Source organism: Ursus arctos, unplaced genomic scaffold, assembly GCF_023065955.2.
Source record: "Ursus arctos isolate Adak ecotype North America unplaced genomic scaffold, UrsArc2.0 scaffold_4, whole genome shotgun sequence".
NCBI lineage: Eukaryota > Metazoa > Chordata > Mammalia > Carnivora > Ursidae > Ursus > Ursus arctos.
In genome coordinates this window covers 1,254,348-1,326,436 of record NW_026623056.1, presented here as the reverse complement: position 1 = coordinate 1,326,436, position 72,089 = coordinate 1,254,348, and the positions used below count along the sequence as shown (strand labels likewise).

The 72,089-nt window shown below is 36.4% G+C and overlaps 4 protein-coding genes and 1 pseudogene across 4 annotated transcripts; 4 read left to right on the top strand and 1 right to left on the bottom strand.

The window, feature by feature from the left end:
- Positions 1–643: 643 nt before the first annotated feature.
- Positions 644–1,586, top strand: LOC125281853 (olfactory receptor 4M1-like). The gene is given in 2 exon segments (XM_048215784.1): positions 644–1,384; positions 1,386–1,586. Coding segments are annotated over 2 exon segments (942 nt in total).
- Positions 1,587–13,062: 11,476 nt separating this feature from the next.
- Positions 13,063–13,989, top strand: LOC125281851 (olfactory receptor 4N4C-like). The gene has a single exon (XM_048215782.1). It carries the CDS (start codon positions 13,063–13,065, stop codon positions 13,987–13,989), a length of 927 nt encoding a protein of 308 aa, XP_048071739.1.
- A 15,246-nt stretch (positions 13,990–29,235) lies between these two features.
- Positions 29,236–30,159, top strand: LOC125281850 (olfactory receptor 4N2-like). The gene has a single exon (XM_048215781.1). The coding sequence runs from the start codon at positions 29,236–29,238 to the stop codon at positions 30,157–30,159; it is 924 nt and encodes a 307-aa protein (XP_048071738.1).
- A 19,726-nt stretch (positions 30,160–49,885) lies between these two features.
- Positions 49,886–50,845, top strand: LOC125281846 (olfactory receptor 4K2-like). Its single transcript, XM_048215777.1, has one exon. It carries the CDS (start codon positions 49,886–49,888, stop codon positions 50,843–50,845), a length of 960 nt encoding a protein of 319 aa, XP_048071734.1.
- A 10,222-nt stretch (positions 50,846–61,067) lies between these two features.
- LOC125281854 (olfactory receptor 4K3-like) lies at positions 61,068–62,015 on the bottom strand (annotated as a pseudogene).
- Positions 62,016–72,089: the final 10,074 nt, after the last annotated feature.

Sequence of the window (72,089 nt, the reverse complement as noted above, 5' to 3'; positions counted from 1 at the left end):
CGAAGAATTTTCATATATGGCCCTGCATTGTTGCATATTGTGGCTGCTTACCTATTGCCAAGGATTAAGCTGTATAGGCTTTGGTTAAGGAAAAAAAAATGTCTATTCACCACACATGAAACCCTGAGATCTTTTTGAAAGATTAAAATGAAAATACTGCCAGATCAGTGTACCTGATATTAGACAAGAAGCATAAGTTTTCAAGTTTGCTAGATTTGTCAACAACAAAAAATCTAGAAATAACTAGATTTACTTGTTACCAGTCTACAATTTAGCTTCTCTCATAAGTAGTTACACATAATGCTTACTAAGGTAGATATATGGGGAAAGGATCAGTGCACTGCTGAGTTACATAAAAAATAGAAATTAATAACAGTAATAGATTGGGATTTTGGTTTCAGATATGTGACATACTTCATATGGTTTCAGTGTTTCTAATTTTCAGGTCATCACTTACTCTTTCCCTGTCTTGGCTTATCAGACATCAAATGGAACAATCAAATGTATCCTAATACAGTCCCTTAATGACACAGAACAATCTGATGATTTCAACAGCAGTAAAATAAATCTAGTTAAATGCTATTTGGAATAATTGTAATTTCTGTATTTTTTATAGCCATATTATTAAAAAAAAAGTGAAGAAATGGAACCCGTAAATTACACCAGGGTGACCGAATTTGTTCTCACTGGCTTATCCCAGACTCGAGAAGTACAACTAGTCCTATTTGTCATATTTCTATCCTTCTATCTGTTCATCCTTCCAGGGAATATTCTTATTATTTGCACCATCGGGCTTGACCCTCATCTGACCTCACCCATATATTTCCTGTTGGCTAATCTAGCCTTCCTTGACATTTGGTACTCCTCCATCACAGCCCCTAAAACGCTCGTAGATTTCTTTGTGGAAAATAAGAGAATTTCCTTTGGTGGGTGCATTGCACAGCTCTTCTTCTTGCACTTCACTGGGGCCTCCGAGATGTTCCTGCTCACAGTAATGGCCTTTGACCGCTATGCCGCCATCTGCCGCCCTCTCCACTATGCTACTCTCATGAATCGACGTCTCTGCTGTATCCTGGTGGCTCTCTCCTAGTTGGGGGGCTTTATTCATTCTATAATACAAGTGGCTCTCATTGTTCGACTTCCCTTCTGTGGGCCCAATGAGTTAGACAGTTACTTCTGTGACATCACGCAGGTAGTCCGGATTGCCTGTGCCAATACCTTCCCAGAGGAGTTAGTGATGATTTTTAGCAGTGGTCTGATCTCTGTGGTATGTTTCATTGCTCTCCTAATGTCCTATGCCTTCCTCCTGGCCATGCTGAAGAAACACTCAGGCTCAGGTGAGAGTACCAGCTGGGCCATGTCCACCTGCTATTCCCACATCACCCATTGTGGTATTTATGTTTGGACCATCCATCTACATTTATGCTCGCCCATTTGACTCTTTTTCCCTAGATAAGGTGGTGTCTGTGTTCCATACTGTGATATTCCCTTTACTTAATCCCATTATCTACACCTTGGGAAATAAGGAAGTAAAGACAGCCATGAGGAAGTTGGTCAACAGATGTATTTTATGCAAAGAGAAGTGAAAGATAAGTGGCATATTCTACAATCTTTCCGGGTCATCCTCCTAAAGTAGGAAGCATTTGCTGCAGTAATAATGTTTTCACTACCTCTTTTCATCTGAGTTCTTAAATTCTCAGATTTTTCCCTCTATTTGGGGAAAAAAAAAAACAAAGCAGTTAAGATGGAAATAAGTATCAGTGACAGAATTCAAGATTTTGCTATATCCTAGAAGCAATTTTTAAGAATTCATAGCAGAGTTTGGTTACTACATGAGACCCCCTCTTATTCCAGAGGAAGTTGCCAGCCAAGTAGTGGTTTTTATAGGCAGTCTCTACTTACATGCTCCAGTGTGAAAGCAGATTTGGAGGAAAGGGAGTCTAGGTTGACTGGAATTGACAGACATCTAGCTGTGTGATTTTTAAAAGATTATCTCCTTTGTCATTTTTGTGTGTTTTCTGTATTTTCTAATTCTGTTTCTCATGTTAAAATTACATTAGTAAGGTGCTGCTTTTGTTAGCCCTATAATCTAGAGTTCTTTCCCATTAAGCCATTTTTTTTTAAGTACCTATGAAAGAGACCTGGGTGTACTGGTTCTCAGAATCTTTTAGTGAATTATTTAGTAGAGATCAATTTATTATTCCCTGATACTAAGAACCCAATTACTGACCGTGCTTCAGAATATAAAAGATAGATCAGTATATTTGAGTTTGTATAAATTTATTTACTTATATTAACTTCCAATTTCAAAACTAGGATAGAGTCCATCAAAGAGTGAGAGGATTTTGTGTGTTCTGAGCTTTAGTCTTATGTTTTCTTTGATAACATAATATGACTAGACTTTGAGGGGAACAGGTATCTGTCAGCATCAGGAAAGAATATATATAAATGAATGATGGAAACAATGATGAAAACCTCAGGTACACAGGATAGAATGATTGCACATAAAGTTTATTCTTTGCTTTGGGATTTTTTTCTCTTTGACGACCCTCTTTCATCTTCAAAGTTAGAGTGACTTCTCTTTTAAGAACCCAGATACGCTGATCGAGATGATGATTCCTGAATTTTGAGTTGACTGCTCATTGGAAATGAATAAAATAGTAGACTTCTCTAATATTTCACAACAGAGCATGGAATAAAGGATCTAACATACAAAATAGATATAGATATAGATGTAGATATATAATAAAAATGATTTATGTTTCTAGATTTTATGTTTCCTCTTTGTTATTTCTCTGTATCTGAAATAGACTTCTATTCATTTTGTCACTTATCCTTCATTTAGCTAGGATTAATGTTTTTTGGGAAAAGACTATGGACTCAATATGCTCTGCAAACACCATTATACTGCTACTACATAAGGGCATTTATTGAAAATAGGGAAGCTAGGAATAAGAAGAAAAAACATCAAACAGCAGTGTAATGAAGATATTAACAATATCTCAATATTAACAAGATGAACTTTACCGTAACATTTGGTAAAAAAACATCTTTATTATCCAAACAAAAATACAGTTCTTCTGTTTTTTAATTAATAAAATAATATGTTCATTAAAAATTAAAAATATGTGAACATGTAAGTAGAAAAACAAACATTACTGGCAATCTCTTTTTCCCTAGGGATCGGGGTTTTCATGTAACAAAATTTGTGAAGTCCCACCCACCCAGCTCTACCAGAAGCAGACCAGTTTGCCTGTCTGCATTGCTATAAAATATAATGAACTAACAATAAATGGAGGTGAGGTGGAATAAAAATCTTCAGACAAGTAAGGGTAACCTTCAGATTATATACCTAGCAAAAGTGGCATTTAATTTAAAAGGTTACCAACTGTTTCAAACATTAAACAAAATTCTGGGAATGTTGTTTCCAAGAACTTCTTGAAGAAACTATCAATAAATCATTCAGTCACGAAGACTGAGAAAGGAGACTGAAAAAGGACAGAAAGGTGGATACTGAATATTAAACATATTAAAACTACATCTAAGACTGAAACTGATGTGATGATTTGCATGATTGAACAGTATGACGTGCCGGATGCCTCGGTAAGACAGAAATGAGAGAGCTGCATTCCATTTCCACTGGTGGCATATTGGAGAGCTTTACTGAATCTGTCACTAAAAACGAACATACATGTTGGATAACATTTTTTGAAATACTTTGATTAGCTAGCCAAAAAAAAAAAAAAAGTGGTGTAAAATATTGAGAAATCAAATGAAACTGGGAACTCAGAGAAATAAATGCTGACTAGAAATCAGCTTTTATTGTGAAAATTTGTGATCTGTTTTTAAGGCCACTGTGTTGATGGTAGAGACAGAGATGGATAGGTAACAAAGCCCAGGGCACTCACAAGGAAATCCTCCACAACAAGCTGAGATCTCAGAGGATATATTTTCAGGGTAGTGGTGAAATAGAGTTTTAAAAAAATCACCACCTGAAAGGCTAAAAAGAGAAGAAAGAATTATAAACTGTAAGTGGAATCACACATATTTTTTGAGTTTGAATTTATACTATTGAGTTGTCTGAATCACTGCTAGCTGATAATTTTATTCACAGTGTCTGATTCCAGAGATGTAATGCCTCTTGATAGAAGGAACTACAAATACCCTATGGTGGATGCTGCCATTATTCCAGGACTTAAAGTATTCTACAGATAAGAAATAAGCTTACAGTCTGACATCAGTGATCACACAAGACAGCAAGGCTCTGGAGCAAGAGCCAGAAGAACAACAGAAAGAAGAACTGAAAGCACAAAAGAATCACAGAATATAAATTGCATACATTTAGTATTTTTCAAGAAATAAAAAAAGGGCTGGAAATATGAAAAAGGAGGAGGACACTATAAAACATATAGGAAAATTATACGAAAAACAAAGAGAGCTTAGATTCAGTTTAAAAATCCTTCAGATGCATCTCAATGCAAATTAGACACATTCAGAGAGAAACAGGAATCTAGAATATAGATCTGGGTAAATTACCGACAATGCAGGGCAGAAACAAAATGGATAGAAAGAATGAAAGAGAGGGTAAGAGACATTGAGAACTGGAAGTTCAGAGTTCCCGGAGGAGAGGATAGGTGGCAGAGGCAATTTTGAAGAGGTAAAGCTGAACAATTTCCCAAACTAACAAAAGACACTAATCTCCATACTCAAGGATCCCACCAAAATATTTGTGGGAAAAACTTTTAAAAACACACATTGAGACACATCATAAAATCCATAAAGACAACTCAGCAGATGTTGAAAGTATCTGAATACAAAAGCAGAGATTACTCTCTAGGGAAAGGCAGTTAACAGCAGATTGCTTTAACAGCAAAAATGTAAACTGATGATGAATTATATTCAATATTCAGAGATAAAATAATTATCAACTCTGTAAGAATAAAATAAAAACTCCTTAGAAAAACAGAAACAAGTTTTGCACTCGCAAACAATCAACTAAGAGAAATTTCATAGGATATACTTGAAACAAGAAAGTGATCCCAGCTAGGAGATTTGAGGTGACAGAAAAAGAATGGCAAGTATGTGATAAATCTAAACAAACGTCTACCGTATTAACTACCAAGAGTGACAACAAACTTCTGAAGTCTAGAAAAATGTTAAGAACCAAAGTTCATGGAAATAATATTTACGTAAGTTAAGAGTTGTATGATTGGAGTTAAGTGTAGTAGTCCTTATATTTCTCTAGAAGATGATGAGGATGCGGATTTACTTTTAACTTTGGGTTGTTATCAGTTTTGACAGGTTACACCATAGAAATGACAGAAAAATGTCATTGGTGTTACACATCAGAAGTTTCTTTCTCACATAAAGCCTGTTGTAGGTTTGGGTGACACTCCAGAACACTGAAAAAACAAAAAGGTTAAAATGAAAAATAGCAGATAGATTGGAAGGACTGTTAAGTTAAATGAGTAAAGGTTCTTATATTATTCTAGAGCTGTGCTATCCAATACACTGGCTACATGTGCCTTTTAAAATTTTAACTAATAAAATTTAAGATTAATTTCCTCAGGTTATAGCCACATTTCAAGAGCTCAATAGTCACATGTGGTGAGTGACTACCATATTAGCACCTTTCCGGGGTTTATATTTATATCATATAATAAAACCATTTCTGGAATTTTTAGGCAATATCTCTTAGGTCCACGTTATGAGCAAAGATAAAATTAGTATATACCTTCTTTCCTCTTCTTCAACTCAGATTGTAGTGATTAAAAGTTTTATCTTTCTTAATTGACCTTTCTAGGACTTGTACTTCAATTATTTAATTACAACTTTAGTAACAGACTTTGGCTTCTAGAAATGACATAGGAAGCGATTATTATAAACTTTCTCTCACTTTTTTACTCAACTAAATAAAATTTTGTTATAGCACTTCTTTTTATTATTTATGGAGTCTTATTATCTATTAAAGAGAGATGCTAAGCATAGAAATTATAATGATATATTTTTGCATCCATGTTCATCAGGGATATTGGTCTGTAATTCTCCTTTGTAGAGGGGTCTGTCTGGTTTTGGGATCAAGGTAATTATGGCCTCATAGAATAAGTTTGGAAGTTTTCCCTCCATTTCTATTTTTTTGGAACAGCTTCAGAAGAATAGGTATTAATTCTGCTTTAAATGTTTGGTAAAATTCCCCTGGGAAGCCATCAGGCCCTGGACTCTTATTCGTTGGGAGATTTTTTATTATTACTTCAGTTTCTTTGCTGGTTTTGAGTCTGTTCAGGTTTTCTATTTCTTCCTTGAAGTTTCAGTTTTGGTTGTTTCTATGTTTCTAGGAATTTATCCATTTCTTCTATATTGCCCAATTTATTGGCATATAGTTCCTCATAACGTTCTCTTACAATTGTATTTTTTTTTTTTTTTGTATTGGTGGTGATTTCTCCTCCTTCATTCATGATTTTATTTGGGTCCTTTCTCTTTTCTTTTTGGTAAGTCTGGCTAGGGCTTTATTGGTCTTATTAATTCTTTCAAAGAACCAGCTCCTAATTCCATTGACCTGTTCTATTTTTTTTTATTTCTCTATTATTGATTTCTGCTCTAATATTTATTATTAAAAGCATTTGCACAGCAAAGGAAACAGTCAAAAAACTAAAAGGCAACTGACAGAATGGGAGAACATACTTGCAAATGACATATCAGACAAAGGGCTAGTATCCAAAATCTATAAAGAACTTACCAAATTCAATACCCAACAAAGCCAAAAATCCAGTCAAGAAATGGGCAGAAGACATGAACAGACATTCCTCCAAAGAAGACATACAAATGGCTAACAGACACATGAAAAAATGCTCAACATCACTTAGCATCGGGGAAATCAAAACCACAATGAGATACCACCTCTCACTGTCACAATGACTAATCCAGGAAACAGCAGGTGTTGGCAACAATGCAGAGAAAGGGGAACCTTCTTACACTGTTGGTGGGAATGCAAACTGGTGCAGCCACTCTGGAAAACAGTATGGAAGTTCCTCAGAAAGTTAAAAATAGAACTACCCTATGTCCCAGCAATTACACTGCTTGCTATTTATCCAAAGGATACAAACACAGTGATTCAAAGGGGCACATGCACCCTAATGTTTATAGCAGCAATGTCCAAATAGCCAAAATATGAAGAGAGTCCAGATGTCCATCGACAGATGAATGCACACACACACACACACACACACACACACACACACACCCCACACCCATACATACTCATCCATCAAAGAGAATGAAATCTTGTCATATGCAACAGTATGGATGGAACTAGAGGGTATTATGCTAAACGAAATAAGTCAATCAGAGAAAGACAAATACCATATGATTTCACTCATATATGGAATTTAAGAAACAAAACACATGAACATAGGGGAAGGGAAGAAAAAAATGATAAAAACAGAGAGACTCTTAATTACAGGAAACAAACTGATGGTTGCTGGAGGGGAAGTGGGTGGGGAGATGGGGTAACTGGGTGATGGTCATTAAGGAGGGCACTTGATGTAATGAGCACTGGGTGTTACATGCAACTGATGAATCACTAAATTCTATCCCTGAAACTAATAATGTACTATATGTTAACTAAACTGAATTTAAATTAAAAAAATATTTATTTTTTTAAGATTTTATTTATTTATTTATTTGACAGAGAGAGAGGCAGCGAGAGAGGGAACACAAGCAGGGGGAGTGGGAGAGGAAGAAGCAGGCTCATAGTGGAAGAGCCTGATGTGGGGCTCGATCCCATAACACAGGGATCACACCCTGAGCCGAAGGCAGAAGCTTAACCGCTGTGCCACCCAGGCGCCCCTGTGCAAATTTTCTATTCCTTCCTGCTTTAGTTTTGGTGTGTTATATGCTTTTAACAATTTATCCATTTCTTCTAAGTTGTCCGATTTCTTGACATATGGGTTTTCCTAATATTCTGCTACAATCCTTTGTATTTCTGTGGTGTTAGTTGCTATTTCTCCTCTTCATTAGTGATTTTATTTATTTGGGTCCTTTCTCTCTCCCTCTCTTTTTGATGAGTCTGGCTAGAGATTTATCAATTTTGTTGATCTTTTCAAAGAATCAACTCCTGTTTTCATTGATCTGTTCTTTTTTTTTTTTTCAGTTTCTATATTATTTGTTTCTGCTCTAATCTTTATTACTTCCCCTCTTTTGCTGGGTTTGGGTTTTGTTTGTTGTTCTTTTTCTAGGTCATTTAGGTGTCAAGTTAGGTTGTTTATTTGAGATTTTCCTTACTTCTTGATGCAGGTCTCTATTGCTATAAACTTTCCTCTTAAAACCACTTTTGCTGCCTCCCAAAGATTTTGGACTGTTGTGCTTTCATTTTCATTTGTTTCCATATAATTTGTGATTTCTTCTCTGATTTCTTGGTTGTCCCATTCCTTATTAGCATGTAATTTAACTTCCATGTATATGTGTCTTTCCAGATTTTTTCTTGTGGTTGATTTCTAGCTTTATGCTGTTTTGGTCAGAAAATATACATGCTATGACTGATTTTTTTAGATTTGTTGAAACTTGTTTTGTGGCCTAATATGTGATCTATTCTGGAGAATGTTCTGTGTGCAGTTGAAAAGAATGTGTATTCTGCTGTTTTAGGATGGGATGTTCTGAACATGTCTGTTAAATCCATCTGGTCCAATGTGCCACCCAGAACTACTGTTTTCCTTGTTGATACTCTGTTGGGATGATCTGTCCTTCGATGTAACTGGGGTGTTAAAGTCCCCTACTATCATTGTATGAGGATGAAATGTCTTTGATTGTGCACTGTATTCTTTAAGAAAACATTTTATGTTTAGTATTTTAATTTTTTAAATAGTTTGAAAATCTTTCTCTTTAAAAGAAAATCAAATCTAAAATTGAAATGATGTTGCCTTCTACTACATGACTTTTAATTATTTTTCTTCTGTATAATATTTAGTTGAAAAAAATAGTTCTTCATTATTGCTTTAGCAGAGCATAGGAAACAATCATGTCTAAAGTGAAAACCACAAATACCAAGGGTATAATAGGGTCTATTTAGGAGAACATCTTCTCTCCATGGAAGGACTATGTAAAGGGGACTGTGTGATCTATTTAGGAGAACATCGTCTCTCCATGGAAGGACTATGTAAAGGGGACTGTGTGATCTATTTAGGAGAACATCTTCTCTCCATGGAAGGACTATGTAAAGGGGACTGTGTGATCTATTTAGGAGAACATCTTCTCTCCATGGAAGGACTATGTAAAGGAGACTGTGTGATCTATTTAGGAGAACATCTTCTCTCCATGGAAGGACTATGTAAAGGGGACTGTGTGATCTATTTAGGAGAACGTCTTCTCTCCATGGAAGGACTATGTAAAGGGGACTGTGTGATCTATTTAGGAGAACGTCTTCTCTCCATGGGAGGACTATATAAAGGGGACTGTGTGATCTATTTAGGAGAACATCTTCTCTCCATGGAAGGACTATGTAAAGGAGACTGTGTGGTCTATTTAGGAGAACATCTTCTCTCCATGGGAGGACTATGTAAAGGGGACTGTGTGATCTATTTAGGAGAACATCTTCTCTCCATGGGAGGACTATGTAAAGGGGACTGTGTGATCTATTTAGGAGAACATCTTCTCTCCATGGGAGGACTATGTAAAGGGGACTGTGTGGTCTATTTAGGAGAACATCTTCTCTCCATGGGAGGACTATGTAAAGGGGACTGTGTGATCTATTTAGGAGAACATCTTCTCTCCATGGGAGGACTATGTAAAGGGGACTGTGTGATCTATTTAGGAGAACATCTTCTCTCCATGGGAGGACTATGTAAAGGGGACTGTGTGATCTATTTAGGAGAACATCTTCTCTCCATGGGAGGACTATGTAAAGGGGACTGTGTGATCTATTTAGGAGAACATCTTCTCTCCATGGGAGGACTATGTAAAGGGGACTGTGTGATCTGTTTAGGAGAACATCTTCTCTCCATGGGAGGACTATGTAAAGGGGACTGTGTGAGCATCATTTACTTCGTCTTTGCCTATCTTTTTGTCACCAGAAATATGTTGAATCTAACATATTTGCCACCTACTTGACCACAATATTTTTCCCTAGATGTAGCAATGATTTTGTATCATTTATACTATTTTTCTCTTTTTGAATTGCAGTGTAAAATATAAAATAATTTCCTGTGGCTTTCTACTCACTGAGACCTAATAAATATGCTTGCCATTCCATTGTCTCTGTCACTGATGGAATGTTGATTTTAAATCCCATAAGTGACAGTGTCTGTTTAATTGATTTATATTTGAATATCTGTACCTAACAAATCTGAAGTCTAATCTTTGATTATATCTTGTTGGCATTCTAATAATTCCCATTGAAAGCATTCTATAGGTTTGTTAGCCTTCAAATTCCCAAAGTACGTTCTCCATTGCATCACAAATTGGCTACGCATTTCAATGTGTATGAGGCTGCTGTGTGAGAAGAGATATTTAAGAACAAAGGTAGGAATAATCAGTAATTGTTTCTTCCATTAAGAGGTGATGTCTGCTGTGTGAGAGTAGTTTTGGGTTGCTAGAGAAGTAAATGTTTTTATCTTTATATTTATGAAGAATAGAAAGAAGGAATAAATGGAGACATATTATAATTCTTCAGGTGTGGCATTTATTGTCATGGAATGCAATGGTCAGAATTATAGTAGAAATAGACTAATACATGAGGTCTGAATTCAGTGATACATCAACACCTTTTATCTGTTCTCAATAGTATATCTTTAGTTCTTCTCAATATTTAAAATTACTTTATTGGGGGATATGCAAAACCTTTGTTAAAATACCAACCGTCTTGAGGATGTTAATAGTTGGTGTTATATTTACATACCACATATTAACTGAGAGAAGTGATGGATGTCAGATAGTAATGAATCCCATCTGTTAAGGAATTAATAGAAGAACAGAAGTTTATGATGGAAAATAAAACACAAGCTGCAGTGGAAGAGCCTGCAGCTTTTAACCTTAGAGGTACTTTAAGTTCTCTTTTTTTTAAATAATTTTTTATTATGTTATGTTAAAGTTTTCTTTTTTTTTTAAGGGGGCCTGATGCAGGGCTCAATCCCAGGACTCTGGGATCATGAACTGAGTGGAAGGCAGACGCTTAACCGACTGAGCCACCGGGGCACATCCCCCCCCCTTTTGATGTCTTAAAGACAGCATCAGGTTTGAAAGACTATGAAATAACCACTGTGTAATAGTGTACAGGATGCACACTACTTAGGAGTTAAGTAGAGAGGGATTTCTGACTTACTGTGCTAACAGCAGGTTTATGCACAGAAGGAATGATAAATATTGAAGCCAATGACTACTTAAGTAAAAAAAAAGAAAGGAAGGAAGGAAGGAAAGAAAAGGAAAGAAAAAAGAAAGGAAGAAAAATCATTTGGATGGTGCCATTTGTAAATTTTTGTGCTTTAGTTTTGCTTAGGAACGTGTGTGTGTGTGTGTGCGCGCACGCATGTGTGGGTGCGTGTGTGTGTGTGCGCGTGTGTGTGTGCGTGCACGCACGCATGGATCTGCCTTGGTGATGTAAAGTAGCTCTTTCATAATTTCCAATTTAGATTATACATGGAAATCTCTGTTACTAATTAGTCTATTTAGGTTTAGACATAAAAAGCATGTATTTTTGTTTTTAATAGATGTGCTATTATAAAAACTTCCTTTGGTTTCTTGATTTGGGATTTTATTCTGTTTCTCTTCCTTCTTTCCCTCTTTCATTCTGTCTCATCTTACATTTAGTTTGTGGATCCTTCTTGTCCTCCTCTCCACACTCCATATTCCACAACGCTATTTAAAAACGAGGGTACCATGTGACTGAAAGCATGTGAAATATTGTTTTTTTGTTTTTAAAGATTTATTTATTTATTTGAGAGAGATAGAGAAATAGCATGAGTTGGAGGGGCACAGGAAGATAGGGAGGGAGAATCTCAAGAAGACTCCTCTGAGTGCAGAGTCTGATGCAGGGCTTAATCTCACGACCTGGAGATGATGACTGGAACAGAAACCAAGAATCAGATGCTTAACTGACTGTGCTACCCAGGTGCCCCTGTGAAATATTGTTTTAAATCACTAATGTTTTGCTCTAGTTCAAATGTCTTCAAGCTTTTTAAATTTTTCATTTCAGTAATAAACCATTTTGAACATGCACAAGCAATATCTATATTTTATTTTTATATTTTACATTCAATTACACCATGATTCTGTGTAAAGTATAAAACTTTCAAAATTTAGCTTCATAGAATGGGATATAATAATATATGTATAGAAATTCTATTATTATTTTCATGCCACTAAATTATCATGTGTGTTAGGTGACCACATTCTCAATTTAGAGGCCACTGTACAGATAAGCCTCAGATCTTAATGTCTCTAGAATAATCAGGACTTTTTTTTTTTAATTAGACCACATGGATGGGTTGATATTCCATAGAGGAAAAGGAAATATTTCAAATAAGCAGGGTTTTTAAAAAACTTTTTAAGTCAGCATTCCTGATGTATAATTTGCATAGAGTAAATGTAACAATGTCTGTATAGTTTAGTAAATTTTGGTGAAAGAACAGACACTTGCAACCATTATAGTCAAGATACGGAATGTTTCTGTCACCTTAAAAAATTCTGCCCTTCCTCTTTGCTATCAATCCTCACCTTAACTCTCATTCAAATAAAAACCTGAAGAACTTGATAACTGAGATTAAGTTTTTTCTCAGAGACATTTCCTTTTGCCTCATGCAAATCATAAACAAGTCCAGGGCAGGGGCATTGCAGGGTCCCAGGTGAGAGAACAGTTAAATAGAAGCACAGAACTGAAGAAGCAGAAGAGTGTGGCTTCAAACCAGGGTGTTGGCAGATAGAAATGTAGAAGAATAATGGGCAGAAAAGATTTCTTTGGCTGTGGGGAAGTGATGGTATGACAGATGTGGCACATGCTCCTTTTAGTTTGAAAAGAACTATGATCTAGATGCTAGAGACGGAAATAAACTTTCTGATGTTCTGTAGGTAGAGGAGATGGAAAATGACAACAGCACAGTGGTGAAAGAATTCATCCTTCTTGGTCTGACCCAATCTCAAGATATTCAGCTCCTGGTCTTTGTTCTAATTTTAATTTTCTATCTCATCATCCTCCCTGGAAACTTCCTCATTATCCTCACCATCAGATCAGACCCTGGCCTCACAGCCCCCCTCTACTTCTTTCTGGGCAACTTGGCCTTCCTGGATGCATCCTATTCCTTCATTGTGGCTCCCAGGATGCTGGTGGACTTTCTTTCTGAGAAGAAGGTAATCTCCTACAGGGGTTGCATCACTCAGCTCTTTTTCTTGCACTTCCTTGGAGGAGGGGAAGGATTACTCCTTGTTGTGATGGCCTTTGACCGCTACATTGCCATCTGTCGGCCTCTACACTATTCAACTGTCATGAACCCTAGAGCCTGCCATGCCTTGCTGTTGGCGCTGTGGCTTGGAGGCTTTATCCACTCCATTATCCAGGTGGCCTTCATCCTCTGCTTGCCCTTCTGTGGCCCAAACCAGCTGGATAACTTCTTCTGTGATGTGCCACAGGTCATCCAGCTGGCCTGCACAGACACTTTTGTGGTGGAGCTTCTGATGGTCTTCAACAGCGGCCTGCTCACCCTCCTGTGCTTCCTAGGGCTTTTGTCTTCCTACGCGGTCATCCTCTGCCATGTACGTGGGTCTGCTTCTGAAGGGAAGAGCAAAGCACTGTCCACATGCACCACTCATGTCATTATTATACTTCTCATGTTTGGACCTGCTATCTTCATCTACACTCGCCCCTTCAGGGCCTTGCCAGCTGACAAGGTAGTTTCCTTTTTCCATACTGTGATCTTTCCATTAATGAATCCTCTGATTTATACCCTTCGCAACCAGGAAGTGAAAACTTCCATGAGGAGGTTATTGAGACGGCATGTGGTCTGCTGAATAGATTTTATAATATGAAGTAAAGAAGAGGAAATTCTTGCTGTAAATCATAACATTCATTTAACAAGTATTGTTTTTCACTGAGTACCTCCCATTTTCCAGGTACTATTGTAGGCAATGAGGGAGAGTTATGTATAATTAGGGAATAAACTCAGTATGCTTAAAGAATATGAAAGAAACACCTGAGTGCTTCTCAGTTGGAGTGTGATGAATAATTGTGAGAGATTTAGGGGATAAATAAATGTTACTGTAAGGGTCAAATCACTAAGGTCTTTTCGGCTGAGATAAGGAGTTTTATTCTAATTGCTATAAGAATACATGTTAGTATTTCAAACAAGAGAGTCACTCATTCACAATTGTTTCTTCTTTGGTTTAGAGCAACATGAAGATTCTGGGCAGAGAGCAGTAAGCTGCAAAACACCATTAAGAGCCAAATGTTATTCTGCAGACTTGTTTTGAAAAAGTCTCTCCCTCTCTCTCCCTCTCTCTCTCTCTCTCTCTATATATATATATATAACTGATTGATTGATAGGTATATTCCCCCCCACCCCAATCTGGTAAATGGGTAAGAAAGGAAAATAATTGGTTTTATAGAAAAATGTCATGAAATGATTTCACTTGATTTTTTTCAGAGCTTCATGATTATTACTAATGGGTATTTACAAATCCTACCTGTAAGTTAAACCTTGCCATCAATTGATTTCACTCATTATGATAATGATAGTTATTTGGTACTATAGACTGTATTGGAGATTACATAAACTACTTTAGTTATTTTAAATATAATGGGGCTTAGTGTGGGAAATTAGGTACTTGTAAAATCTTTTAAGGGATAGAAGACTATTTTTTATGCTGGGCATCCATACATGACTGCCAGAAAAACAGTATAAAACTAACATGCCAAGTGATCTATCTTTGAAATAATCAGGGGAATAGGGAAACAAGAATCATTTTGCCAGCTACTGACTGAAAGACTGTACCAGTTAGCCATGGTTTGGGAACAGGAGGATGATATAGAATACCTTTAATGTTACTGCCTCTCTCTCCAATTAATTTTTTCTAAATTCAAGTTTTACATGAGCTCATTTGATAGTCCGAATTTGGAACTCTAGACACAAAGTCCTAGAAGAACCTGTTTATATGTTTTCAGCTTTATTGGAAAACAAAATAAAACAATGCCAAAAATGGTGGGAAAATGTAGGATAATAGTTTTAAAATCTTGGAAGTGAGAAAGTATGATACAAAAATAGTAAGTGAAAAGGAAAATAGTTATATTTGTATGATATGAAAATAGTAAGTGAAGTATGATACGAAAATAGTAAGTGAAAAGAAAAGTAGTTATATTTGATATGTTAAAAAATATATGTGTAGTTAAAATGCAAAAAACTGATGAAAATCTGCCTGCCACATATGGATATGCAGATTATTTTCTGCGTAATTATAGAGGCTTGCATGGAAATTGAATTGAATTCCTTCCTACCCCAGAATGGCACAAGGGAGAATCCATGCATAAAAATCATTAACTAAAAATTAATATAAATGATAAAAGATTAATTTATTTAATACACAAGTAACTTCCATAAATGAATATGAAACAATTACATACCCAGAAGGAAACTGGAAAGGGGCAATTGAAAGTAATAGATAACTAACAGGAAAAAATGGAAGAGCTTATAATTTTATTCTCAAAAACAAATCATAAGAATACAGAGCACTGATTGTGGTCAGCTTGTAGAATAATGTTGCTCATGTATTATCAACAACAGAAAAGTGAAAAATAAAAATCATACGTTTCTATGAGGCTTCTAAAGAGGGGGTGGAGCAAGGAAGCCTTATTACTGAGCTCCAGAGAGGGACAAAGCCCATCTAGATGAGCAGAGAGTTATGGCAGTTTTTATATCTGTAGGCAAGTTATCTGGTCTGGATATGGGCACATGGAGGAGTTATGCTACCATAGATTGAGATATTTGATAGAGGTGAGGAAAAAGCGCTAAGCCGTGGACAGACTGGAATCCAAAAAAGTCCCAAACACAAAAATAAATAGCTCACTTTTATAAATTTCTCCCCCAACAACCACTGATACCCATACCAGTAATTTTCTCAGAAAAGGGACACTGCAGGAAGAAATGAAAATCAGAGGGGATTTGTACTTTCCCAGCCATTATTGTAGTGCTTGGGTATTGATGTCTATAGAGTTGAATCATAAGGGAAACAAAAATATCTGAAGTGTGGCTCAAACTCCTCCTGGCTCCAAGTGTCAGCTCCAAGTGTCAGAAAAGACCTTGCTGGCAGTTGGCAGATGTTGGAGGTAAAACTAATCTGAGCTAAGTTCATTTTAATTAAAGATGATTCCAAGTCCCAGTTAAACTAGACCTATGAAGGAATCTGAAGATCAGATCCTCATTCTAACTTCTTTTTTATTTTTTAAAATATTTTCTTTATTTGTTTGTCAGAGAGAGAGAGAGCGTGAACACAACCAGGGGGAGCCACAAGCAGAGGGAGAGGGAGAAGCAGGCTCCCTGCTGAGCAAGGAGACCAATGCAGGACTCGATCCCAGGACCCCGGGATCCTGACCTGAGCTAAAGGCAAACACAACCAACTGAGCCACCCAGGTGTACCCTTATTCTAACTTCTGGACAGAGGAAGAGGATTGAAGTTTTTGAAGAATTAAGCAAAGTAAAATTAAATACTACTCTTCATCTTCCATTGAATTTTTATTGAAAGTATTAGGAATATAATAAAAAATCAGGAGCTATGCCAAGAAAATAAAACAAAGAAGAGTTATCTCATAATTAATAGAATTGATAGACAAAAACTACCAGATGAACCATATGTTGTAATTATCAGGCAAAGACTTTAGAAAACTACTATAAATATATCAAATAAGTGATAAATGGATAAATAGATGAGGATTTCAGGAGAAAAGTATGAACTTTAAATATAAATGGATATGCTAGATTTGAAAATAACTATGTTTGAAATTAAAAGAAATGCTTCAGATGAGATGAATGAACAGCACTGTGGACAATGTAGACAGAATGACTAATGATGGTGAGGACAGGTAATTAGAAATAACCCAAGCTGAAGTGCTGAGATAAAAGATTAAAAATATTAATAGTATTAATATACTTGGGCAATATCAAATAGTAAAACATATATGTAATCGGGATTCCAGAAGAGGAGAGAGAGAATGGGACAAGGAAAAGAAGTAACTGTCAAGAATTCTCAAAAACATTAACTCAGATATCCAAGAAACTCCACAAAATTCAAGCAGTATAAATACAAATAAGACCACAGTATAATATGTGCTAACCAAATATGAAAATAAAATCTTTTTTCTTTTTTTTTAAGATCTCATATTAGTTTATTTTGAGCAAGAGAGAGAGCACATGAGCAGGAAAGGGCTAAGGAAGAGAGAGAGAGAATCCCAAGCCGACTCCACACTGAGCATGGAGTCTGACGCAGGGCTCAATTCCACAACCCCGAGATCATGACCTGAGCCAAAATCCTAAGAGTCAGACGTTTAACCGACTGAGCCACCCAGGCACCCCTGAAAAGAAAATCTTAAAAGCAGTATAGAGAGAGAGAAAAAAAAAAGACAGTTCAGAGGAGCAACAAGAATGGTGGTTGACATTTTATCGAAACAATGGACACCATGTCAGTGAAATACAATTTTTAAAATTCTTAAGAAAAACGAACTGTGAAGCTGGAATTCCATATCTAGTGAAAATAAACCAAAAAGAAAGGTGCGACAGGCATTTTAATATTCATAAAAGATGAGAATTTGTTGCTAGCAGACTTACATAAAAAAGTCATGCCAAAGGAAGTTCTTCAGGAAATTCTTCAACAGTAAAATATGTCAGATGGAAACCTGAATTAATGAGGAAGAATGAAAAGATCTGGAAATGGTAAATAAGTGTGTAAATATGGCAAAAGTCTATTTCTACCTTATATTATTTACTTTATAAGATACTTAGCTGCTTAAAAAATAATAAGGTATTATGGGGCTTATAACTTTTATAGAAGCAAAATATATGACAACAATAGCACAGAGGACTTAAAAGAGGATGAAAGATATATATATATATATATAAATACACTCTTCATGAAGTATCCTTGAATAAAAATTTGGAGTGGCTGGTAAGCTACAGATGAATATTATAATCACTAGAGCACCCCACACACAAAAATAATACATGGAGACTTTATTAGATAGTCTTTACAGGAGAGAAAATGGAATATTAAAAATATTCAATCCAAAAGAAGGAAAGAAATGCAAAGGAATGAAGAATAATGGGACAAATATAATGAACTCAAATATCAACAATAATTTTAAATGTAATGGACTAAGCATACCATTTAAAAAAGATTTTTCAGACTGTATAGAAGAACAAGATTCAAGTATATACTGTTTATAAGATATATCAATTCTTAAATATAAAGTCACAGATATGTTTTAAGTATGAGGGTGGAGAATGATATACCATATGTGATGTTTAATTTTATGTGTCAACTGGCCATGGATCTTCAGATTAACATTATTTCTGGTGTGTCTGTGATAGTGTTAACATGAGATTGGTATTTGAACTGGTGGACTCAGTGAAGTAGATTGCCCTTCCCAACATGGGTAGAGATCATTCAATCCGTTGAGGGCCTGAATAGCAAAAAAGAGGATGGAGGAATTTGCTTTTTCTTCCTGGCTTCGCTGATTGAGCTGGTACATTTCAACTCATCTCTTCTAGTTCTTGGAATTTATGCCATCAGCTCCCCTGGTTCTCAGACCTTTGAACTTGGACTGAATGACATGGCTGGCTTTCCTGGGTCTTCATTTAGCAGATGGCAGATTGTAGGACTTCTCTACCTCCATAATCACATGAACCAATTCATCATAATAAACTGCATCCCTCCCACGTTCCCTCCCCCTCTCTTTCTCTCTCTTAATTATGTATCTATCCTACTGGTTCTGTTTCTCTGGAGAACCCAATATACCATGGAAACATTAACCATTTCATGGCATGGTTGTATTAATAACAAAGTAAACTTCAAGGACCTAGAGGTATTACTAGGTATTTATTACTAGGTATTTCATAGTGATAAAAATGTCAATTCATCAAGACATACAATCTTAAATGTGATTCCTCTAGTAGCAGAACTTAACAATTTATGCACGAATACAGACATATCTAAATACAGAAGTGGAGAACGCAAAAGCATGGATTGAGATTTTAATAACTTTTTTTGAAAATTGGTAGAACATGTGATAAAAAAATCAATAGGGTAATAGAAACTAAACAACTTAACCTAGTTGCTATTTATAGAGTATTACACTCAACAATTAAGAACACAAGTTTTTTCAGGTGCACACAAGACATTTGTCAAGATAGAGGATATGCTGGCACATAAAAAAGCCTCAGTATATTTCATACAAAATATATTTTCTGACCACAATGGAGTTGAATTTGAAATAATTAAGAAAAAAAAACTACATATACTTGTGAATTAAGCCAGACACTTTAAGCCAGACACTTTTAAATAACTCAATGTGTACAAGATATTAGCAGATATTAGAAAATATCTTCCCTTTTATATTGTTTTTTTTGAAAGAGTTTGTTTAGAATTGGTATTATTTCTTCAAAAAATGTCTGATAGTTTTCACTAGAGGAGCCATCGGGGCCTGGAGTTTTTTTAAGGGAAGATGTTTAAGTACAAATTGAGTATCTTTAATAGATACACATTTATTCAATCTACTTCTTCTAGAATTAGCTTTGGCAGTTAATGTCGTTAGAATTTTGTTCATTCAATTAAGTTATCAGATTCATTGGCATAAATTGCTCATAATGTTTCCTTAATATTCTTTTAATTTTTGTAATACCTATAGTGATTGCCCCTCTTTTTAATTCCTGATATTGACATTTTTGTAACTTCTTTTTTTTTTCTTGACTAGTCTGGGTAAAGTTTTATGAATATTCTTGTTCTTTACAAAAAGAATAGCTTTTGGTTTTATTTATTTTTCTCTATTTTCTCAATTTCTTGTATTTTTTCTTGTATCTATGTTATTACATTCTTTCTTTCTTTGCATTTAATTTCCTGTTCTTTTTTCTAAAGTGGAAGATTAGATTATTGATTCAAACCCTTTGTTATAGGGGCGCCTGGGTGGCTCAGTCTTTAAGCGTCTGCCTTTGGCTCAGGGCGTGATCCCGGTGTTCTGAGATCCAGCCCCGCATAGGGCTCCTCTGCTGGAAGCCTGCTTCTTCCTCTCCCATTCCCCCTGCTTGTGTTCCCTCTCTCACTGGCTGTCTGTCTGTCAAATAAATAAAATCTTTAAAACAAAAACAAAAACAAAACCCTTTGCTATAAACCCTTTAATATATTCAGTTGATGCTACACACTTCTCTCTAGCACTGCTTTATCTAAATCTTGCATATATTTAGAAATTGTGTTTTCATTTTCATTCAATTAAAACTATTTTCTAATCTCTTTGACTTTCTTACTCAAGGGGTTATTTAGAGTGTGTTTCTTTCTTGAATATTTGGGAATTAGCCTAATATATTTCTAGTTTAATTTCATTGTGGTCCAAGAACATATTTGATATGATTTCAGTTTTAAAAAAATGTGTTGAAATTTGTTTTATATCCTAGAATAAAATCTATCAGATTAAGACCTGCCATGTTGAATGACATAATAAATTCTGAACTTTAAATGTAAGAGTATACTTTTGAAACTGAATTTACTCTGATGATGTATCTATAGGATATATAAACAACATGCTGAGACGTTGTAAATTTTATCAAGTCAGCTATATATATTCCTTACATACAGTGAAACAGCACTCTCATGGGTACTTCCTGAATTTCCTTTTGCTGAATTACAAACTTAATCAAATACAACTACTCTTAGCAATTACCTTGTTTTTCCAATCTTGTCTGTTACTATTTCTGCACATGCACAGTTCTGATTCTTTGATGCCTTTGCACTTTCCGTTCTCTCCTTATACCACTCTCTAGTGAATATTTCAATCTAGACCCAGCTATAATGCTTCTTCCTTCTTGAAATATTTCTAATGCCCCACACTGTGTTCACTTCTCTTTGCTCTTATGATACCCTAAGCATCGTTCTTTAACAAAACATCTCACGATTATTTAAATTCTTGTGCATTATTCACAATTTTCTGTCTTCCTTGAGGTTAGTGTTTGTCTTATTTTTGTACTTCATCTCTGGCACATTGACTCACTCTGGTAGAGTTTCCATAATGGTTGGAAGGAGAGAATGAGTAATTGAATATATTATTTTTTTACTGTAAAAAGCAGAATGGGTAATTTTGAAATGGGCAATATAGAGTTTTACATAATGTGATGTTAATAACAATAACAGTAATTTTAAAAAATGACTGGTAGAAAGGAATTGATGAGAAATATACACAGTAGGAGAAAGGCCAGAGAATGTATATAATATTCTGGAATATATTTTCCACATTTTTCAGCATGTAAAAACTTTAAAAAATATTCTAGAACCTATATTATACCTGAGCTTACATATTTTATATATCTAGTATTTTAAATACCTGTGAATGAAGTCTTGAATTGTATGCTGTTATTAAAATGTATTTAAATAATCCCCTATTTTGGGATGTTTACCACATTTGTTTATTAATAGGGAAAAATGTACAATCCATTTGCTTATGTATGCATAATACTCTTTGGAAGATACACAAAGAATAATAATATTAGGAATTTTGTGTGTATGGAAGTTATAGGTGGGGGACAAAGATGGGAAGGAATTTTCTCTGTATATAAATTTTTCACTCTCTTGGCACCCTGGCCTGTTTTCTCTTCCTCAGCACACCAGATCTTTCTTTTTGATAACTTCTCTCTAGAATGGCTTCTTTTCAACCTTCAGATCTCACTTTTACGAAACTGCCTCAGAAAGAACCTCCCTGACCATCTAAAATAGCAGTATTTTTCTCAAGATTTCTCCATCTAAAATAGCAGTATTTTTCTCAAGATTTCTCCAACAAACTGTAATATTTTCATTATCACACTCATTAGTATCTGATGTTCTTTTTCCTGCTTGTTTATTGTCTGTCTCCCTGTGGTAGAATGTAAAATTCCAAAGAACAGGGATGTTGTCTGTCTTGTCTCTACTGTATTCTGGAACCTGGTTCATGGTAGACAGTAAGTGATTGTTGAATTGGGTATAGAATCGAAGGGAGTGTCAATAAACTCAGTAATAGAGATAAATTGTTCATATATTAATATTTTTAAAAAATCCAAAAATACCCCGGAGCTCCTGGGTGGCACAGTCAGTTGAGTGACCACCTCTTGGTTTCAGCTCAGGTCGTGATCTCAGGGTCATGAGATGGAGCCCTGTGTAGGGTGCTCGATGTGGAGTCTGCTTGAGGTTCTCTTTCCTTCTCCCTCTGCCTCTCCCGCTCATGCTCTCTCTCAAATAAATAAATCTTAAGACAAAACAAAACAAAAATGCCCCATCTATAGGTGGGATAACAGTCTGTGAAAGGTGGTATTATTTTCCAAATCCATGGAACATTTATAGATTGAAGCCAGCACTACAGCCTTAGCTTTTTACTTTCTATCTGGCAGTCTTTTCACTATAATGGGTTATTTTTGTGTATATGCTTTTTGATCAGTAAATCAACTATACAATATCTTAAGTCAATCTGAGGATACAACTTTTGAAAATGTGTTTGTTCGTTTGTTTTTTCTCAGGTTGTAAATCTAACATGATAATGCTTTCCCAGCTGGGTTAAAAAGCCTCCATTCTGAGAATTAGTTTAGATCTTCAGCTTAATTTTATCTTACGTATTGGGGTGAATATTAAAAAGAGAGGAAGTCCCAGATTATAACTACAGAAAAATATCACATTTTTAGGAGTCTTTTGTGGCAGGATTCTAACCTACTCCATGATGGGGCTGTTACTCCGCAATTCTATATTATTATGTATATAATTATATATTTACATTTATATAATTATATATTATATACAATTATATATGTAATTTATTTATATAATTATAACATATTATTATATGTAATATATAATTGCCTTTCCATTTATGTCTCCTTTCTCTGTTTTCCTGTTCTATATTTTGATCATCCTTTATCTCTTTTTCTCTCCCCTTTTTCTACTTTTCACACTGTGGTTTTGAGCTGAAAATAGATTAGGACAAATACATATTTGATTATGAATTACAGTTCACAAAAATGTGTGTTCATTATTTCAACTGTAAAGTGACTCATAAACTCAGGTTTCCCTTTAATGCAAAATAATAAAAACAGATATAAAATATTAAGTTGCATTTAATTGCTCTGACCCTTAATTTATTTGAATAATCTTCAGTGGAAAAAACAAAAAGGTATTCGTTTTTGGTTTTGCTGAGCAGAGTAAAAGTGAGTAAACAACAAATCCTGAGATCATGATATATCTTTTCACATCCTCTATGGGAAGTCACTTTCCCTTGAGTAAATGGTCTGTCTTACACCAAACAGTTCTTCCCTCTAAGAAGAATTATGCCTTCAAAGTCTTCACGAGCATTATGTCTTCATCACCAGCAGTATGCTGACTCTTACATACTCATTACTGACTTGGCCACATTATTTGATTTCAGAGCCAGATCATGGTGATGCTAGAGAATAAGTCAAGCACTTGCCTTGAGTGTAAAATCTAAGGGAGTGACAAAAATACCCCAATAACTTAGTGATAAAGAGAAACACTATTTTAATGTTTTTAAAAATCAAAATTAATTTAAAAAATCCATGATGAACAAAATAAATGCCAAACTTTAAATAAAGACAGGATCAGTAACTGTCATGCTGAACCATACTGGGAACTCACGCAAAAGGAAATATCTGTAATTCTGATGTCTTCGTTTAAAAATTTGATTAGTCTGTTCACAATTTTCACATTAACTGTGATTTTTAAGATATTGCATTAAAATGTTATTTATCTTCATTATTAAGTTTTTTGGTACCCTGGTAATTTTTGTGCCTAAGGCAAATACCTCACTTTTCTCACCTTCTCATCCTGGCACTGCTTGCTTTTTTCATATATATAATAATCTTCTATCACTTATTTACATTTGGGGGGTTATTATAGGATTTAAATGAACTTTTCTTAACCTTCTATTTACTTTTGACCTAGTAAATATGCCTCCAAATAGGATTCTATTATTTCATTCACTGATAGGATTTTGGTTTTAGAATTCAGAATTAATCCAGTGTGGCATTATGTGACATATTTAAAAATATTTATCCCTTCCAAAGCGCTGGTATTTCACATTCTAATAGCTCCCTTTGGAAATATTCAATAGGGTTGTGGTAGTCTCAAGTCTCCAAAGCACTTTCTCCATTGCATCATAAAGAGTTAAAGAGGTTCCAAAATATAAAATCCCTATGTGAGAACAAATATTTGTGAACAGTAAGAATGGTCAATTAATGGGGTTTTTTGTTGTTGTGTTTTTTTCAGGGGAGGAAGTATGGCTACTTTGTGAGAATTACATAAAACCCCTGGAGACTGAAATTTCCAGGGCTGGCAGTAGGATTCATATTTACAAGAAACAAGGAGAGGACAATGGAGAAGATAATACAGCTATTCTACTGCTTTAACTGCTGCCTTGGAATACAATGGAATAGAGGTCAGAGTTTCAGTAGGAACAGCAGAGCCAAAGACCTAAATTCAGCAGTGTGGCATTTTCTTCCTTTCCCCTAAGAGATCTCTATATGTTCTTGATGCTTAGAATTACTTTACTGATGCTCAAAAACTTTTATTCTCTTATCATAAGTAAGTGAAATTATCAATAGCCTTCAGAGAATTGACATCTGGTGTTAAAACCAAGGAGCATACGAATGAATGATACGTTTTGTTGTCCTTATAAACTACAGATGAAAGGAAGGAAACTACAGAAAGTTAGGCTAAAGTCTCTAGAGAAAAACTTAACAGATTTTATCATTTTGCAGAAGATTAGCCCAGATATCTTAATTTCCATAACACAACATATTTGAGAGTTTCTTCTGTTGCCTCTGGTTCTATTATTCAAAACATAGGGCTTTGACAGAGAAAGCTGTAAAACTGAGAAAAGACTGATATATAAACAACTGACAGCATTGGCAATTTTACATGAAAACTTTACTGCACCACCCCAATTTCTTCTATTACTCAGATTTTTGTGGTTACCATCACCCAGGGTTTACCCTACAGCCATTGACAAAGAATCTCATGGCAATATGTCCATTCAGTAGAGCTACCTCTTAATATCTATGTATTTGCAGGGTTAGCTTTGGTTTAAACATTCTTGAATAAGTTACTTATTATTGCCGTCACCCTTATATACCATGAGCCTTATATCCCTGTATGACAGAAAGAGTCAACACATTATTCTATGTGAAAGATGAAAAGCCAGCCTTCTGAAAGGTGGGTGACTTTCCCAGGGTCATACATTTACTGAATTGCTGAGCCAACACTCACTCATCCTAAAAAGGCATTAAAATCATATAAAAGGGTTCCAAACTAAGGATATTTCTACATTGTTAAATTGCCTAAAAAATTAGGGAATTTAGAAGTAATTTAACCATCTCGTTTTACTGACGGGTGAATTGCCTGGCTGAAGACCTATACATTTGTTTAGTGCTTTATATGTCCGCCATTACCATCAGTATCAATTACATCTTTGATCACGTTCTTCAGCTTGATCCACAGTTTTAAGAATATGTAAAACACTAATTTACACTTAAATAACTTACAAGCTTCAATCAATATGCTGACAGACATTACCTCAAATTTTGGAAACTTTGTTAAATATATTCATTTCACTAGAATGATACTGAGATTTGTTGAAAAAAGGTAAAGCATCTCATTTTATCAGGTTCACTTATGTGCAGAAAAAATATATATGAGTGAATGGGAAGTAATTAATGAGTGGTTCAGATTAATTAAACCACTCAAGAGAAAATAATTAGTATTTAAGAGTGACATAGACTTTATTTTGTAGACTGTTAAGAATGGATTACTCCTTCTGATACACGTATTTTCTTTTTGTAAGAATTCTAAATTTAATAATGGAAGAACTGCTAAATTTAATAATGGAAGAACTGCTACATCTGGTCAGTTCAAAGGTCCATCCTGTCAGGTGTCCAGTGTCCATGAACAGCTCTAAAGGACATCTGTCAGTGACCACTTATGTGATGTAATGAGGTATATAATAAACACTCAGATGATGGAATGAATGTTGAGACAAATGGCTGCCCAAATGTTGAAAAGTTAAGAAGCGAATAGAGAAGCTAATTTGGAAAGCCTGCAAAAAAAAATTTTTTTCATGTGTCTGTTGGTCACTTGTATGTCTTTGGAGAAGCATCTGTTCATGCCTTCTGCCCATTTCTTGACTGGATGTTTTTGTTTCTTGGGTGTTGAGTTTGATGAGTTTTTTTAATAGATTTTGGATACTAGCCCTTTATTTGATAAGACATTTGCAAATATCTTCTCCCATTCAGTAGTTTTGTTGACTGTTTCCTTTGCTGTGCAAAAGTTTTTTACCTCGATGAAGTCCCAATAATTCATTTTTGATTTTGTTTCTTTTGCGTTTGGAGATGTGTCTAGCTAGAAGTTGCTAAGGCTGTCAAAGAGGTTGCTACCTGTGTTCTCCTCTAGGATTATGATGGATTCCTGTCTCACATTTAGGTCTTTCATCCATTTTGAGTTTATTTTTATGTATGTATAGTGTAAGAAAGTGGTCCAGTTTCATTCTGCATGAAGAATGTCTGATTTTCCCAACTCCATTTGCTGAAAAGACTGTCTTTTTCCATTGAATATTCTTTCCTGCTTTGATGAAGATTAGTTGACCATAGAGTTGAGGGTCCATTTCTGGGTTTTCTATTTTGTTGCACTGATGTATATGTCTGTTTTTGTGTCAGTACCACACTGTCTTGATGACTGCAGCTTTGTAATACAGTTTGAAGTCTAGAATTCTGATGTCTCCAGTTTTGGTTCTTTTTCAACAACACTTTGTCTATTGGGGGTATTTTCTGGTTTCATACAAATTTTAGGATTGTTTGTTCTAGCCCTATGAAAAATGTTGATGGTATTTTATAGGGATTGCATTGAATGTGTAGATTGCTTTGGGTAGCATAGTTAAAATTTTGTGTAGGTCCCACTTTCCCTGTGTGTGGTGTTTGTGTATATGTATACTGTGTATATATACTGATTGATATGTTGAATAAGACCTTCATAAATTCTACCTTTGGCTGTAAGTAATACAATGGAAACCTATATATTATCCACTCAACTAGCTTCAGACATACTTAAAACAGATATTTTTAATGTTTCCTAAAATATGTATCCTAACAGTACACTATATAGACTTACTGCTTTGTTTTGGGTTTTGCTTTTCTATTTCTCTCCTCTTCTTTCTTTCCTTCATCCTTGTCTCTTCTAGTCTTTCTTTCTAATTACTGACCCATTAGCATTTTCTGGCAAAGATGTCCCCCTTTTTTGGCACTCCATATTCCACAGAACTTACTTAAAGCAACTGTGCTATTTAAATAGGATAGGGGAGCACTGGTATATGTCACATTATATTTTTCTGTAGATTAGCAATTTTCAAACTTTAAGAACATTTCCTATCTGTGACAAAATTTTTTGAACATGTACCTTAAGTATATGCAGTTTATTTACAAAGTACATATATACCATTATACCAATATGTAAATACCAAAAAGTAGCATTTTGAAAAGAGTAAAATTAAAATGCAATATGTACATATGTGCATATATACTATATATATATATATATACACACACTATTTTATGTTCACTCTTCCATGAATCTCATGTGTCCCTTCTGAAATGAGACCCCACTAAATAGCCTGAGCCTTAAGTCTGGATTTTCCCTCCAATAACTTAGACAAGGTTCATCTTCTAATTCTAGGCTCCACAAAGGTGTGATTTTTAGACTAACAATATTATTTTTATTTAAGTACACAAAAAAAGGACATCCACTGATGAGAGCTGTGTTAGTAATTTCTTTATTTAAATGAAAAAGAACACACTTGCATTCTTCCACTACTTGTCAATCAGAACAAAAGAGAAAACTCATTCTAGACTTAGGTAACCACAGTTGCCTTCGTTTTCTTATATTTGAAAGGAATATATTAGACTATAGGATCTTTTTTGTTACTTCGACCTGTTCTATGCTATGATTTTATGCATTGACATAACTAATTTTTTAAAATGTTATATTTGCAAATTTTGTATTGTAGCATATTGTTTGTTGAACGGCTAAAGGCTCTCCACCCTTGGGTGTTATACGGGGATCAGAGAGAGACGGAGACTGGGAGTATGTAAGCAGTGTTAATTAAGCTAGATGAACAACGTATGGAGTGGCTATATAAGTGGTATTTAACCAGGGACACAGCCAGGAAATTGCCTCTACGTTACATGAAAACTGGAGTTATCATTGGGATCCTGATGATCAGTTTGGAGTCAGGGTAATAGAAAGACACCAGACCAGAGGAGGGTAATGTAATAAGAGAATTAATAAAAGAATACAGAGGGCAAGGCAGGGAGTGAGCAGGCAGGAACTAAGAATTCCACAGGAACTGAAAAAAGGAAATACTTAAGAAAAAAATTGGACTTGGTGAATGAAAAGAGGTGTAATTTCAAGAAAATAGCTAAGTCTCAAGCACAGTACAACAATAAAAATGCAAAGATCTTAAAAATTGGAGTTATGTTGTATCTCAATTAGGAACCTTCTCATATGACCCAGGAAGGTAGGAATCCCAACGTGTAGGATGCCAGATTCTTAGAGTGGAGAGCAGTTCTACAGAAGCGCATGGTTGGATGGGAATAAGAATTGTGGTATGAAAACAGTATTTTTGTTTGTTGGTTTGCTTGCTTTAAGTATGGAGTTAACAAAATGTTTGGAGTTTACCCAGGATGTTGGTGAGGGTTGAGACATGATTTTAGCTGATGTGACAAACATGTCAAAAAAAAATTTTTTTAATAGAGGAAGGGGGATCAAGGGGGAAGGAGGGGCAGAGGGAGAATCTTAAGCAGGTTCCATGTCTGGGGCTCAACCTTACAACCCTGAGATCATGACCTGAGCCCATATCAGGAGTTGGATGCTTAACCGACTGAGCCCCCAGATATGTCAAATATTTTTAGTTGGAGAAGAATGAGGTTCTAGATGGAAGAAACAATAACAACAATCACTCTGCTTCTTGATGTACTGCAGGCAGAGGAGATGGAAAATGACAACAGCACAGTGGTGAAAGAATTCATCCTTCTTGGTCTGACCCAATCTCAAGATATTCAGCTCCTGGTCTTTGTTCTAATTTTAATTTTCTATCTCATCATCCTCCCTGGAAACTTCCTCATCATCCTCACCATCAGATCAGACCCTGGCCTCACAGCCCCCCTCTACTTCTTTCTGGGCAACTTGGCCTTCCTGGATGCATCCTATTCCTTCATTGTGGCTCCCAGGATGCTGGTGGACTTTCTTTCTGAGAAGAAGGTAATCTCCTACAGGGGTTGCATCACTCAGCTCTTTTTCTTGCACTTCCTTGGAGGAGGGGAAGGATTACTCCTTGTTGTGATGGCCTTTGACCGCTACATTGCCATCTGTCGGCCTCTACACTATTCAACTGTCATGAACCCTAGAGCCTGCCATGCCTTGCTGTTGGCGCTGTGGCTTGGAGGCTTTATCCACTCCATTATCCAGGTGGCCTTCATCCTCCGCTTGCCCTTCTGTGGCCCAAACCAGCTGGATAACTTCTTCTGTGATGTGCCACAGGTCATCCAGCTGGCCTGCACAGACACTTTTGTGGTGGAGCTTCTGATGGTCTTCAACAGTGGTCTGATGACCCTTCTGTGCTTCCTGGGCCTTCTGGCCTCCTATGCGGTTTTCCTCTGCCGTGTATATGGGTCTTCCTCTGAGGGGAAGAGCAAGGCTGTTTCCACATGCACCACCCATATCATTGTTATATTTCTCATGTCTGGGCCTGGCATCTTCATCCATACTCGCCCCTTCAGAGCCTTCCCAGCTGACAAGGTTGTTTCTCTTTTTCACACAGTGATCTTTCCTTTGTTGAATCCTGTGATTTATACCCTTCGCAACCAGGAAGTAAAAGCTTCTATGAGGAGGCTGTTTAATCAGCATGTAGCCTAGTTAAAGGGAAAAAAAAGAATTAAAAAATCAAGACCAGAGAATTTTATCTGAAATTAATTTATCCATTTCCAAACACTGCGTTTATTGAACATTTTATCAGAACTATTTCAGGCACTGGGAGAAAGAGGTATTGAGACAGGTAAAGTCACTGCTCTCCTAAAGGTACAATCTGGTGGGAATAGACAGCCATTAAAGATAGAAAATGAACTGAATGGTTTCAAGAAGAGATACAGAAACTAAAGGATAACAAAAGTATAGATAAATAGATAAGAGAGAGTGTGGGGTGAGGGTAATAAGTCGACTTTCCATCTTAAACTAGGCTGTTCTTGTGGATGTGACATTTTGGCTGATAACTAGATGAACTAAACAGTCAACCATGCAAACATCTGGAGGTAGAGCATTCTAGACAGAGGAAACACGTAGTGCAAAAACCTGAAGATGGTGATTAATTTGGTATACTTGAAGAATACAACAAAGTTCAAATTGACTGAGGTATAATAAGTGAATATGAAAAAGATTGAAGATACCAGGTAGTCTAACACATGAGTCTATGAAGTGAATATAAAGAGTCTGATTTTTTTTGTAATTAAAATAAGAAACCATTCTAAGGCTTTAAGCAGCAGGATGATTTATCACATGCAGTTTTATAAATGTCTTAGGGCTCTAAACTCAAGATTCTGTGCAGATATCAAGAGTTAAAAAATATCATTAAGAGGGAAATATATTTTGAAAGAAATTAAGCTGCCAAATTTTTTCCATAATTTGTTGAAGGCCCAAAAAAGCTGGTTATTTTCTTTAAAAAATATTTTTTGAGTATAGTTGTCACACAATGTTAAATTAGTTTCAGGTGTACAACACAGTAATTTAACATCTCTATATGTTACACTATGTTCAACAGAAGTATAGCTACTGTCTGTCACCACACAACACTATTACAATACCATTGACTATGTTCCCTATGCTGTATCTTTTACTCCCTTGACTTACTCTTCCATAACTGGAAGCCTGTATCTCCCCTTCCCTTCATCCATTTTCCCCATCTTGCCACTGCCCTCCCCTCTGGGAACCATAGGTTTGTTCTCTGTATTTATAGGTCTGATTCTGTTTTTGTTTCTTTGTTTAGTATTCATTTGCTTTATTTTAGTTTGCACATATAAGTGAAATCATATGGTATTTGTCTTTATCTCTCTTTTTTTACTTATTTATTTAAATTCCAGTTTTTTAACATACAGTGTAATGTTAGTTTCAGGTGTACAATATAGTGATTCAGCACTTCCATAAAACACCCAGTGCTCATCACAAGTGCCCTCCTTAATCCCCATCACTTATTTAACCCATCCCTCTATCCATCTCCCTTTTGGTAATCATCAGTTTGTCTCTATAGTTAAGAGTCTGTTTCTTGGTTTGCCTCTCTCTCTTTTTTATTTTCCCTTTGCTCACATGTTTTGATCATTAAATTCCACATACAAGTGAAATAATATGGTATTTGTCTTTCTCTGACTTATTTACCCAAAGAATACAAAAATACGAATTCAAAGGGATACATGCACCCAATGTTTACAGCAGAATTATCTACAATAGCCAAATTATGGAAAAAGTCCAAGTGTCCATCAGCTGATGAATGGATAAAGAAGATGTGGTGTGTGTGTGTGTGTGTGTGTGTGTGTGTGTGTGTGTGTGTGTAGAATATTACTCGGCCATAAAAAAGAATGTAATCTTGCCATCTACAATGACATGGATGGACGTAGAGTGTATTATGCTAAGCAAAATAAGTCTGTTTCACTTAGCATAATACATTCTACGTCCATCCATGTTGTCACAAATGGCAAGATCTTATCCTTCTTTATGGCTGTGTAATATACCATTATATATATATACCACATCTTATTTATACATTCATCTATTGATGGGCACTTGGGTTGATTCCATAACTTGGCTCTTGTAAATAATGCTACAATAAACATAGCAGTGCACATATTTTTCAGATTGGAGTTTCATTTTCTTTGGTTAAATACCCAGTAGTGGAATTACTGGATGATATGGTAATTCTATTTTTAATTTTTTAAGGTACCTCCATAGTGTTTTCCAACAGTGCATGAGGGTTCCTTTTTCTCCACATCTTCACTAAAACTTGTTATTTCTCTTCTTTTTCATTCTAGCCATGTTGCCATGTATGAGGTGATATCAGATTGTGGTTTTGATTTGCGCTTCCCTGGTGATTGGTGATGTTGAGCATCTCTTTATGTGTCTGTTGGCCATCTGTCTTCTTTGGGGAAATGTCTGTTTAAGTCCTCTGCCCATTTTTTTAATTGGATTATTTGGGTTTTTGTTTTTTGTTTTGTTTTGTTTTTGATATTGAGTTGAATAAGTTCTTTATATATCTTAGACAGTAATTCCTTATCAGATATATCATTTGCAAGTATCTTCTCCCATTTAGTAGGTTGCCTTTTTGTTTTGTTGATGGTTTCCTTCACTGTGCAGAAGCTTTTTATTTTGATGTAGTCCCAATAGTTGATGTGTGCTTTTGCTTCCTTTGGTTATGGAGATATATCTAGAAAAACGTTGCTACAGCTAGTGTCAAAAAGATTACCGCCTATGTTCTCTTGTAGGAGTTTTATGGTTTCAAATTTCACATGTAGGTCTTTAATCCATTTTGAGCTTATTTTTGCTTATGGTGTAAAAAAGTGGCCCAGTTTCATTCTTTTGCACATAGCTGTTCAGTTTTCTCATCACCATTTGTTGAAGAGACTATATTTTCTTCATTGTATATTCTTGCCTCCTTTGTCATAGAGTAATTGACCATGTAAGTGTGGCTTTATTTCTGGACTCTCTATCCTGTCCTATTAATCTGTGTGTCTCTTCTCTGGCACTACCATTCTGTTTTGATGACCACTTTGTAGTATATTATCTTGAAATCTGGAATTGGATACCTCCAGCTTTATTCTTCATTTTCAAGACTGCTTTGGCTATTTGGGTTCTTAGGTGGTTTCATACAAATTTTACTTTTATTTGTTCTCATTCTTTGAAAAGTGATGTTGGTATTTGGATAGGGATTGCATGGAGTCTGTGGATTGTATTGGGTAGTATGGACATTGTAACAACATTAATTCTTCCAATCCATGAGCATGGTACATCTTTCCACTTTTTTGGCATTATCTTCAAACTCTTTATCAATGTTTTATAGTTTAGAGTATAGTTCTTCCACTAACTTGATTAAGTTTGTTCCTAGAGACTTTATTCCTTTTGGTGCAATTGTAAATAGAATTATTTTCTCAATTTCTCTTTCTGCTACTTTGTTACCAGTGTATAGAAACACAAGCAATTTCTGTGTACTAATCTTGTATACTGCAACTTTACTGAATTAACTTATCAGTTCCAGTACTTTTTGGTGGAGTCTTTAGGGTTTTTTTATGTATAGCATCATGTCATCTGCAAATAGTGACAGTTTAACTTCTTCCTACCAATATGGATGGCTTTTTCCCCTGATTGCTGTGGCTAGGACTTCAAGTTCTATGTTAAATAAAGTGGTGATAATGGGTATCCTTCTCTTTTCTTCTTCTGGGACCTCTATAATGTGAATGTTTGTTTCTTTGGTGCTGTTCGAGAGATCTCTTAACCTATCCTCATTTTATTTTTAAAAATTCTTCCCTGCTGTTCACCTTGGGTGCTTTCCATTACCTTGTCTTCCAGATCACTGATCTGTATTTCTGCATCCACTAATGTACTGCTGATTCTCTCTAGTGTTTTTATTTCAGTTACTGTGTTCTTCAACTCTGGGTCCTTTTTATATTTTCTATCTTTTTATTGAACGACTCAACTGAGTTCTTCCACTCCAGCCTGGTGAGCATCTTTAAGATCATAACTTTAAACTCTTATTAGGCATATTCTTTATCTGCTTGTCATTTAGTTATTTTTCTGAGTTTTCTTGTTTTTTCTTTTAGGGCTTATTTCTCTGTCTCCCCATTTTGCTTGACTTTCTATGTTTGTTTCTATGGATTAGGTAGAACTGCTGAATCTTTCAGTCTTGAAGGAATTGTCTTATGTATGGTTGTACTGTATGCAGATTGTGTGTGTGGTGTCACTGGAGGCAGGAGCTGTGGCTGGTGTGGGCTGGGTCTGCCCTGGTAGGATGGCCACAGTTGAAGTCGACTTGAGCTGCAGTGGCCCTGAGACTCTGTGGGAGCCCTAGAAGGACAGCAGAAGCTGAAGGAGGTGAAAGCTGAGGGGTCCCAGGGATCTCTATGTACTGTAAGCTCTGGGAAGAGTTAAAGCTTAAGTAGGTGCAGGTTGGTGTTAACAGTACCTGGGCTCACCATGCAGCAGGTGCTCTGGCAGGAAAGCTAAAACTGAAGTGGGTGCCGGCTGGGTGGTTGGCAGGTAGGGGTCTTGGGGTTGTAAGCACAGAGGACACCCTGGCAGGACAGCTAAAGCTGAGGTGGGTACAAGCCAGGGAGTCTTAGGGCTCTATGTGCAGAGGGCACATGAACAGGATAGCTGAAATTGAAGTGGGTATAAGCTAGGGTCCTGGGGTGCTCTGTGCTCTCCATCAGAGCAGCTAGAGCTCAGGCAGTGTGCAGGCTGGGAGGTCCTGGGTCTCTCCATGCAGGTAGCACTATGGCAGGACAGTTGAAGTTGAAGTGGGTGCAAGCCTGGAGACCCCAGAGCTCTCCATGCAGAGGGTGCCCTGGCAGGATTACTAAGCTTGAGTAGACATGGGCTGCTATGGTCCCTGGGCTCTCCACACAGAAGATGCCCCACCAGGGTAGCTGAAAATGAAGTGGGTGCAAGTGGGGGTGTCCCATGCACATAGGGCACCTTGGCAGGACAATGAAACTGAAAGGAGTGTAAACTAAGTTGTTCCAGGACTCTCTACACAAAGATGCCCCAGTGTGTTCCCTGGACTTTTCAAAATGTACCCTGACAGGACAGTGGAAGATGAAGGTGATGTGAGCCAGGGTATCCCAGGGTGCTCAGTGCAGGGGCTGCCCTGGTGGGGTGGCTGGAACTGATGGAGGCACAGCTGGGGGTCCGGGGGTACTCTACACAGGGGGCACCTTGGCAGGGCCACTGGAGCCAAAGTGGGCATCATCAGCTGGGAGGTCCTAGAGCATTCTGCAGCAGGGATGCCTCAGCAAGCTGGCTGAAGCTGAAGTGGTGTGGGCATGGACTGTTCTAGGATACTTTGCCCTGTGTCACCTTTGCCCCTGTGTCACCTTGGTGCAAAGGCTGGAGCTGTGATGAGTGCTGATCAGGGGTGTCAGTGTACTAAACTGTGGCCACCTTGGTGGGACAGTTGGGGCTGGTATAGGCCAGGGGCTCTAGTGCTTGCTAAGTGCCTAGGGTACCTAGACCCTGCCCCAGTTCAGATTATTAAGGTAGAGGCAGAGCGTAAACGATGTCTCTCAGGAGCCCCTCTGACTTGCAGAGTTCCAAAAGCCTCCCCCCCCCCACTGTTTGGTGGAGTTCTAGGGCCAGGTTTTTTATATGCTAGTTGCTTTTAAACTGTGCTTTTATTCTGTGCCCCTGAGGGTCTAGGGCTAGTGTGGGCTAGGTGACCTGGGGCTGCTGAGGCAGCAGGCCAGTATGGCCTCTAGATCCTGCACTGGTCTGTACTTAGGAGGTGGAGGGAGAATGTAAACCACAGCACTCACCAGATACTCCAACCCTGAGAGAGTTCCAGCAGTGCCTCTGGCCATTTGGCAGAGTTCCAGGGTTGGATCTTTTATAAACTAGTTGTTCTTTCAAATCACACTTTTTTTCTGTGCCCCAGGGCAGAAGAATCTGTTCACATCCCTCATTATTATCCCTCCCACTGTAGTTCACAGTTTCAGGGATGGGCATTCCCTTCATTACCCTATCTCTGTCTCTCCTGCCATTTTCTTTTGCTGTCCTCTCTTTTGTGCAAACGCTGTTCAGCAGCCCCCAGTTCTTCTTCAGGAGAAATTGCTCTATAATTAAATGTAAATCTGGTGTGTTTATGTGAGTTCAAGGCCTTCCTACATGGCTATCTTGGACCAGAATCCCCCAAAACTGGTTATTTTCATATGAAAAGGTCATGGAAACTTTTTTTGTTTTGTTTTGTGTTTTTTTTTTTCTTTTTCTTTGAGTTCTAGCTGTTTGTTGATCTCATCCCCAGTTGATTTTACACTCAGTATAATAATTCTTTGGTGGGCCAGTCATGAATCTATTGTAGATAGCAGAAACTATCCTAGTTATTTTATTTTATTTTTAAAGATTTTATTTATTTATTTGACAGAGAGACAGCCAGCAAGAGAGGGGACACAAGCAGGGGGGGGTGGGAGAGGAAGAAGCAGGCTCCCAGCTGAGCAGGGAGCCCAATGCAGGGCTCAATCCCAGGACCCTGGGATCATGCCCTGAGCCGAAAGCAGATGCTTAAGGACTGAACCACCCAGGCGCCCCTATCCTAGTTATTTTAAACACAGTATTGTTGGGTTTGGCCAGCAAACCCCGAGACAGCAAATGAAAAGATGACTCCAGACACCTTAGTAGGAGAAAGAGAGGGCCTGGGGACCAGACGCTCTAGTGTTGAAAGGTCCTCTGTCTCCGCTTTTATTGTGAGTTTATCGATACACCAAGAGCAAGTGCAAAACAAGAAGGAAATGTGTAGCTTTAATGATTAGGAAGATAGTCTATGGGGCAACTGCGTGATGGGGCGAGCAGTGCTAGTGAAGTGCATGTGAGGCAAGGAGATGGTGAAATATGTGAGCAGCACAGGTGCCTGTTTTTCTTCAAAATGTAAACATTTACTCCCTAGATAAGAACCTGGAGCCACAGGAAGAATCTGGCTGCTTTCAGCCAAGAAACTTCAATGGAGGCCCAGGGTTCCGGGCACATCTCCTCTGCTTTTCAATTAGTCTCATCCAGGGAGGCATATGCAAGTCAGATTTTATCTATCCAGACACTGTGAATCCCCACACAGTATGATTTAATATAGAGAATTATGTATTTACGAAACAGCTAAAAGGTCTAGAAAACTATAAGTTCGGCATCCAGAGATGTCTCCTAGAATAACACAGGAGACCCAGGCTGTCAAGCGAGCCATTCCTGCTATAATCTTTGTCCTCCGTTTGAAAAATTCCACCACATTAACCATAGGACTAGGGTCAAGAGAATGATCCAGAGCACTGTGTACCTATCAGATCTCCTCTACCCAAACAGAATCTTCTGCTACTGCCTCTCTGCCCATTAAACTTACCCAAATTTAAGTCACTTATAACTACACTGAATAGGCAGTATCAAAAAAAAAAAATCTGTAACCAAAAATGCAAATAAGTCTATGATTTTTTATATTTTATTTTTAAAAATAATAAGTTAAAATGTTTATGAATATAAATCATGTGCATGGTAAAAATATTCAGGCTATAAAAATGTTCTCATTCCTCAAATATCTCCTCCATCTTCACTCCCAGCTTATCATGTTGCTTCCTATTTCACTAAAAAAAGAAGAGAATTCCTCAAGCTCCTACCACTACAACTACCCCTATACCTGCATCTGGGACCATGCTGCCTTTCATCCCTCCTGAAACTGAGTCACCTGATACTGCTCCTACAAAAATCCCCTCCCCCATCTACGCAGCAGAATCCATCCTCTCTTTGCTACTAAAGGCAATTACTCTGGTAATTCTTTTTTCTCTCTTCACCATTAACTTTTTCTTCCCAATTGTTTTTTTTTTTTTTTCTTAGTGTATAACCACATATTTTCATATTAAATAAAACTGTTGGCTTTTCCCCTCTACATATTATCTCATTTCTCCTTTTTACAGCAAAATTCCTCAAAAGTTGTTTCTACGTAGACATTAGTAGACTTTTCCTGTGTAGTATTTAGGTTTACAGAAAAGTTGAGCAGGAATACAGAGTTGCCGTACTCTTTGCCCTCCACTACACATACATCACACACCTATGTCCCCCTGCATTAGTGTAGTATATTTGTTACAACTGACGAGCCAATAGTGATATAGTTTTAATAAGGTCCTTAGTTTATATTAGGTTTCGCATTGTGCGTACAACTGTATGGATTTTAACGAATGCTTGACATACATCCACCAATATAGTATCACACAGAGTAGTTTTAATGCCCTAAAAATCCCCTGGGTCTGCCTGTTCATCCCACTAAATTTGTAACTTAATTACAAATTAAAGCAATGAGATACTACTACATACCTACTAGAAGAGCTACAGTGCAGAGAACCTGACAGTACTAAACGCTGCTGATGGAGTGGAATAAGAACACTTATTTGTTGCTTGTGGAAACACAAAATTGTACTTTGGAAGTCTTTGGCAATTTCTTACAAAGCTAAACATACTCTTACCTTATGACCTGGCAATCATATTCCTAGGTATTTATGTAACTTATTGGAAAACATGTCCAAACGAAAACATGCTCAGGAATGTTTTTAAGAGTTTCATCCTAAAAGCTAAAGCTGGAAGCAACCACAATGTTCTTTGATGGGTAAGTGGATAAACAGACTGTGGCGCATTCACACAACAGAACATTTTTTGGCAATATTAGGAAATGAGCTATTAAGGCATTTATATATGGATGAATCTTAGATGCATACTGCTAAGTGAAAGAAGCCAGTCTAAAAAGGCTACATACTAAGTAATCTCAAATGTATGAAATTTTGGGAAAGACTGAACTTTAAAGACAGTAAAAAATAAAAAAATCAGTACCTTGCCAAAGGTAGACAGGGATGTGGGGAGGGTTGAATAAGTGAAGCAAAAGGGATATTTTAGCATGTGACATTTTTCTGTGTAATACTGCAGTGATGGATATATGACACTATGGATTTATCAAAACCCACAGAACTTTAGAGCACAAGAATGAACTTTAATTTAGGCAAATTAAAAAAGAAAGTCATTCAGGAAGTTAAAAGATTCCAGGATGGAACGTAGACTGTGACCACCCAAAATGTAACAAATGTATGAAATGACTTATTTAAGGAGATAGGAGAAAAGGGGCTGAGCTAAGTAACTTTGGAAATTAGTGGAATCTGTAAGACTAACGGCAAAAGGAACTGCACCTAAGCACTATATTCTAGTGACAGAGTTGTCTCCCATGGGGTATGGGTTAACAATTTTGACACTGCTATATATGTATCTACTGGAACTGAATAATTAAGTAAATGGATGATGGTAGCCAAGCTTCTCAATGCTGGAGTGGGAGTTTACAGATTATGTGAAGAGGCTAGAATGATCCATGGGATAATGGATTAAAGCTGAAGACATCAGTATAAATTCATGTTTAGCTCAATATAGATGCAGACTGTTACAGACAGAAGGATTTATAGATATGTGTGTATGTGAAGGCTGCTGTACAGGCATATAGTCCCTCGCTCTGTTGGCTGAGAGGGCCTAGGGCAATGACAGCCTGTGGCAATAAACACACCTAGTGTTAATCACAATGGTTTCTAATACCATTTTACAAGAAAAAGGACCAGGGCTTCTTAGGTTCTAGTAGTGGTCCAGGAAATACACGAAATGAGTGTTGGATATCTTATAGTACCAATGCTCAAAACAAAGCATAAAAACCCAAAAACCACGCTGTTGGGGAATATGTCAAAGTGACACAGGAACCAACTGAAGGAGCTCCCAACTGAGAAAGCGCAACAATTTTGGAAATAAAATAAACGTAGTAGTGATGGATTATAACCTAAAGTATAAAATAAACATATGAGTCTTACTGCTGCTATAACAAATTCCCACAGACATAGGGGCTTAAAGCAAATAAAATGATCTCTTACAATTCTGGAGATCAGAAGTCCTAAAATCATGGTGTCTACAGAGTTGTGTTCTGAATGCCAGCCCTGCCAACCAACAAAAATCTCTCAGGAGGCAACACAGGGAGAGTTCCCTGCAGTTCAGTATGCAAGCAACTATGACAGAGTGCAGACAGCTAGCCTGACTGCTGACACTGCCCAACTATAAGCCCACAGAGGCCTCAGACCTCTCAACAGCACAGGGACCAAACACTGACCTATGCTCCACAGCCAGCAAAGTGGGCCACTGCAGCCAACTGAACTGAAAGCAAACATGGCTCAGTCAAAATGCTAGGATACATGGACCCACACAGGAGACACCCACGGACAGTCTGGTTCTGATGACCAGGTAGCACTGCACTACAGGGCAGGCACCACATGACTTCTTCATAAGGCCACTACATTCAAGATCAGGAGACACAGCTGACCTTCCTAAACAGAGAGTTAGACAAAATAAGGAGACAGGATTATGTCCTAAATGAAAGAACAGAACAAAATCAGAAAAGAGCTTAATGAAATGGAGATAAGGAATATGTCTGATAAAGACTTCAAAGTATGGTAAAAAGATACTCAGTGGACTTGAGAAAAGGAGAATCTCAAAGAGACCTTCAACAAAGAGATCACAAATGTAAAAAAGAATCAGTCGGAGATAAAGAACTCAATAACTAAAGGGAATCAGTAGCAGATTAGAGCAGGCAGAAGAAAGGACCAGCAGCCAGGGTAATGAAAGCAATCAAACTAAAAAGAAGAAAGAATAAAAATGAGAATAGGTTAATGAGACTCAGTGACATCATCAAGCATACTATCATTCACATTATAAGGATCCTAGGAAACATACTGGAAGAAGTAACAGCTGAACAGTTCTCTAATCTAGTGAAGGACACAGACCTCAGATTCAGGAGGCACAGAGAGCTCCCAACAAAATCAACCCAAGAAGGTCTACACCAAGACACAGAATAATTAAAATGGCAAGAAGTAAAGTGGTAAAGAATTTTAAAGAGAAAAGAGAACAGTTACATACCAGGGAAACTCTGTAAGGCTTCAACTGATTTTTCACCAGAAACTTTGGAGGCCAGAAGGGAATGACATCAGATATCCAAAGTGCTAAAAGGAAAAATAAACCTACAGTGCCAAGAACACTCCACCCAGGAAAGCTATCATTCAGAAAAGAAGGAGAGAGAAAGAGTTTCCCAGATAAAGAAAAGTTAAAGGAGTTCATCACTACTCAAGCAGCCTTACAAGAAAGGTTAAGGACAATTCTTTGAGTGGAAAGGAAAGTTCACAACTAGCAGTTAAAAAAAAGAAAAAAAAAACAGAAAAATAATTCACAAGTAAATGCAAACACAGAATAAAGGTAGTAGATTAATCACATATAAAATCAGTAAGGAGGTTAAAACACAAAAGCAGTAAAAATCAGTTATATTGACCAAAATCATGAAAGGATGGAAAAAACTACATCATATATGTAAATGGAGGTGGGGAGTTAAATTTCGGTATTTTTAGAATGTGACCATCAACTTAATATAGATGGCTGTAGGCCTAAGATGATATATATGAACCTAGCAGTAATCACAAATCAAAACCTGTAACAGACATACACCCAAAAAAGAGAATGAAATCCAAGCATAATAATAAAGCCATCAAACCACAAGGTAAGAGAATGAGAGAAGAAGCAGAGAACAATGACGAAAACAACCAGAAAACAAGTAACAAGGGCTTATGGCAATAAGTACATACCTATCAATAATTACCTCAAATGTAAATGAACTAAATGCTGCATCAAAAGACAAAGGGTGACAGAATGGATAAAAAAGCATGCTGCCTACAAGAGACTCACTAAAGACACATGCAGATTGAAAGTAAGGGGATGAGGGATGGCACCTGAAGTAATGAGCACTGCGTATTGCATGCAAGTGATGGATCACTAAATTGAACCACTGAAACTAATAATATGTTAAACTGATTTTAAATTTAAAAAATTTTTAAAAAGTAAATGGATGGAAAAACATTTATCATGCAATTGGAAGTGAAAAGAAAGCTGAGGTAGCAACACTTGTAACCAACGAAATACACTTTAAAGCAAAGACTGTAGTGGGAGACAAAGGACACGGAGACAGTAGACAAAGAGAAAAAGGAAACATTCCAACAAGAGGGTAGAAAAATTATAAATATCTATGCATCCCACATGGGAGCACCTAAATACGTAAAGCAACTATTAACAGAGATAAAGGGAGAAACTGATACTAATACAATAGTAGGGGACTTGAACACCTTACTTACATCAATTCGATAGATCATTGAGACAGAAGGAAACAGGGAAACAGGAACAGGACCAACAAGGAAACAGGTCTATCTGGTCTTGTGTCACCCAAAGCCAAACAGACATATACAGATCATTCCATCCCCAAACAGCAGAATGCACCTTCCTTCCAGTGCACATGGAATATTCTCCAAGATATAACACATGTTAGCCCACAAAACAAGGCTCCATAAATTAAAGAAGCTTGAAATAATAAAATACATCTTTTCTGACCACAGTGGTAAGAAACTAGAAATCGGTTACAAGGAAACATCTGGAAACAAACCAAATAAATATAAGCTAAATAATATACATCTAAATGATGAATGGGTCATCCCAAGAAATCAAAGAGGGAAAAAAAAACACAGGGAGACAAATCAAAATGAAAACACAACCATCTAAATTCTCTGGAATGTGGCAAAAGCTGCGCTAAGACACAAGTTACAGCAATACAGGCCTATCTCAAGAAACAGAAAAAAATCTCAAGCAACCTAACCTTACACCTAAAGGACCTAGAAAGAGAAGAGTAAACAAAGGCAAAGGCCAATAGGAGGAGGGAAATAATAATGATTAGAGCAGAAATACCAAAAATACCAAAACCAGATAAAGACACTACAAAAAACCAAAAAGCCAAAACAAAAATATAATAACCCTGCTGGCTAATATCTCTGATGAACATAGATGCAGAAATCCTCAACAAAATATTAGCAACCTGAATCAACAATATATCAAAAAATCATTCAGCAGGATCAAGAGGGATTTATTCCCAGGATGCAAGTGTGGTTCAACATTTACAAATCAATCAACATGATACATTTCATTAACAAGAGAAAAGATAAAAATCATATGATCATTTTAATGGACACAGAAAAAACACTGACAAAGTACAATATCCATTCATGATAAAAACCCTTGAAAAAGCAGGTTTACAGGAACATAACTCAACATAATAAAGGCCATAATGAAAAAGCCACAACTAACCATCATAATCAATGGTGAGAAACTGAGAGCTTTTCCTCTAAGACAAGGAACAAGACAAGAATGTCTACTCTTACTACTTGTATCCAATTTATCTTGGAAATCCTAGATGCAGCAATCAGATAAGAAACAAAAGGCATCCAGATTGGTAAGGAAGAAGTAAAGCTGTCATTATTTGCAGATGATTTAGTAGTATATAGAGAAAAATGTAAAGACTCTACCAAAAAGTACTAAAACTAAAATTCAGCAAATTCACAGGATACAAAATTAATATAGAGAAATCTGTAACGTTTCTATACACTAATAAGTACCAGAAAGAGACATTAAGAAACAATCCCACTTACAATTGCACCAAAAAGAATAAAATACATAGAAATAAGCCTAACCAAGGAGGTGAAAGACCTGTACTCCAAAAACTATAGAACACTGATGAAGGAAACTGAAAACACAAACAAATGGAAAGATATTCCGTGGTCATGGGTTGGAAAAATGAATATTATTAAAATATTCATACTCTCCAAAGCAGTCTATAGATGCAATGCAATCTCTATCAAAATACCAATAGCATTTTTCAAAGAACTAGAACAAAAACACTAAAATTTGTGTGGAACCACAAAGGACCTGGAATAGCCAAAGCAGTCTTAAGAAAGAATAACAAAGCTACAGGTATTACAATCCCAGACTTCAATATATACTACAAAGTGGTAGTAATCAAAACAGTATGGTACTTGTTAGGTAGGAAGCTAGGCATGAGCAACAGAGGATGGACCACAGATGTCCTGACCGAGAGCCCCCATTCCACCCATCTAGCAGTCGGTTTGCAGTTACAACATCCCAGCAGAAAAGGAGTTAAATTTGTTGTGCTTACTGCACTTGGGCAGAAAGCAGCCTCTTGTCCTTATTTGACCTGCCTCTAGAATAGAAATAATGTGGTTTCCTACCCTGTGCAGGCATTTTGAATACATCTTGGGAAAGGATAGGCATAGTCGGCTATTATATAATCCCCTCCTGTCGCTCAAATGTTGCGACCCTAGGATGCACCCAAAAGAAAAACATTGATCTTAACTCACACCCCAGAGTTTCCAGGGACTTTGTCTCTCCTGACTGGACTGCTCCTCCCGTGGAGCGTACTTTAATAAAACTTGCTCTGCTTTACTTTAGTTCCATTGTACTTTCGTTTCTTTGCTGTGGCAGTGAAAAGAACCAAGACTTCTTTCCTTTTCTATCTAACTCTTGGTAATCGTACTCACGAAAATAGACACAAAGACCAATGGAAGAAAATAGCACAGAAATAAATCCACACTTACATGGTCAATTTATGACAAAGGAAGCAAGAATATCCAACGGGGAAAAGACAGTCTCTTCAACAAATGGTCCTGGGAAAACTGAACAGCTACATGCAAAAGAACGAAACTGGACCACTTCCTTAGACCATACACAAACTAAACTCAAAATGGATTAAAGACCTACATGTGAGACCTCAAACTATAAAACCAGAAGAAATCCTAAGTCACAATTTCTTTTATATCTGCCAGAGAAACATTTTTCTAGATATGTCTTCTCAGGCAAGTGCAACAAAAGCAAAAATAAACCATTGGGACTATATCAAAATAAAAAGCTTTTGCACAGTGAAGGAAACCATGAACAACAACAACAAAACGCTGAATAGGAGAAGATATTTTCAAATGATGTATCTGATAAGGGGTTAACATTCAAAATATAAAAAGAACTTACACACTTTAATACCAAAAAAACCCCCAAATGCTCTGATTAAGTAATGGGCAGAGAACCTGATTAGACATTTTTCCAAAGATATACAGGTGGCCAACAGACACATGAAAAGATGCTCAACATCTCTAAACATCAGGGAAATGCAAATCAAAACCTCAGTGAGGTATCAGCTCACACCTGTCAGAATGGCTACTATCAAAAACACAAGAAACAACAAGTATTGGTGAGGATGTGGAGAAAGGGGAACCCTCATGCATTGTTGGTGGGAATAAAAAGGTGTAGTCACTGTAGATATCAGGATGGAGTTTCCTCAAAAAATTAAAAATAGAAACTCCATATAATCCAGTAATTTCCTTATTGGGTATTCACCAAAAAAACAAAAATACTAATTTAAAAAGACATATGCATCCCTATGTTTACTGCAGCATTATTTACAATAGCTAAGATATGGAAGCTACCTAAGTGTCCACAGATGGATAACTCAATAAAAAAGTGGTATATATATTGGTATATATAATTGGTATATATTTTACATACATATATATATTTTACATATATATATATTTTTACATACATATATTATATGTAATATATATATGATGGAATATTCAGCCATAAAAAAGAATGAAATCTTGCCATTAGCAATGGCATGGATGCAGCTAGAGAGTATAATACTAAGTGATATAAGTCAGAGAAAGACAAATACCATATGATTTCACTCATTGTGGAATTAAAGAAATAAACAGAAAAAAAGAGACAAACAAAAAAACAGAATCTTAAATACAGAGAAAAACTGGTGTTTGCCAGAGGGGAGGTGAGTAGGGGAATGGGTGAAAGAGAGAAAGGGGACTAAGAGGTACAAATTTTCAGTACAAAATAAAGTCATAGAGAGAAAAGTACAGCATAGGGAATATAGTTAAGGTCATAATATGTTGTGTGGCTGATGGTGACTATACCATTGTGGGTGCTGATTATGTATAAAATTATTCAATCTTTATGCACACCTGAAACTAATATGCTGTATGTTAGTTATACTTCCATAAAAAAATTTCCTTGTTGAGCAATATTGTGCTTTTCCTTCCAATAACACAGCATGTATTTCAATTTGTTTTTTTTTCCTTTTGTAGAGTATCACAGCTTGTCACACAGATACAACACATTTCAGATTAAGATTATTCCTATTTATGTATTCTGTTCCTTATCTGAAAAGGCTCTTTTTTTAAACTATATATTTTAGCAGTTAATGTTGGTTTATCATGGTTTTATTTGCTTCTTTTGTAACAAAATTATCTAGTTTTGCTTTCTAAAATTCTACTTTATAAATTATCTTAAAGTAAAATTGATTTTGGTTTCTCTTGGTATTGCAGTGCTATGAATTTTAATGCATGTATCAATTTGTGTAAAGACCGCCACAACCAAGATACAGAACAGCTGCATAATGTCCCCAAACTCTTTCATAACTCTCTTTCTGAATTATCTTTTATTTCTATTATTTTTTGTTTTTGTTAATTCTCTTGCCTTTCCAGGATAACTCCAGTAGTCTGTATACACTTACCTTTTGTTTTAAAGTGGGCAAATATTTAAAATTTACTGAACTTTTGCAACTGCTTTTGTGTTGGTTGGCCTTTTTTCCCCCTTTATTTCCTTTCTTTCTCTTTACAGATGAAAAATTTTTTAAATCTTCAAAACAAACTTGCTTTTTATTTTTTTTTTATTTCAAAGCCTGTAAGAAATATGGTCAGCTAGGGAAGATTTTCTTGGGCTCTACTGCTAGTCTTGTGAGGAATATAGGATAGGTATCATACTCATGAAGAGTTCAAATTACTGAGAAATTTGAGAAGAAATTTGTGTTTGGAGAGCAATCCACAGATGAATGACTGGCCTTCAAGTAAATATGGTAAGACCCTCAGTGATGGTTTCAGGTTGAGAATCTACATTTAGTATCTTCCTGAATTATGTGTCATGGACATTTCCAAATATAATGTTAATTAGAATCACCCCTGCTAGTTATTCCATATTTTATTCACCACTTTCTCTGTGTCAGATATTGTGCTAAATGCTTTACATTTCTTTGTATAATGTAATTCATACACCATTCCTCTAGGGTACTTGCAAGTACCTGTCTTTACTTCTTTCTGTACTTTGGGCTTTCCAGCTTCTCCTTCCCCAGATTTCACCTGCTGGTACCTACCAACCTGTACTACAACCTGGAGTGTCCTGTCAAAACTTTAATGCATGATTATTCCATTATACGATTCTTCCGGTAAGCACGATTTCTTTTGGTGACAAAGTACCTAAGCCTACAAGAGTAATTTTCCAACTTTGAGACATTGAACACTGGGGCATAAAGGTGGGAATACTTCCACATTCAAAGGAACAATTTTTTGCTACTTAAATGCTCTTCAGACTGCTCAAAGGTGTCCTTCTCCTAGGCCAGTCCCAGTTGTGCTCTTTCCCTAAGGAACACTGCTGCATCATAAATGTGTATCCTCACTTTAAATAGCAAAGACACGCTCCACAATTCTTGCAACTTTGGGAAAAGTCAGAGGAACATTTTAATAACTCCCACTGCAAGTAAACAGGAGTATCCAATCCCTCAGCTCCTAAAGGCCGCTGCTTTCTAGAGGCTCTTATACCAGGACTGGGAAAAACATATATCCATACTCCAGGCTTCTGACGCTTACTAAGGACCATGGTGATTTCAAAAGGCTTCTGAAGCTTGAAGGATGTAGTGTTTTTGATTCCTGATGTATAGCTGGTAGGTTAAAACCTGGAAATAATATGAAGGATCTTGAGAAACAGTCATGGTTTGTGTTCGTCAGGTGGCAAAGAAAATTCATTTAATAATTCTATAGAGCAAATATAATGAAGGGGTAGTAAGGAAAAATATATATAACTTGAAGACATAAAGATGGATGATTTCATTAAATAGGTATTAGAGATGCCTTTCAGGAAATGAAAGGAGAAAAAACCTGGCAACTGTTTATTCACTTATAAATGAATACACAATATATTATCATATATACATATATGTGTGTATATACATATATAAATTAGGTATAATAGTTTGCATTCTCATTACTAATTACATTAAGTTAGGAAAATAGAACAAGTATTCAAATGAGTGAGGCTGAGATTTTTGATACATCAAGGTACTCATAATTTTCATTTGGAAAGAAGTAATTTAACTTCAAAAAGATGAAATGATTTTATAAGCACATATCTTCTTCTAAATCCCTGAATTTAAACTAGATTTGAATATGTTTACTGCAATTATTATAATTATTAATGAAATAAAACAAGCTGATTACTTTTGAGCAGTATTCTTTTTTTTTTTTTTAAAGATTTTATTTATTTATTTGACAGAGATAGAGACAGCCAGCGAGAGAGGGAATACAAGCAGGGGTAGTGGGAGAGGAAGAAGCAGGCGCACTGCGGAGGAGCCTGATGCGGGGCTCAATCCCACAACGCCGGGATCACGCCCCGAGCTGAAGGCAGACACTCAACCACTGTGCCACCCAGGCGCCCCTTCAGCAGTATTCTTAAATTTGGATTTTGAAACCTAGAGAGTTCTTGAATGTTGTCCAGGAGATATAAGGGCTTTATGCAAGCTATCTAATTTAATGCTCTCAGGTAAAGACATCAAATCTTACAGAGGCTACTCAGGTATGATCAAAGTCACAAAGCAGGTTAAGGACACCTTAACCCTTTTAACTACTTTGCCACAGTTCAGTTGTCAGATTTCTAGAATATTGTTCTCTGATAAATCTTACAAATATTTATTAATATTGACAGAACAATTTGAATATGTGCAAATAAGTAAGGATGAAGCCAAACTTTTCTCTAATGGGAAAACAGGAGGTTACTTTGATGAAAAACATCATAGAAGGTATTTGTAGCACTTGCAATGTGCTGAAAATAAAAAACTCAATTTTGAAAAGTGAGTCTGAGTCCTTGAACTGTCTTTTTCTTCCCCCCAGTGGCTCCTGTGTCACTTTGAAATACTACCACCTAAGTGGGTTTTTTGCTTGTCTTGTTTTAAGCACCTTATATTCTGGTATTACAAGATGCCCAACACTCATCTTGTATACTTCTGGCTCAGTCCTCGAATCTATTTTTCTTTCTAGTCTAAAAAAGCAGCTTTGTTGGAATAGCATGAGATGTAAAGGAGGGATATTCTCTCTTTTTTAAGCGTTTCTTTGAGATCATAAAATAAAATCGAGACTAACTCATGTTTCAGGTAAACCTTTTAGTTATCAATAGTTTTATGGAATTAAGAAATTATTTATATATTACATATTAAAAATAATACTTATCAATAGTGACAAAACAATTTGAAAATTTGCAAGTGAAGTGAGAATAGAACTGGATTTTTCTGTAGCTGAGAAAACAGGAGACCACTAAAAGAATCATTTATTACCCTCATAGGATACTTAATGGGTCTTTTGAAATTGTTATGTTAAACTATTAGTTACATCCAGCATTCAATGATGGATTTGACATAATTATATTTTTATTGTTGTTGTTTAACAGAAAGTTTGGAGATTTCAACCCTCATTTAAACTTTTACATAACTGACTTATTAAGTAGAGCACACTAATTTAGGGTAATCTCACTCTATAAATATGGATTATGTAACTCCTTAGTATTCAGAATGGGAATATTATTGTGTGGGTATATGATAAGTATAACCCAAAATGTACCGATGTTGGTCAAAACCAAGAAGCTGTCCATTCAAAGTGCTATCTGATGGCAATTGTTAAGTTTGTTCCAAAGGGAAAAATCTTTACTGAGATAGTTATTAGTAGGCTTTAAGGTAATCAATGTTCTGGTGAATTACTAATTGATATAATAACTCCTTCATATGTAATCGTAAAAGTGTCACATTTTCTAACTATGTCATTTTGTCTTATTTTGTCATGACAGAGCAGTCTGCAGATCAATGGAGGGGTTCAACCATTCTAGAGTGTCTGAATTTGTACTACTTGGACTTACTGATTCTCCTGAGCTCCAGACTTTTTTCTTTGTGATGTTTTCTGTTCTCTTTTTGATAACTATGTTGGGCAATGGCCTGATTTTGCTCACAGTTCTATCCACCCCACACCTCCACTCCCCCATGTATTTCCTACTCAGCAACCTGTCTCTCATTGACATGTGCCTGTCCTCCTTTGCCACTCCAAAGATGATCATGGACTTCTTTGCTGAGTGTAAGACCATCTCCTTTGAGGGCTGCATTTCTCAGATCTTCTTTTTGCACCTCTTTACTGGGACTGAGATTGTGCTGCTGATCTCCATGTCTTTTGACAGGTACATTGCCATATGCAAACCTCTCCATTATTCAACAATTATGAGCCAAAGAGTATGTGCTGGGCTTGTGGTAACCTCTTGGACAGTGGGCTTCCTGCATACAATGAGCCAGTTCGCTTTTACCCTCTATTTACCCTTCTGTGGTCCCAATGTTGTAGACAGTTTCTTCTGTGACCTTCCTTTTGTCATCCAGCTGGCTTGTATAGATATGTATGTTCTTGGAATCTTCATGATCTCAACCAGTGGTGTGATTGCTCTTATAAGTTTTCTGCTTTTGCTCACCTCCTATGTCATTGTGCTTGTCACAATCAAGGACCGCTCCTCTACAGGAACATCTAAGGCTTTGTCTACCTGCACTGCACATTTCATGGTTGTGTTAATGTTCTTTGGGCCCTGCATCTTTATCTATGTGTGGCCTTTCACCAACTTCCTGGTAGACAAAGTTCTGTCTGTTTTCTATACCATCTTCACCCCCTTTCTGAATCCACTTATCTATACCTTGAGAAATCAGGAAGTGAAGACAGCTGTGAAGAAGAAACTAAGTAATCAAAACTTAAACCTTGGGAAAACTACTCCAAGATACCCAGTGCAATGAATCTCCTGTCTGAGATTTACATCATCAGTTTTCTCCTTATAGCAAAAGATAATTAAACTTAGATCTTCATTTCAAGTCCTTTAGTCTAAATTCACAAAAATAAGAAGCCAGGGTTGAGAGATGTGAAATATCTTGCCTAGAAGTTAGTGAGATGTTTGCAAGCCTTTTGAGATTATGGATACATTTGAAAATCTGTTGAAATCTATAGGCTATTTTCATAGAAAAATGCAGATATCATCAAAACGTAAATTCAGGGCTTCATATATCCCTAAGTCCTATCAACATACCTCAGTCAACTTAGAGAAGCCTGAGAAAAATTACTATTCTCTTGTCTTCTAACCCAGAACATTCCCACTCAGTGGCAGCCTTGTGGCACTCTGATGGTGTCCACTTGCAGAACTTTGATTAAGAGTATTGGGCATAACAAGGTTTTTTTCATACATTGGGGATATTTTTGTGGGGAAATTCATATCATGAAGAGTTTCTTCTGAATAAAGCTGAACAATCCTGATTTATTACAACCAACTCCTTGAGTTCTGAGTCAGCTTTAAACAAAACAGAATAGTTTGGAGGATGTGAAATTTAACAATATGTTTTTTAAAGAAGTATACTGATCACTACCACACTTGATATTTAATATAGCAAATAACTGATTAAATGGCCATTTGTGAAGTTTAAAATGTAGAAAGTGAACCATTGAAGTCCGATTAACTTTTTAAACCTGACTGAATATTAGAGATATGATGAATTCATTTAATATCAAGACTAAATGTTTGGAAAATTAACTACTTCATTCATGACAAGTCTGTCATTTCCAAAATATTATTAGTCTTAGTATGAGTTTTGTTTCTCATTTTCAATATAATGTAGCCTATAAGAAAAAAAGATGAAACTAATTTAAAAAGCATATAGCACAATTCTCCCTATTCTGGTTTATTGTTGATTGTGTTAAAGAGATTTTTTATTACAAGGTAGTCTTTGGAAATCAGCTGACCAAATCACTTCCCTAACAGCTGATGAAGAAGCTAAGATGCAGAGAATTCATAGAGCTGGTTCAAGACTGAATCACTGTAAGGGGCAAAGATCATTTCTCTGAATATACACAGACCTCAGAATTAAATTTTGGATCTGTCATTTCGTAGTTGGGCTATCCTAGGATAGTCACTTTATATCTCTAGCCTTTTTAATTTTTATTGTGAAGATAATAGATTGTTTGTTGTGATGATTTTATGGGAAGTGGACAGAATAGACTCTAAAAATGTCATTTTCTTTACCTTTCCCACCTGCACAGACTCTGACTGAAAATGCATCTTATTTGTAAGTAGTATGCTTTTAAAGAATAACTGCATTCCGGTGAAACCAGAAGCTTATAAAATTTGATATTCTAGTTTTAGGATGTCTCTTTGACTGTGGCTTCTTAAGACATATGGCAGAAAAACAAAAGAACACTTTCTATTTTTCCATTGCTGACATGGAGGGTAGTTGGAAAAAATTAGATTAGATTGCCAGATACTTTGATTTTTATGAATAACAGTATACTGATAGGCTGTATCTCTTTGAACTGACTAAAGTATGTGAAAATAGTTTAAGAAGCAATCTGTTATGATGGATTTAGACAGTTTGGCATTAATGGTATTAATAGTTTCTGACATTTATTCTGTATCTCTAAGGTTTCAGCATGCTTCAACAAATCTCCAAGCCAAATACTTAATATCTGAAGTTAAATAATGTGGCAGAAGTTTATGAAGAAATGTAGAGTTGGAGTTAGGTATAAAACCATATTCTATTTTAAAATACTAGTTCATTTTTAGCCAAATCATAAACTCTTCCTTCTTGCCTCAAAGTCAATCAGACAAATGACAAAAAGTGAAGGTAAAAATGTCTTTTTGTCTCAATTCCATTCTTCAGTAAAAACTATCATCTTCGTTTTAATTTTTTAAATTTAATTTAATTTTAGATTTTATTTAAATTCAAGTTAATTAACATATAGTGAATTATCAGTTTCAGGGGTAGAATTTAGTGATTCACCAGTTGCATATAATACCCAGTGCTCATTACATCACGTGTCTCCTTAATGCCCATTACTCAATTACCTCATTACCCCACCACCTCCCCTCCGGCAACCCTCAGTTTGTTTCTTATAGTTAAGAGTCACTTATGGTTTGTCTCTCTCTCTGTTTTATCTTATTTTTCCTTCCCTTCTCCTGTGTTCATCAGGTTTGTTTCCTATATTCCACATGAGTGAAATCATATGGTATTTGTCTTTCTCTGCCTTATTGCACTTAGCATAATATACTCTAGTTCCACCCACCTTGTTGCAAATGGCAAGATTTCATTTTTTGATGGCTGAATAGTATTCCATTGTATATATATATATATACCACATCTTCTTTATCCATTCATCTGTCAGTGGACATCTGGGCTCTTTCCAAATTCTGGCTATTGTGGACACTGCTGCTATAATGATTGGGATACATAAGCCCTTCGGAATCACTGTTTGTATCCTCTGTATAAATACCTAGTAGTGCAATTGCTGGGCCATAGGGTAGTTCTGTTTTTAGCTTTTTGAGGAATCTCCACATCTTTGTTTTAAATATAAACCCTGCTTCTGATAAGTCTTTAGTTCAATAACTACTCATTGAGAACCTACTCCGTTTAAGGTCTTTCCTGGGTGCTTGTGATACATTAATGTACAAGATCTGTTTCTCTGTTTTTAAGAAACATATATCTAGCAATTAGATGGGACCAGTCTGTTATAGGTGAAATTCCAATCTCACCACTTTCTTGTTGTACAACGTTGAGCATGTATTCTTAATGTTTCTGAGACTCTGTTTTTTCACCTATAAAATGTAGACTAGGAATATTGTAAAAAATTAAACAAAAAGACATGTAACATAATTAACAGTGCTTGGCACTCATTAAAGTTTTAATGAATGCTAACTAATAATATCATTGTTATTATTGCCATTGTGTTAGACATGCATAAATGACAGGGTAAATGGAATAGAAATAGATATGCTTACTTGAACTTCAAGAACATGGTTGTAAGACTATAATAGGATGTGCCAATTTACCTAATATTAACTAATGTTAAAATATTGGATTTGTGCCAATTATTAATCTTTGGTGCATTGATGTAGTTAATGTCCTTTATAGGTCTGTGTTTTTCGAAGGAAGTATTATATTTTATGGACTCTGAGAAACAAACTGAGGGCTTCAGAGGGGAGGAGGGTGGGGGAATGGGATAGACTGGTGATGGGTAGTAAGGAGGGCACGTATTGCATGGTGCACTGGGTGTTATACGCAACTAATGAATCATCGAACTTTACATCAGAAACCAGGGGTGTACTGTATGGTGACTAACATAATAAAAAAATATGATTATAATAAAAAAAAGAAATTTCTTAATCATTTTAAGTTGAAATATATACCATGATGGCATGAAAGGGGAAAATAATTAATAAATGTTCTACAGGTCAGTGTCTTGTTTTATCACAATGTTTTTAAGTAAAGTTTATATGATTCAAAAGTGATAAAATATTGTTCACATATTTTGTCTCCCTTTATCTTTTACCCATTCAAAAGATAGTAGTGAAATGTTTAAAATTCTTATATAACTAGATTTATCATAAATATTAACTGAGAAATGAATGGTGACAATTACCTATTCACTTTAGCACATTAATAAAGTTACAACTACAGGCGGAAAGATTTTGCCCACATTTATGAAAATATAAGGGAATAGTTTATTTGGAGACATGGTAGAAGTATTGTTTAAGAAACTATAAAATTGGAACTGTGAAGCATCAAGTCAGACTGGCTAGAATAAATCTGAAGCTGTAGGATAAATACCTAATTTCCACCAGGGCATTTACGTGGTAAAGCCAATTCCTGGGGAATCGATTAAACCCCAAACGGTCCACATAGCACAGTTTGATAACTATATTTCAATGTAATTGGTTTTCCTTACAGTGCTATGTATTTTAGTTTATGCGTTTGCAGTATTATTCTAATGAGGAGGCTTTGAGTTTGACTGAAGCTCAGAGGGGTCTGCGGTACACACGAGACTAAAAAAACTCTTGGAGTGGGGGCTGTATCACCAGTGAAGCCTGGTTGTCTGATTGGAACCCAAGCTCTATACCACTTACTAGGTTTCTGGTTTGGGGCAAGTTTGTCAACTTCTATCCCGGTGTTCTCATCATTCTTTAGCAGAGTTTGCAAGTCAACAGCCTGTATTCCCAACATGTTTTTGTCTTTCCTCAAAGGTTTATAAAGAAATCAAACTAATTTAATAAAATTAGATAACGGAAGATTTCATAAGAAAACAGAGCTTCATAGATTTTCTTTAAAAATGAAAGAAAAACAAACCTGCCAACATTAGGCCAGAATTCTAAGCTGTAAATGAGTTTTTAGACTGGGCTAACACCAGAGATCTTATCTGTTTTGTCTTGCACTAGGTAATATGCACTTTTTATAGCCTTCTCAGGTGATCTGACAAAAGTCTTGTCTTACTTATTTTTTCTACGGTGGATCACAGGGTACTAAACATATAGTTTGCACTTGAAGACTACATTGGAGCTACAGAAGAAAAGTTATCCTGGTCTTCTTATCTCTTCACAACTTTCCTGTATAATCCTGAATTTGCTTACTTAACCAGAACACTGAATCTTAGGTTCTAAGGTGAGGTGACTTGGAACTGTTAGCCCAGCAATTTCTGGAACTAGGGTTCCCTTTTACCTCTTCTCTTCTTTTCCCATCACCTTGCATCTTAAAGCTATGCCCCAGAATCTCTTCTCCTCTCATACCCTGAAACAATCTTGCTGGCTTATTGGTGTCAGTTCTGAATGGCATTTTGGTGTGTTTTCACTGGGGGGATGACATGCAAGTTGGTGGAAACCTTTACATTAAGGTGACAGAGAATACCTGGAGGGGAGCAGGAAGGATTATAGAAGAGACCTGGACATCCCCAGTGAGGCATATACAGCTCAGCACTTGTCTCTCCAAGGGTGAAATATTCTGATTTAATGCTGATTTTAACATTGCTGATTTTATTATTGATGAAGATGATGTATGTATTTATTCTCAGATATTTATTACTAAAAGCTTAAAATGTGACAGGCTTCATTCTATGTATCACAAAAAACATACTAATGTCGCTAGGGAATATACAATAACAAATTCTTACAGTGTATAGTAGGACATGAATCATCTGACTCTTGCTTACCTCCTTATTTTACATTCCTTTCCCCCTTAAACACTAATTTTACTCTTCCTCCCATGTGCTACACTCCATTCTTTTGAGGGCTTTAGACATGCTATTTTATCTGCTTAATTGTTACAACAACACTACAAAGTGTGTGTCAGGGGGTAAAAGTATAGTTTTTGTACGCAATTAAAGTTAAGCTGTAATCAGTCCAAAACAGACAGTTATAACAAGAAGTTTTTTTGCAAGCCTCACGGTAACCACAAAGAATAAAATCTGTAGCAATACAAGAAAAGATAAAGAGAAAAGAATCAAAACATACCATTACAAAGAACCAACACATCGAAAGTAAAGATGAGGAGAAGAGGAACAAAAGGAACTACAAAACAGAAAACAACAAAACAACTATAGTAAGTCCTTATCTAAAAATAATTACTTTAAATGTAAATAGATTAAACTCACCAAACAAAAGACATAGGGTCACTGAAGGGATAAAAAGCAAGATCCAACTATATGCTGTCTATAAGGTATCTGCTTTAGATTTAAGGACACACACAGGCTCAAAGTGAAGGGATGGAAAAATATATTTCATTCAAATGATAACCAAAGGAGAGGAGGAGTATACTTATATTGAAAAAAAATAGATTTTAAGTCAAAAACTGTCACAAGAGCAAAGAAGGTCATTATGTAATGCTAACGGGTCAATTCAACAGGAAGATGTAACAATTAGAAATATATATGCACATGAGAACACCTAAATATATAAAGCTAACATTGACATATCTGAAGGGAGAAACAGCAACACAATAAAGTAGGCTTCAACACCCCAAATGATAATGGACAGATGATCCAGACTAAATATCAGTAAGGAAACAGCAGGTGCGAACAACACTACAGACCGAATGGACCTAACAGACATATCCAGAACATTTCACCCAACAGGACCAGAATATACATTCTTCTCATGTACACATGAAACACTCTCCAGAAAAGATCACATGCTAGGTCACAAAACTAGTCATTACAAATTTAAGAAGACTGAAATCATCCCAAGCATCTTTCCCAACCATACTGGAATGAAACTAGAAATCAATACCAAAGGGAAATGGAAAAATTCATAAATATGTGTAAATTAGCATACTTTCAAATGACCATTGTATATTAAAAAAAAACAGATGTTAGACCGTATCTCAAGAAAAATGAAAATGAAAACACAACACACCAAAATTTATGGGACGCACACCTTCCTGGGTATCCAGGATTATTTAAAGGATATAAAACCAGAGTCCCTTTTCCTATAGATTCTGACCTTCTCAATTTCCCTTGACTTTTAGGAAGTTTTATACTTGAACTACCGCAGGATAAAATGAATTGACAATTAAAAGTCCTACACATGATAATAGTACTTGAAAGGACCTCATAGAAGATCTAATCAGATCAGAGGTTTGTACAAGGTCCCATAATTAATGGCAGAATTCCAGAGTCAGAATTTGATAGGGGCAACTACTTATCTCTGAAATTCTCTCTACCTCAACATTTCTGTGATTACTATGATACAAAGAATGGTGGAACAGTACCAAAGAAAACACAAAAGGACAGTTAGAAAAACATAATTAGTTTAAAAATTGTACCAAATCACTGCTTCTGACTGTGCTCTGAGTCAAATGCTATGGCAGATACTAAAAACAGACTTACAAGCAAATGAATAACAACAACAAAAACAAGCAAGGGCAAAGTTTCTGTTCTTAAAATGCTTATAAATTACAAGAAGAAAAGACACAGACTTAAGAAATGGTTAAGCAACAATCTAAAGCAATGTATAAAATCAATAATGCAGGAAATATTAGCTGTGAGAAGAGAGAGAAGTTAATAAGAGAGAAAGAGAAGTTAATAAAAGAATTGAAAAAGCCTCCCCTGAAGAGGTGGGGCTTAAGTTAAACCTTGAAGGTGGGTGTTATAAAATCATACTATGTCTTGGTTCTAAAATCACTGCAGTTTTTTGAAATGCAAACTGTAACATCTTCTAAGTAAAGTAGGTTTTCTGGTACAAAGGGACGGGGGAGCACAAACTGTTAACTGACCAGAAAAAAATGGCACATGAAACAAATCACTTTTTTTCAAGTTTTTTATATAAAGTGTCACAAATCCCCAACTATATCATCAACATCATCAAATGAAAGGCCACATTCCTGATTATCCTTGTGGCTCCTAGAATGAGCCGGGAACAGTAGTTCTTTGAGCAGAAACAATGGATCAAACAAATCTCAATTTTATTGTGTATGGGTACATTTAATTTTTGAACAATGTTAAGTATTCTGATATCCCTATATACATTTATTCCTGGTTGCATTTATTAGACTATACTTAGAGATAAACTTGTAAAACAAGCTCAACAGAGGTAAATGGAGAACAGGGAATCTAATTGCTTAAAGAATAAAAAAGAGAAGAAAAATATTTGCTCTACTGAACCACACTACACACAGTTTCAATTAGGCTAATGACTCTCTGAGGTGAAGAGATGGCATCATAAAATCAGGTTATTTCCTGAAATTGTTTGCTAGGTTTGTCTTTCACAGAGTTGGGACTCAGTGTTATATGACAGGTAAAAAGGGATGCTCAGATAACTTATTGTCAGCAGAGAATACGAGGCAAGGAGGGAGAGGACCCTGTAGGTGGAGGGCTTAGAATGGAGAATGGGAGTCCATTATGCAAATTTTCCTAGGTTGATGCTTATGCCAACCATCTAGATTTTGTCTTTGGGGTTAACTTCCCATGTTGTTCTCCTAATACTTGGAATCTTATTTTCAAGCACACGTAAATTTCCAGATAATGAAACTCATGACATTTATATGGCTATAATCCTAGCAGTGTGTATGTTAAGATGCTAAACTGGAACACAAAATCTGCAGTCTGACAAAAGATTTGCAGCATTCCTCACCCTGATGAGCCAACCGTATGCTGTTGATCAGAACGAAATATGAAAGACTCAACTTGGAACCTTGATCTCATCACCAGAGTTGAGAAGGTGGGAGAACAGATTTGTAATATTCAGAGAGTCATAAATAAACCAAAGGTATTTAAATTATTATTTTAAGATTTTATTTATTTGACAGACAGAGAGACAGCCAGCGAGAGAGGGAACACAAGCAGGGGGAGTGGGAGACGAAGAAGCAGGCTTCCAGCAGAGGAGCCTGATGCGGGGCTCAATCCCAGAACACCCGGATCATGCCCTGAGCCGAAGGCAGACACTTAACAACTGAGCCACCCAGGCACCCCATAAATTATTATTATTTTTTACTAATGTTAATTCATTGGTGGATCTCTCAAGTGACCGTTAAATATATTCCTAAACTGAACTGGTTGTACTTCATCACAAGAAACACACTTCAGAGTATCCTGTTTTGACTTTACTAAATTCAATAGCCTTTAAATTTTAAACAAGTGACAGTTGCAATCTATAGTTGTATAGATTCAGCACATGGACTATTGGGTCAATATAGTAAGATATTTTTTCACTTATTTATGATTTTAAGTATTTGTCTATCTTGCTATACAGCCATCCCCCCATCCATCTCCTTTTCCATTTATCTGCTCATCCATTCCCCTAATGATTGGTTTATCTTTCTTTCAACTCTTTACAATGTATTTATCCCATCAGTCATCTCTATATATTCATCTGTCTTTATCTAAACCCAAGCTAGTACAATATTACAATGTTATGCTAACTTTGACAATGGCAGGCAGGCAGATAATTATTTGTGGTTACAGTTCATCCACTTATATGCATTAAACATTTCTTCTATGTGTAGCTCTCAGAATGACAATGACCAAATGCTCTTGAAGATAACCTAGCCCTTGTTCAATTGAGAGAGACAGAGAGAGAGAGGGCAAGAGAGAGGGAGACAGAGAGAGAAGACAGGCACATTCTAGGATACTGTCATTATATAGATACATGACCTTTGGAAAATTATTCCCCAATTCTCACTTTCATGATCTGTAAAATCAATAGATACTGCTAGATGATTTCTATCTTCTAAAAACTCCCGTTATTAGCTATATCAAATATGTTGAAAGACCACTATTTCATAGGTCCTTTAAGTCAAATACTGTGTTTAATCAGGGGGAAAATGGCTCAGATCCTTTAGGACATAACTATTTATCTTTTGATTACAGAAACAATATAACAAAAAGTATAGCACCAAAATAACTTGTTACTGCTTAGAAAATAAACATGTATCTCTATTTGTAGGTGGATGACCTAGATCCTGCCTCTAGCATGACCCTGAAAAAGCTGTGTCCTTGGGTCTTAGTGTCATCTTTTAGAATGGGAGCGTGGATAGAATTTACTGTATACCACATATTAATCTTTTATATATATATAAAAGACTATAAGAATTTTCTGGAGTTAACTGTACTACTTTAAAATTGGAAAATCCACTCTAGGGAACTTAGGGACAGAATATAAATAAGATACATTCTTATTCTCATCAAAGATGGGTTACAAAAACATTAAATACCAAATATTTTTACTTACCAAGAACCTTCCACTTTTTCCTGACTTTTAAACTAAAATAATCCATTCATCAGCACCTTTGTCACCAATAAAAAATTTCATTGTAACTTCAGTGTACAGGGGTACTATACTAGGTGTCGGTGCTTTCACACTTGCCTCTTTTCTTAGAGGCTATTACAAGAGACTAGGAGAGAATCTACTCTTAAAACATGCATATGTCTCAGGGGAAGGAATATTCAAATATATGTTTATATCCGACAGAAGTTGAATAGTCCAAAAGTGGGTCTCTGTGCAGTAAAATGTTGAGTATAGGTTTGATGGTGCCCTGTAGTTACTGCCATATTGTATGAGGACAATTAACATGACCAGAGCTCTGTGACTGCGGAGACTGATTACATAAATAGTTCTGCCATGAACTACCAGTTTCTTGCAGTAGCATCACTTTGTTGACCAACTGAATGAGGAGGATAAATGCGAAACAAGTATTTCATTTTTGTATGAGGAAATCAAGGGGTATGATCAGTCTTCCTAGACTTAAAGATGTGGCTACTAAGTTTTCTCATGGAATCCTTGACATCTTTATTTCTAAGGGTATAGATCACTGGATTCAAGAGGGGGGTGAAAATGGTATAAAATACTGAGAGCACTTTGTCTTTTGGGAAGTTTGTGAAAGGCCATACATAGATGAAAATGCATGGGCCAAAGAAAAGAGTCACAACAGTGAAGTGGGCACTGCAAGTGGAGAGCGCTTTGGAGGACCCACCAGAGGAATGTTGCTGAACAGTGACCAGGATGACCGTGTAGGAAATCACCAAGAGGATGAAACACACCAGGGCAATCGTGCCACTGGTTGAGATCATGAACACTCCCAGAATGTATGTGTCTACTCAGGCGAGTTTGATCACCAAGGGGAGGTCACAGAAGAAGCTGTCCACTTCATTGGGTCCACAGAAGGGCAGATTCACAGTAAATGCTAACTGACTCAGAGCATGAAAGATGCCAACAATCCAGGAAAGCGTGACAAGCCCAACACACATTCTTCGGTTCATAATGGTTAAGTAACGTAGAGGTTTACATATAGCCACGTACCGATCAAAAGACATAGATATCAGCAGTACAATCTCAGCACCCCCTAACAGATGCAGGAAAAATATCTGAGTGATGCAGCCTTCAAAAGAGATGGCTTTGTGCTCACTGAGGAAATCTGCAATCATTTTGGGGGTGGCGAATGAAGCCAGAGACATGTCAATGAAGGAGAGATTGCCCAGCAGAAAGTACATGGGGGAGCGAAGGCATGGCTCTGACACGATGGTGAGCACAATAAGGAGGTTGCCCAATACAGTGGATGCATGGACTATGGAGAAAAACAGGAAATAGAAGATCTGGAGTTCCCAAGAACTGGAGAGACCCCGTAGTATGAATTCAGTTATGACTGACTGATTATTCCAGGCCATTCAGTCTGATTTCTGGAAGGACTCTGACATTTCTAGATGGGAGGAGAACTAGGAAAAAATACAGTGATCAAATTCAAAGTGAGATTTTTTGCATGAAATAATTTAGTGGTAGCCTACTACCAGATAGTTCCCTGTTTTATCACTTCCCTGCTCACAGTGTTCAAATATTTCCCCATGTCTTTCCAGATATCTTAATTGATTCAATTCGAGATCAATTCTTATGACTTAGAAATTTGCTTACAGGGGGTGTCTGGGTGGTGCAGTCATTAAGCGTCTGCCTTTGGCTCAGGGCGTGACCCCAGGGTTCTGGGATGGAGCCCCACATCAGGCTTCTCTGCTGGAAGCCCGCTTCTTCCTCTCCCACTCCCCCTGCTTGTGTTCCCTCTCTTGCTGGCTGTCTCTGTCAAATAAATAAATACAATCTTTAAAAAAAAAAAAGAGAGAGAGAAATTTGCTTACAAGATGCAAATCTTCATAGAAAGAAAGAAAAATTCAGCTATTTTAAGATTTACTCCTCAGTTTATAAAATACCTAAAAAAAATTTCACAGCTAACTTCCAACAAGTTTTGAAGGGAAAGGGAATGGTAACCTTTTTCAAAACATCATGATGAATGAAGGACTGGAATGAACAATGTTCGAGAATCATGATAGTGGGAACACAAAAGTGGAAAGGAATGTGGGCACTGTCTCCTTACAGTAGTTAGGATAAAGGAATAGAAATAAGGGGAGGGAAAATGGCTATAGAGAAACATAATATGTTCCAATTTTCTAATGGAGATTGTCTAGAATAAAAATGAAATAGCCTCTCATTTTCAGTTTATTTCAGTTATGCAGACATGAATAACCCTTGTTCCATACCACCAAGGCCAAATATTTTTCAAAGGTTGGTGAACATTATGTAGCTAGAGCCTGAAGGTTTCATACATTTCCAAGTATATTTTACATAGAAAGACCATTAAGTAACATGCTGCCTGAATTTACATATTTTTTGAACTGCTAGATTTTATAGACTTTCACCAAAGCAGTTTGAAGCAGAAAACGCTTCCTGTTTCAGGAGTTCACTTGGAACAAATAGGAGACAGGTTATATAGAGACAGAAGATGGTATGGTGAATCTAGGAGAAGTTAGATAATACTATATGCCTCAAAAGTTAAAACAAGACTTCTTAGGTAAACTAGTTCCCACTGAGATCTGAGACTTTACAAACTGCACTGAAAGCCAACTGAGAGGATGTGTACTTAAAATTCATGACAAACTCCTTTCATCTTGCCACTAAACTAGCTTTTTTTCTTTTTCCTTTCTCAAAACTCTGCCATAAGTGTATTTTAAATGAACTGTTCTAAGACTAAACCAATTATTACATGCAATTACCTGTACTTGTTGGCTTTTTTCCCCTCCTGAAGTTTGGGTGCCCCTTCTTTAATTCCACATTGCTCTTCTGACTTTATCTATTCCAAAAACTTTTAGATTTGTTTCTTCGCCCACATACCTGATATTAAAATGGACGTTACAGCTCTCACTTAAATTGGCATAGCGGAAATAGCAGCAGCTAATTCAGAAAATGTGAATTCAAATCTTGTCCTTGATATGTAAGATTGGATAATTTACTAAATCAACTGATGCCTTGATTCTTCATAAATAATGTAAGTGGGTTGATTTGGATGATTTTAAGATCCTTCCACACACATATTAATATTGCAATATTCAACTAATACCTGCAAGCAATGACAATTGCTCCAGAGTGACCTCACATCAATACTGTGCCTAATTTTTAAGTAAAGGAGGCTCACAATCCTTGGGACCATTTGTATTTATAATGTCTGTATTGGTAAGAATCGATTCAGTAAATTACATGATATGAAAAAGACCAGCGGCTGCTTGGGGAATAAACAGATGATCAAGTTGCAGTGAGAATTATTAAAACACTCAAGTTAGTTTGGTCAGAATTAAAGATGGATCACAAAATATTGTGATTGTTCTTAAGTGCTTTATGTACATGGTATGGATACTGTGGGGCAGGGAAGCCATAAGGGATAATTTTTTTCTTGGACCACAGCAAAGATAAGTCAAGTAAGCTCTTTTAATTTGATTCGTGGAATTGCAAATGTTATCTCTCAGTTCCTCCACTAATTTTTAAGGATAAGGGCTGTGTTTACCTGTTTGGAGAAAAATCTATACTGCAAATAATAAAATCAATGAATGGTTGAGGGTTTAGATTTTATAATATTCACTGGAATCATTATGAAGTAGGGGAAGAAAAGAGAAATGAAAAGTGAGGAAACATCTGACACATAAGGATGTTAAGTGGTTATCAAGTCTTTAATATCTCTACATACTCAGAATAAAAACCAATAAAATTTAGATGACTATTAAATATTTCTATATTAACAAGAAATTTTGAAATATTTACGTTGTGCTTAGCTTGTACTCATAAGGTAAAAGGAAATAATTTGGTGAAACTATATTATATGCAGCTGGTGTAATATTAAGCACACTGGATGTCAGATTTGGAGGCCTGGGTTCACATCACAGGGCAAGATTTTACTACTTACCACATTATTTTGCATTTTAATTTCCTCATTTGTAATGAGAAATATAAAGCATACTCAGTTTCAGAAAAAATACTCAGCTTTTTGTAGTGAATTTTAAATGAGATAACACTAATTTCAAAAATATGCTAACCAAAACCACCTCACACCTGTTAGAATGGCTATCATAAAAAAGATAGTGAGTGTTGCCTAGGATGCAGAGAAAAGGGAACTCTGGCACACCACACCAGTGGTGGTGATATAATTGGTTCAGTCACTTGGAAGACAGTATGGAAGTTCCTCAAGAAATCAAAAATAGAACTATCATATATGATCCAGCAATCCCACTTTTGAGAAGATAACCAAAAGAAATGAAATCAGGATCTTTAAGAGATATCTGCACTCCTATATAGGTTCAATGTAGCATTTTTCACAATAGCCAAGATATAAAAACAACCAAAGCATCAGTCAACAGATGAATGGATGAAGAAGATGTGATACCATATACATATACATACAGAGGAATATTATTCACCCATGAGGAAGAGGAAATTCTGCCAGTTGCAGTAACATGGGTGGACTTGACAGCATTATCCTAAGTGAAATAAGTCAGAGAAGGAAAAATGCTACGTGGTATCACTTACATGTGAAATCTCAAGAAGTTGATCCTACAGACACAGAGTATAGAATGGTGGTTACCAGGGACTGGAGAGTGAGGAAGATGGGGAGACGCTGGTCAAACTTTCAGTTATAAGACAAACATGTTTTGTGGAGCTAATGCGGAGTGTGGTGATTATAGTTAACAATACTGTCTTACATACTTGAAGGTTGCTAAGAGAATACATTTTAAATGTTCTCACTACAAGAAGAAATGGTAATTATATGAAGTGATGGAGGGGTTAGGTAACTCTGTGGTGGAAATCATTTTACAATATATAAATGAATCAAGTCAACATGCTGTATACCTTAAAGTTATATAATATTATGTATCAATTATATCCCAGTAAAGCTGGAAAAAAATGTTAAAAATAAAAAGGATATGAACCATGTAGATTTTAAAAATATCTTCTATTAAACCCTGGTGGCTAATAAATAAACTATAAATCAAAATTAGAGATTTTCTTAAAATTCATGATAATAAATATATGACATCTCTGAATCTATAAAGAATATTTAAAATAGTGATCAGAGGAAAATGTATAGCTTTAAACACATATCAAAAATAATGAATTAAATTCCAAACTCAAAATTTAGGAAAACAATATAGCACAAGCCAAAATAAAACAAAGCTGAAGAGGGCGCCTGGGTAGCACAGTCCTTAAGCGTCTGCCTTCGGCTCAGGGCGTGATCCCGGCGTTACGGGATCGAGCCCCACATCAGGCTCTTCCACTATGAGCCTGCTTCTTCCTCTCCCATTCCTCTGCTGTGTTCCCTCTCTCGCTGGCTGTCTCTCTGTCACATAAATAAATAAAATCTTAAAAAAAAAAAAACAAAGCTGAAGAAATTAACAAAATCTCTAAGGGGAACAGAATTAAGTAATAAATCAAAATCTCAGTTCTTTAAAAAAAAAACTTCTTTGACTATATCTGGGTTGTTAGTTTTTACTTAGGTTAGGGACTCTATCAGTCAGAGTTCAGTTTAGGAAGCAGAGCCACTATGCATTAAGAGATAAAGGATTTAATCGTAGAAATCAGACCTTGAACAACTGTGGAAGGACCTACAGAAGTGAAAATATGAAATGAGGAGTTGCAGAATCAGAGGCAACATCAATGAGTCAATCTAAGAAACCAAGCCCATCTAGCCAATGAAGTAGGGTCATAAAAGGGGTGTTGGTAAAGAAATTATGTGAGGCTGTAACTTCTGTGCGTAGGCAGCGAAGCATCTGGTCATGGCCTGTGGCTACTATAGATCCTCAAATCCAGCAGTCCAGAAAAGGAACTGGGATGCAGTGTCACAGAGCAAAACAAGCAGGAACCTGCTGGCATGTCTGCTGCACCTGCATGTTTTCTAACGTAACCATAATCATTAGAGCATAACGGCTACTGCTTTATGCTGACTCCGCTCACATCTCAAACAAACCTCCTTTTAGACAATACTAACCCAGAAACCTGCAGGGAAGGGAATTAAGGGAAATGCAGTTCTTACATAACCACGCTGACAACAGAAAAATGCAGTACACTTAGGCCACAGTCTACAGGAGAAACTCAAAACAGTTAAATTTACTAGGGAGCTTGCCTGGTGCTGGAACCTCCAGGACGGGTTATCTGGTGCTCAGCTGGAGTGACTGAAATGGCTGGGGACTTCCTCTTTCTACATGGTATCTAATTTCCAATAGTCTAGCCTGAGCTTATTTACACGCATGAGGGATGTAAAAGCGGCAGGGTTCAGCTCTGGAACTCAGGCAACAATCCTATAGCCACATTCCATTGTGCAAAGCAATTTACAAGGCCAACAAAGATTCAAGGGGTTAGGCAAAAAAACGTTTCTTATTTGAGGGAGATGTGAAATATTCTGGTTGTTTTCAATATGTCACTACCCACTGTCTGGACACAATTATTTACATTCCTCCCACATAGAAAACATGCCTACTCAATTGCAAGACCCCCAAAGTCTCATGCAATTATGGCATGATCTTTTCTTCTGTATCCACTCCAGATATACATGTGGCCCCATGGGTGCAGATCCTCTTTATATTTAGGATATCTCTGAACTGCTCTATTCTCCACATACTCAACATACAATGATGAGACTAAGATCAGCTAATTGTGATGGGCGTGGCAACGCAAAAAGAAGAGAAATAAGACACAGCAGACGCTGGCCCACAGCATTTTTGAAATACTTCAGGGTACATTTCATCAATTTCCCTGACTCCAGGGCCAGGGAATACTACTTGACTTGGGCCTCATTCTGCCTCCCCTGGGGTAGTTCCCTGATCCATTGATCTAGGCAGCTCTTGGCTCCAACCTATGGATCATTTTTCTTTTTCCATAGGAAATGGCCTATGTTTTCTGCTGAGTAGTTCCCTCAGCCTACTTCAGGTCTACAGAATTTGGAGCCCCAGAGTTCTCTTTTAATTCACATTTGTAACACATCTTTCAAAATATTGTGGGCTCTCTATGTAACAGATGGTATACAAGAAGGATAAAGAGAAGGAAACGGCAGATCAAGTGTGTACAGCATCAGGGAAAGAGGGAGAGGAAGAGAGGGGTAAAATACAGTTACTAACCTAAGACTCTCTGGATTGTAGTGTAATATTCAGGGGTTTAGATTTGAGTTTTAAAGTTCCAGCACAGGGGGGCCTGGGTGGCACAGTCATCAAGCATCTGCTTTCGGCTCAGGGTGTCATCCTGGCGTTCTGGGATCGAGCCCCACATCAGGCTCCTCCGCTATGAGCCTGCTTCTTCCTCTCCCATTCCCCCTGCTGTGTTCCCTCTCTCACTGGCTGTCTCTCTCTGTCAAATAAATAAATAAAATCTTTAAAAAAAAAAGTTCCAGCACAAGGGGCAATGGTGAATTTTTGGAGCTAAGGCAGGGATAGCAAAAGCAGTTAATGGATAATACTACTTCCCCCCCCCAAAAAAATATATATATATATAATATACATTTGTTTAACATTTTATTTATTTATTTATTTTGACAGAGAGAGACAGCCAGCAAGAGAGGGAACACAAGCAGGGGGAGTGGGAGAGGAAGAAGTAGGCTCCTAGTGGAGAAGCCTGATGTGGGACTCGATCCCAGAACGCCGTGATCACGCCCTGAGCCGAAGGCAGAAGCTTAACTGCGCCACCCAGGTGCCCCCCCAAAATATATTTTATCAAGTTAAAAATTGTATACAAAAATTGTACCTGGCACAATTTAACCCCAATTATGAAAGGTTTGTGCCTTTTATTACCACTAATTAAAAATACAGTGGTCAAAAAGAGGCTAACCAGGAATCCAGTACCAACCAATGGAGAACTATCGACGAAAAGTGGCATTTCTTGCTTCGCATTTCAATTATTTCACATTTCTCATCTTCCTTTTTTTGGGGGGGAGGGTCTACTCAGATTACTTGTACTCCAGCCAATTTAAGTAATTTGTGTATTTCTAGGAATTTATTCATTTCACCTATTTAATTTATTAGCATATAATTATTCAGAGTATTTATTATAATCTTTTTTATTTCTGTAAGGTCAGTAGTGGTAACCCTTGCTGAGCTTACGCTCGTCATTTGACTCTTATCTCCTTTTCTCTGTCAGTCTAGGTGATGGGTTGTCAATTATGTCGCTCTTTTCAAAGAACCTTTTGGTTTCATTCATTTCGTCTATTATTTTACTATTTTCTAGTACGTCGTTTTTTGCTCTAATCTTTGTTATTTAGTTCCTTTTCCTTGCATTAAGTTTTGTCTTTTTTTCCTGTGGCTTAAGGTGGAAGATTAGGTTATTGACTGGAGATCTTTATTCTTTTTTTAAATATATGTGTTTACAGCTGTAATTTCTCTGTAAACACTGCTGCTTTAGCTATATCCCATGTTTGGGTATGTTGTGTCTTCATTTTAATTCATCTCAAAGAATATTATAATTCTTTGATTACTTCTTTGAGTTGATTATTTAGAAGTATATTTAATTTCCACATATTTGTGAGTTTACCAAATTTCTTTTTTTATTTTTAATTGATTTCTTAACCTCATTCCATTAAGGTCAGAGAACACGTTTGTTACTATTTCAATCTATTTATGGATATTTGTTTCATGGACTAGTATATGGTCTATTCTGGAGAATGAGCCATATGCTCTTGCGAATATATATACTGCGGTTTGGTGAACTATTCTACTGATATCTATTTGATCTAGTTGGTTTAGAGTATTGTTTGAGTCTTCTTTTCCTTGATATTCTGCCTAGTTGTTCTACCCATTATTGAAAGTGAGGTATTGAAGTCTCCAACTATGATCCAACTATTACTGTTGAGTTGTCTATATCCTCCCTCATTGTTGTCACTTTTTCCTTCATGCACACTGGTGCTCTGTTATTAGGCTCATATACTTTATGATTGTTATATCTTCCTGATGGATTGACCCTTTTATTATTATAAAATGTCTCTCGTTTTCTCTAGTAGGTTTTTGTTTTAAAGTCTATTTTGACTGGGGTGCCTGGGTGGCTCAGTTGGTTAGGCATCTGCCTTTGGCTCAGGTCATGATCCCAGGTCTTTGGATCGAGTCCTGCATCGGGCTCCTTGCTCAGTGGGGAGCCTGTTTCTCCCTCTGCCTGCCTCTCCCCCTGTTTGTGCTCTCTCTCTCTCTGATAAATAAATGAATAAAATCTTTTAAAAAAATCTATTTTATCTGATGTTAGTATACTCACTCCAGCTTTTCTGTGGTTGTTGTTTGCATGTTACATTATTTTCTATTATTTACTTGCAATCTCTATCTTTCAATCTACAATGTGTCTCTTTTAAACAGAATATAGCTGTATCTTATTTTGCTTTTTATCCAGTTTGGCAATCTCTGTCTTTTGATTGGGTTATTTAATTCATTCACATTTAAAATTGGTATTAATATTATTGGATTTACATCTGCCATTTTGCTTTTTATTTTCTCTGTGTCTCATGTTTTTTAAATTCTTCTACTTCTCCATTACTATTTTCTTTTGCATTGAATATTTTTAATGTAAACGTCTTTAATGATTTAAAAATTTTTTTTTTGAGAGAGAGAGAGAAAGAGGGAGGAAGAGAGAGCTGGGGGAAGGGAAAAGGAGAAGGAGAGAGACTCTTAGGCTCCATGCCCAGGGCGGAGCCCGACCCAGAGCTAGATCTCAGAACCCTGAGACCATGACCTGAGCCAAATCAGGAGTCGGATGCCTAACTGACTGAGCCACTCAGGCACCCCTATTTTTCAATTATTTCCGTAGTGGTTGTTCCAGGTCTTACTGTGTATTTTAACTTATCAGCATCAGCTTCAGATTTATATTAACTTAATTACAATGAGAACAGAAATAGTACTTCTATATAGTTCTATTCCCTTTTCTTCTTTTTTGTGATATTATTGTTACACACATTATACCTATAAATATTATACTGTTACAATTATTGCCTTATATAATCTTTTTAATTTTTAACTTCTTAATTTTTTTAAACTTCACACCAAGGGAAGAATATATTTTTTAAAAGTTTTTATTTAAATTCCAGTTAGTTAACGTACAGTCTACTATTAGTTTCAGGCGTACAATATAGTGACTTAACACTTTCATAAACACCTGGTGCTCATCACAAGTGCCCTCTTTAATCCCCATCAACTATTTAACCCATCCCTCCACCCACTACCCCTCTGCCTAGTGGATAAAGAATTATTGGCTGCATATTTTTCCCATTCAGCACATTGAATATTTCCTTCCACTGCTTTCTGGCCTGCTATGCCTCTGGGGACAGATCTGCTGTGAACTTGACCTGTCTTCCCTTGTAGGTTAAGGACCTTTTTTCCCTTGCTGCTTTCAGAATTCTTTCCTAGTTTATTTCCTTGTGTATTTTGTGAATTTGACTATGATATGGCTTGGTGATGACTGGCTTTTGTTGAATTTAATGGGAGTTCCCTATGCTTCTTGCATTTTGATGTCTGTGTCCTTCCCCAGGTTAGGGAAGTATCACCTATAATTTGTTTGAATAAACCTCTGCTCCTTTATCTCTCTCTTCATCATTTGGTACTCTTATAATATCAATGTTATTATGATTTACTAAGTCACTGAGTTCTCTAAGTCTACCCTCGTGGTCCATTACCTTTCTTTCCCTTTTCTTTTCTGCTTCATTATTTTCCATAATTTTATCTCTACATCACTGATTTGCTCCTTTGCTTCACCCATCCTCGTTTTTAAGGTCTCCATTTATGTTTGCATCTCGGTTATGGCATTTTTAATTTGGCCTGACTTGATTTTAGTTCTTTTATCTCTGCATCAAGGGATTCTCTAGTGCATTCTATGCTTTTTTCAAGCCCAGGCAGTATCCTTATACTCGTTGTTTTAAATTCGAGTTCAGACATCTCACTTATATCTGTGTTGATTAGCTCCCTGGCTGTGAGTTCTACCTTGTGTTTGTTCTTTTGGGGTGAATTCTTTTATCTTGTCATTTTGTCCAGAAAAGAAGAAAGAGAAAAAAGAACAACAAAAACAAAACAACAACAAAAAAAAAACAAGAAAAAGCAAAAAACAAAAAGAGAACAAGAAAACAAAAACACAAAACAAGAAACAAACAAAAATCCTAGGATGCTGGTGTGTTTTGGTTTGCTTGTTAAAAGAATTAGGATCCCTAAATAAATAAATAAATAAATAAATAAATAAATAAATGTAGAAAAAACCCAAAAATATATCTATAAAAAGAAAATCTAAAAGAGTAATAAAAAATTAAAAAGGCATTGTTAAATATAAGTAAATAAATGAAAAAAATAATAAAAATAAAAGAAAGGGGTGCCTGTGTGGCTCAGTCAGTTAAGCCTCTGACTCTTGATTTTGGCTCAGGTCATGATCTCAAGAGTCCTGGATCTAGCCCACATCGGGCTCTGCACTCAGGGCAGAGTCTGCTT

Coding starts and splice junctions, on each gene's coding strand:
- LOC125281851 (XM_048215782.1), top strand. CDS start 13,063: ATGGAAAATGACAACAGCACAGTGGTGAAAGAATTCATCCTTCTTGGT.
- LOC125281850 (XM_048215781.1), top strand. CDS start 29,236: ATGGAAAATGACAACAGCACAGTGGTGAAAGAATTCATCCTTCTTGGT.
- LOC125281846 (XM_048215777.1), top strand. CDS start 49,886: ATGGAGGGGTTCAACCATTCTAGAGTGTCTGAATTTGTACTACTTGGA.